We start from the raw sequence: 69,245 nt of genomic DNA, 5'->3' as shown, positions 1-69,245 counted from the left end.
GTTCAATCCCCTGCACAATAAAACAAACAAAAACTTTGTTTTAGAAGGTTATTAGTTATTGATGAAATTTTTAATGGAGATAGGCATATTCAGATTGTCTACTGATTCTCGTATGAATTTTGGCAATCTATGCCTTTTGAATAGTTTTCCTATTTCGTCTAGGTTATCAAATTTGTTAGCATAGAGTTCTTAATATTCCCCGATTATCCTTCTAATGTTTGTGAAATCTATAATGATATCCTCTCCTTCATTTTATTAATTTCACCCCTTCCTCTCTCCCCTCCCAGCCCTCATCTCCCCAATAGAGTCTTATCAATTTTACTGGCCTTTTCAAAGAACGAGCTTTCAATTTCATTGATTTTCTGTATTGATTTATGTTTTCAATTTCATTGATTTTTGCTCTAATTCTTTTCTTTTTTTGCTATTTTGGATTTAATTTGGTCTTATTTTTATAATGCCCTAAGGTGGAAGCTTAGATGATTGATCTTAGATCTTTTTTCTTTTCTAATATATTCAGTCAGTGCTATTAATTTTCCCCTAAACACTTGGCACTTCATCCTACAAATTTTGATAAGTTGTATTTTGCTTAGTTCAAAGTGTTTTTAGTTTCTCTTGAGATTTCCCCTTTGACATATATGGCATTCGATTCCAAATATTTTGTGATTTCTCCAGCTACCTTTTAGTGATGTCTATTTTAATTCCACTGTGGTCTGGTAGCAAATAGTATATGATTGCTATTCTTTTAAATTTGTGAAGGTGTGCATTGTAGCCCCAAATTTGGTCTATTTTGAAGAAAATTCCTCATTTGAGAAAAAGGTGTATTCTGCTGTTGTTAGATGAAGTGCCTATAGATGTCTAATGTATTCAGTACATTGATGGTGTTGTCAAGTTCAACTACAACTGTACCGATTGTCTTCCTTTTGGATCTGTCCATTATTGACATGTGTATGTGGAAATCTCTAATGATGGCAGTGAACCTATTTCTTTCTCCCTGTATTTCTTCTAGTTTCTTTTTATTTTAAAGGTAATAGTAAAAAAAAAAAAAAAAATAGCAACATCACAGACATAAGCAAAACAAAGCATAAACATTAAAAGTGATACAGGGTTTCAAAACAAAATGATAAGAATTAACAGTGCTTATTATATTACTACCACTATCCTCAACTATTTTGCTCAGATTACCAGATGTAAGAATGGAAGATTGTTCAAACCATTAAAGAGAATAAAAAATTATTAAATAAAACATTAGAGACAATACAGAGTTTCACTAGACAAGATGGTAGGAATTTACCAATGGTTGTTCCATTGCATATTGTTGTCTTCAAATCAATTGCACAGATTACCAGATATAAGAATGCAAAATTAGTATAAAAAATTTTAAGCATTAACTGTTCCTTTCAATATACCATCAGACATCAGCAGTACACTTATCCCAGCTATTCATATATATATATATATTTTGTGTGTGTGTGTGTGTGGCCTGCCTTCTTTCTTTTTTTTCTTCTTTCCCTCACCCCAGTTGTTCCTTCCTTTGAGCAGTTTCTTTCCCTTTCTTATCATCTATTGTATGTTTTGAGTTTTACTTACTCTTTCAGGTTCCTACGCCAGGGAGACAATGTGATGTTTACACATGCAGGTCCAATTTACTTCACTTATGAGTATGGTCTGCAGTTACATCCATTTACCTACAAAAGCCTCAAGTTTTTTTTATAGCTGAGTAATACTCCATTGTATAAAAATACCACATCTTCTTTATTTCATTCCTCAGTTGATGGGCATTTGGGTTGTTTCCAAGATTTAGCTATAACAAATTGTGCTGCTATAAACATGGGTGCAACTTCTACCAGTTTTTACTATATATTATTTAACACTCCATCATTAGGTGCATGCACATTAAGGACTGTTACGCTTTTTTAAAGAATTTATCCCTATGTTGTTATATAATTCTCTCTTTATCTTCAATAACTTTCCTTGGTTTGGGTCTGTATTCTGCCTGAAATTAACATAATGCCTCTCTCTCTCCCCATTTTTTCTTTTCTTTTCTTTTTTTTTTTTTTTGAAGTGGAGCTCATTAAGTTGCCCAGGCTGTCCTACAACTACCGTTCTCTTGCCTCAACCTTCCAAAGGGCTGGGAATATAGCTATTTACCATGGCATTCAGCTTCTGCTTTCTTTCAATCTGTACATGCCTTTATATTTACGAAGGGTTTCCTCTAGACAGCAAATATTTGGGTTTTGATTCTTGATCCACTATAACCATCTCTGCCTTTTAATTGATTTACTAAGATCATTAATAATCAAAGTGAGTATTGGTATAGTTAGATTAGTATCTACTATATTTGTTTCTGCTTTATATTTATTGTTCTTGTTCTTTGGCCTTTTTGTCTTCCACATTTTTTCTACTTGTTTGTTTGTCTTTATTTTCATTGAGCGTTTTACATAGTTACATTTTCTTTCCTTTCTTAGCATTTATCTGTTGTACTTTTTTGTTTGTTTGTTTGTTTGTTTTTTAGGTACTGGGAATCGAACTCAGGACTTTGTTTGCCAGGTAGGTACTTGTGCTGCTGAGCTATTTCCCCAGCCCCTGTTGCACTTTTTTTTTTGGTTTTTCTCTGGTACCAGGAACCGAACTCACGACCTTGAGCTTGCCAGGCAAGCGCTTTTGCCGCTGAGCTAAATCCCCAGCCCCACCTGTTGCACTTTTTAAATGACTGTCTTAGCATTTGCAACATATAATTATAACAAATCCAAGTCTACTTTCAAATAACACTGTAGCACTTGGTAGGTAATGCAAGTTTCTTCTAATAACAAGCATTTATTTCTGATTCTTCCCTCCCGTTCCTTGTATCATTGTATATCATTTCATTTATACATAAGCACACATTTATGTTACAAATTCAAACAAATACCTGGTTGCTTTATTTTGAACAATTTATTTTATTCACTTTACAATTTTGTTCACTTTTTTATGTAGGACCAAGTCTCAAATCCTTATCATTTGTCCTCTCTCTAAAAAAAATTTAATCTCTTTTGCATGTCAGCACTACTGGCAACAAATTCCCTAAGTTTTTGCTTGTCTGAGAATGTCTTTTTCATTTTCAAAAAGATACTTTTTCAAAAGATACTTTTTAAGGGTACAGAATTTTTATTGGTGTTTGCTTTTGTTTCACTCTCTTCCTACTTACAAGTTTTTGAGAAGTCAGATGTAATTCTTATTTTTGACTCTTTATAGGTATGATTTTTTCTTCTGGCTTCTTTTTGGAGTTTGTTTCTTATCTTTGATTTTTTTCTAGTTTGAAAATGATATGCCTTGGTTTGCTTTGTTGTTGTTTTGTTTTGTTTTGTTTTGTTTTTAATCCCAGTTAATGGTCTCTGAGCTTCCTGGACCTGTAGTTTCACATCTGAGCTTAATTTAGGAAAGTTCACAATCATCATTTCAAATTTTTAAAGAGAATTTTAAAAAGAATAATAGCAAAATGCCAACAACATAGACAAAAACAAAACAAAGTAAAAACAATAAGAATGATATAGGGTTTCAGAACAAAATGACAGGGATTAACAGTGGCTGTTACATTACATATTTTTATCTTCATTAATGTTGGTCAGATTTTTCTTCTTTTTTTTCCCTCTATCTTGTCCCTCTAGAAGTACCATTATGAATAAGTCTCACATTTTTGTCGTCTTCCCCAGTTCTTGTTCTTTTTTTCAGTCTTTTGTCTCTTTGTTTCCCATTTTTTTTTTTTTTTTTTGCTTCTTTGAAGATTTTTTTAAACCGAAATAATCTTGGTGTTCAGTCTATCAGTAAGCTGTCAAAGACATTCGTCATTTCTATTATATTATTTTTTAATATCTAGTGTTTCTTCTGATTATTTCATTAAAATTTCTACCGCTCTATTTTTGTGGCATAACTCTCTTGCAAGCTGTCTATTTTATCTTCATCATAGTTGTTTTAAATTCCTGGTCTGATAATTCCAAAATCCCTGCCAGATCTGAGTCTGGTTATAATGATTGATCTGTCTTTTGAGCTATGCTTTGTTTTTTTTTTTCGTTTGTTTTTCTTTTTTTTTCTTGGTGTACGTATGCAATGTGCTGGGTAAGGAAACTGTGGTACATAGGCCCTGTGTGATGTGGTGGTGTAGTGTAGAGTGTGAGGAAGCATTCTACTGAAACACCAAGGCATCTGCATTTTCCTGATTTTGCACCTCTAGACTGTAAACTTTACATTCACTTTTTTGTTGTTGGTGGCGGTGGTTTTTAGAGACAAAGTCTCTGCATTTCAGGCTGGCCTTGAACTCACTACATAGCTGAGGCTGGCCTTGAACTCGTAGGGATTCTCCTGCCTCACCCTGCCAAGTGCTGGGTTTACAGGTGTGCACCACCACACCTGGCTTTACATTCACTGTGTGCCCCCTTCTGGGGGGACAAGATAAGTGTGTGGACTCAAACTAGGTATTGCCCTTCCTTCAGCGCAGTTAGGCTCTGATAAAATCCCAAGAAATTGAGATCTGGTTAGTTTCTCCCAAGGAGTGATCTTGTTAAGAAAAAAACAGAGTGTTCTGGTATATAACTGCTATGGTTTAGAGCTAGAATGAACCCCTCAAGGTCTCATGTATTCAGAATGTATGCTCCTGTCTTTCTTCCAATTACCTGTGCTTTAGCTGATTTTCTCTGAGTAACTCCAACATGGCTCCTCCCCTGTTCAGCCATGTTGAGTCCAAGTCTCATGTATTCAGAGGTGGGGTCTTGAAAAAGTCAGGTCTGTGAGTGTGACCCGGTTCCTCCTTTTCCTCTCAGTTTCTTGGCTACCATGATGTGAGGCTCTCACATGTATAGTTTCTGCGCTGGACTTGGCTGACCATGGATTGAACCCACTGAGCCTGTCAGCCAAAACAAAACCCTTCCCCTTTCAGTCATGGTGTTGGGTATTTTGTCCCAGCAATAAGAAAGTGACTAAAACAGTTACTTTCCCCTTCTCTTGCCAGAAGCATGAAAGAATTTTCTGCAGTATCACTGAGAGCCCAGTTCAGCCCTTGGAGTTTGCAAAAGTCTGGGAGTCTTCCATGAGGAAATGTGCTTGAAATTTGTATCTCTCAAACTTGTCCATGCTGCTCCTCCAACAGTTCTCCAGTGATGGTTCAGGTATTCCCACCGTGACACTGGCTTGTGCGAAGGTTTGTGCTCAGGGTTTCAGCTCTGGCCAGCCACCGTTCTCTGCACTCCTGTTGGCCTCTCCAATCTACCTTGAGACCACCCCTTTCTGCTGGAGTCAGACTGGGGGTGGGTACTGGGAACTGAATTCAGGACTTCGTGCTTGCCAGGCAGGTGCTGCGTCACTGAGCTACATGAGCCCCTGGAGTTAGATTTTTGAGGAGTTGCCAATTTTATCAAGTTGTTCAGCTTTGTAGTTGTTGGACTGGAATAGCATCTTCTAACTCCTAATATGCTCAACCAGGAACCGAAGTCCTTAGTGAGAATCTGGAAACTATGTCCTTTCTCAAAAATGTTCTGAAATTATCTCATGAACAATCGACTCCCTTCTGGTTTTACTCTTCCTTTTCTGAAATGCATATTATTTGATTTTGAATTTACTGGATTTGTTCTCCTATCATTTTAATAATTCCCAAGAATGCTCTGTGTTCCTTGAATATTTTTATAGCAGTCTGTTCTTTATCACGGATGCAATGTTTTCACATCTTTGGGAGCACAGTAAAATATACATATGTGTGTGCTGTTTGAAATTTTCCTGTCTTCCTTCTAATGTTCTGGATTATTTGAGTCCATCATTCATATTAGTGGCTTTTCTCATTCATGTGGGAATTGGGCTGCGGATCTAGCTCAGCAGCACAAGCGCCTGCCTGGCAAGCGCAAGGTCCAGAGTTTGATTCCCGGTACAAAAAAAAACAAACAAAAATAGCCATTTATGTGGGAATCTTTAACTATTTGCTCATATTTAAGAGAAGAGCAGCAAAGAGTGAAATCTCAGTGTGAGTACGAGGCGCTGAGTAACTGAAAAATTCACTCTAGGGTCATCTAGCTGGGTAGTTTCATTGAAGAATCCTGGATGTCATTAGGTTTTTTCTCTTGAGCTGACAAGATTCTCAAGCTGAAAGGTCTTTTCCCATATCCTCCCTGAAACATATGCTGAATATTCTGCCCAATATTTTGTTAGCTGAGTGAGGTAGAAGATGTCTCAACATCCAACAGCAAACATATATTTAATCCCTCTTTGTTTAATATCGTTCCCTGCTATCAACTATGTACATCATTCCTTTACTCAGAGTATAAACCTGCGGGCTTCTGCTGGGTTGTGACTGATCGTCATGGTGCAGGGAACAGAATATTGGATCTAACTGCCTCTTAAACAGATATTTTATCAGTCTTTCCATTTTAGCTTCATCCTGCTAATATCATCCTTCTGGATATAACTAGTGCCACCAATTCCTATATCTCTTAAGAACTTGGTGGAGGAAAAGAGTTGGCGCCATGGCTTTCCCCACTGCTGCCTTAGGTTTGTTCAGCTTTTGGAATTCTCTTCGTTCCAGCCTTCCTCCTACTTTTTCCAGCTCCCCAAACTGTGCTGCCCTTGTTTCTTCTTTTGTTCTCTCTGTCCTAGTTGCTTATGTATTTTTTTAAAAAACATTAATTTTAATGTTGTTTTGGTAACGTTTTGTGGGAGAGTCAGTATGAGTTAAGCTGCTATCCTTGACTGGAAACTTCCCTGCCTGCTGTTTCCCCTGCCTTGCCTCCATCCCAAGGGTATCTCCGTGCAGTCCAGGTCTATGTGGGTGGGCTCTTCTGTGTCAGGTCACGATGACCTTGTAGGACTGGTTGACTATTTGTTTGAATCCACAATGGTTGATTCCCACACTAAACATTAAGGTAAGCCCCTCCCTTTGGCCATCTCTGACCAGTGAGTGGACCTAAGTGTGCTATTTACTGTGGACCAGCTATTTAAAAGATCAGAATTTGACCCTGCACCTAGCTGTGTGCTGCTGTGAATAAACCAACAAGGTGCTTCATGGGACAAAGCCCAAAGCAGTTATCAGACCATTGTGCTTATGTGGCAGGGACAAGACAGCAGGCTGGTGACCAATTTAGGCTTTGAGAGTTAGTCTCACATATCTCTTCTTTAGCTTTTAATGCATCTGGTATAGGATTCTGTCCATTTTTTTTGTATGACCTAACATTGGGAAACTGATCCCGGTGAATCAAACTCGGAGCAGATGAAGTTACATTAGGGAGTATTTATTTATTAACTTATAAGAGTCTGTGCCTTTTTCCAATAACTGAGCCATTCATATTTGTTACCCAGGGTATTCCTCCTTGAATGTCAAGCAAGAGACAAACCCCATAGTCATCAGATGAGTTCTGCACATTAGGATCTACCAGATTGAACTATGTACATTGTTGCATTTACCCCCCAGTCTAAGCATGTAAGGTCTCATCTGCATTTTAGAGATGAGCCTGCCAATGCTTACATGATTGAGTAAACTACCCAGGATGGCATGGCCGGTGAAAGAGAGACTGTGCCACATAATCTTATCTGTCAACTGGACTGGACTGAGCGTCCAGAAGAGGTGTCTAAGTCATGGGATGTAGCAGAATGTGTCTCTCGGAAGCGGGGCCTGGTTGGAAGTGGATCACTGGGTGCCTGCCTGTGGAGATGCTCTTCCCCTTGCTCTGCCTCCCAGCCTCCTTGAATAGAGCAGCTTTGCTCCACCGTGCATCTCCACCGTACTCCTTCCTTGGAGCCAGCGATCATGACCTGAAATCTCTGAAATCTTAAGTCAAATTAAGTTAACTCCATTGAAGGTGTTAAGTACTTTTTCCCAGTGATGGGAAATCTGACCAATACAGAAACTCAGAATATTCTGGCTCCAGTGTCTAGGGATCTTTTACTAATCAGAACTTGACCACAGAACTGCACATAGGATGAGAAGGGCTCAGAAGAATCACGTTACAGTGGAATTTAGAAGTCAGGGAAGGTCTCTCTCCAGAAACAATTCTCTACCTAAATCATGAAAGAAGAGGTTGGGCAGGTGAACAGCCAACTGACAGGTGTGGACAATGTGAACAGCATGTGTAGTGGCTGTGAAGTGACAAATGCATAGGTGACCTTGAGAAATGGAGTGGCTATCACCTAGGAGCCCAGGTGAGCCCTGAGGAGCCCAATATAGTATCAGATGTGAACAGAGAAATAGGAAAAGGATTATTAAGATGAAGCTTCCAGGTGTCAACTGAAACCTCTTGGAGCTAAGCTGGCCCAAGCTAGGATTGGACTGCCATTTGGGAGAGACAGGATATCAACGAAACCAACTATTCTTTCTTCACATGACTTATAGGATGTTCCAGCCCTAAAAATTATTTGGATATTTCTTTCCAACATGGCTGGCTTTCTTGCATTTGGGAGTTTCCTGCTAAGGATTAGTTAACTAGGGTATCACTATTTTTTATAATGTTGCATTATCTGTAAAATCCTCGAGTTTGAATGTTCATTGATGATTAATACTTTGAGGGCCAATACACCTGTAGTCTTCCAAATTGAATGCCCATCTGGTGGAGAGGTTATTAAGAAATGTTAGGGCTAGGGATTTAGCCCAGCGGCTCAGCGCCTGCCTGGCAAGCACAAGGTCATGAGTTTGGTTCCCGGTACCGGGAAAAAAAACAAACAAACAAACAAAAAAGAAATGTGGACAATGGACTGGGGATGTAACTCAGTAGGTCTTGCGTGTACAAAGCTCTGGGTTCCATGGGTACCACCACCACCCTTAAATACACACATACACACACACACACACACACACATACACACACACACACACACACACACACACACGCTTGGCCCTCTAGCTCACTAACCTAATGAATCATCAGGTTCTTTACAAGCTCAACAGGCTATTATTTTTTTTAAAAGTTTATTGGTACAAGCTTACAATACATAATGTGCATTTAGGGGACTTGGTACACATATAGGTCTTATCTTGATCATTTTTGACCCCCTTCCTTTGGCTCCCCTCCTCAACTCCAAAAGATCTGCCTCCTCGTTAAATTTCAGGAGGTCCATGTTATGGGACAAAATTGATGGGTGTCACACCCTCTCACCAGGTAGATGACAGCAAGGCCCATGCTACCCTCCTCACAGTGGAGGCGGCAGCAGGGCAGGTGTGAGTCTCATGTGAATGGTGAACATGTTCACTTCCTTTCCTTTCATCAGGGCTATACCCACTCTCTGAGCCCTCTGAGTAGTGATGTGTTTAATGGAGTGCTATCAGCAGCATTGAAAGATGCTCAGTGTTCTCAAGAAGCTTATTGATTATGCATTTTGTTAAGTCTAAAATGCATTTTCTCCACATTTTTACATCTAAGAAATAAGGTTGTCCCTAAAACATGGTTATCACCTGGCATTTGTTGTGACATAACTGAGAGCGTTTTGGTTTTGGTTTTGGTTTGGTTTCTGTTTTGCAGTACCCAGGACTGAGCCCACGGCCTTTGCACTGGGCTATATCCCCAGCCCCCGCTCCCTTGTATTTTGAGACAGGGTCTTGCTAAGTCATTAAATTGCTCAGGCTGGGATTGAACTTGTGCTCCTCCCACCTCAGCCTTCCAGAGTGCTGAACTTTCAGGGTCGTACCACCACGTCCACCTTCGTTTCCTTTCCTTCTTGGTGTTATGTACAGTAATGGTACCACGTAAAATCAACGAAACCCAGTATGTGAAAAAGGAACCGTGTACTGTGTAAACTGGTAGTAGGCATGAGCCTTCCTCACGCCGTCCCCTCTCCATGGATAGTTCTGCCCCTCTGCCTCACCAGTTCTGCTCAGCTATTACAATTCAGCTCAAATGTCACCTCCTCCAAGAAGCCCTCTGTGCCACCCACTCAAAACCCGTTCTCTAAAAAAGGAAAAAGTGGAAACAAAGCTTTTGTAAATGGGGAGGGGAGGAGGGGTTAAAGGGAGGGTAGGGCAATAGGGAAAAAAAGAATCAAGTTATATCATGTAGAGGTAGGAATTCTCTGTGACGAGTGTGATCATTATGTATATCTAAAGTGTAACAATAAAATCTGATTGAAAAATATCTTTTCTCTGGAATTCTGTCCTTGCCTCTAAGGTACATACCATACTGTGTTACATCTGTCCAGTAAGGCCCATCCCTCCCCTATGAGACTCTCAACTGTACACTTCTGCATCTCTGCTGCCTAGCACAGAGTCTGATAAAAGGATCGAAGAGTTCTAAGCTGTATGTGGTCCACACCCTATGAAAGAAGACGGGCAGGTGCAGTTCTGGAACGGACTAAGTCTGAGAAGTCTAAGAAGTCAAGGGAAGGCTTCCTGAAGGAAGGACCTAAGAGCTATCTAGGAGTGCTCTGTGCTGTTGATCACTCAGGACTGCAATGAAGGATGAGGACAAGGCACTTCCAGGACCCTCCTTGCTCCTCTGAGTAGATCTTGTGATGTTTGTTACTCAACTACATCCGTGCTGGAATGTCAGGAGGCTATGGGGCCTAATTCTTCATTGCCCTTCATAATCAGCCCTGGGTTCTGATGCTCAGATTCTGAGGAAGAAGCAGTTCAACCCCTGCGAGCTCTCACAGGAAGTCCTGAGTTTGTGGTTTACACTTCAGAGCTTCCTGCCAGGGCTTTACAAGGGTTAACAAGTCTCAGAAGTCAAGGGGAAGGCAGGCAGGCAACGGGACCACAAACATGGTACCGACTCTCCAAAGCAGGCACCTCCTTACAGCCTATTGTTAGACCTTTATCTGAAAACTGTCTCCCCCACACACAAATCTTCCAAAGTGCAGCTGGTGTGACTGCTGGTGGGGTGGTCTGGTTTTTAAGTAATGGTCACTTATGGTGACACTTAGGATTTGATTGAACCAAGTTGCTGTCTGCCCTTTTATGTGTTGTCTGATGGGCCCCCAGTGCCCGAAGTATTTACGTGCTCTCCTCTTTTCAGCGATGACTGCACAGATCATTATGACCGCATCCAAAAAGCCAAGGAAGTGAGTCACAAACGATTGCTTTTCTGGTGCCTCTTGTCCAAGGGCATGCATGTGGGTGTCAGTGCTTCGCAGACATCTACAAATAGGTTGTCTGCCCAGCTTGGCAGCTGAGACCTGGGGACACGTTCTGGTCATGGTGGTGGGGATTCAGGCAGCTCAAGTGAATTAAGGTGACTAAATCTGATGTTGTGGTCACACTTATTAGCCTCTTTTTCAATCTGCAGCTTCCTCTCCTAGACACTAAGCCTCTTTTTTTCTTCAGTCAGCAAACACCAGGGTCAAATTAGAGCTTTTATTTTACTCCTGCTCAAGGGTGGAGGGCCAGAGCCCACCAGGGCACATAAACCGGAGTGCCTCAGGCAGATGGGCCACCTGTAGGACGCCCAGGCCCAGTAACCAGCTGATGTATCACATTTGCATAGCGTCTGAGAGGGAGACAAGAAGATTGCTAAGACTTTTATGCTCTGTCACCCATCGCCCTAAATTCACACATTGTCTTTCTCTTCTGGGTGTGACAGAGATCTACAGGGAAGCCAGACTCCAGGCACGAGACCGAGTTGGAAGGTGCCGATGTGCCTGTGGCCCCCACGCCCTCTCGGGAGGCCATCGTGTCTGTAGAAGCCACTCAAGGAAAGAGTGGGCCTGCGTGCTGAGGTGGAGAAATCCCCAGAGCCTTTTATCAGAAAGCACAGTTTCTGTCACTTTTAATTAGAGGCGGCGGACAAGGAGTTTTCTGCAGCCCCCCGGGGAGGTTTTGGTTGAACTCGAGGTTTGGGAAGGGGAGGGCCTTTCTGCTGGCGAACTTGTGTGCCCGATGGAGGAGGCCTCTTCTGATGCCGCTGTGGGACATGGTGGGCAGGAGTCAAGGGACGATGGCAAGGCGCCTGGGGACGATGGCTAGGTGGTGGGGGAGGGTGGGAGGCTGACGGATTTTGAGCTGGTGGGGCTTGGATGTGGGAGGGCTTTGGGCCCCCTTCCTCGGTGGTTATTCTGCGGGTGCTTATCTCCAGCCCCTCGCCTGCAACAAGAAGACCTGTCAAGAGCTTATCCTAGCACGCTGCGGTCTATGAAACTACTGAGTGCCACTTAGGTGTGAGGTTCCCTGCTAGCTGTGCTGGGGGCTGTCAGGGGAAGGAAGCTGTCCCTCTCCTCCCAGAGCACTGGGTCTTCTGAGGAGACTAAATGCTAATCACGAAGTAGAGAAAGTTCCCAGGGCTTTGGAGAACTTGAGAAGCCAAAGGGAAGAAGGCATGGGGAAAGGTTATGCTGGGGTTATGCTCTGGACTCCAGACAGTACAGCCCAGAGCCTTGCCTCTGCACTGTCCTACAGGTGATGCCCCAAGAGCAAGTCTCATGGCTAGAACACACTGCTAGAAGATTGGAGTGGATACGGGGGCTATTAGGAACTGTATTCCCTCAGCTGGAACTCTGTGGCAGAGCTGTCATTTACCCAATTCTGTTGTCACACAACCTACATTCTGCCAAGAGGCTGGAGTACACACCGGGGGCTTTTCAGCCTCTGGAAATGTACCAGTTCTTCAAAACTTCATAAACAAGACCCAACCTCTGGGGCTTACAGGGAAAGATTACTCCTCTACTCACTCTGGGATTTTCTGCTTCGTGTGACTTTGGTCCACGATGGCAGCCCCAAGTCTAATCATAATGCAGTTTTTCCTGTGCTGCTTTAAAGTCACAGGAAATCTGTGGGAATGCCCAGCTGCTACAGGGCCCCTCTGGCCGCCTCTAGGCTACAAGTGAGGTATTCCAGCCCCAGTGTCCAAGGCCGTCTCCACTGGCTGCAAAGGGGACAAGAGGAGCAGATTCTCCCTGGGGTCAAGGGACGATCTCCTGCACCTGTGTAAGCCGGTGCAGCTTAGGAAGCACTGCTCCTCTCTGAGCATCACCTGTGGCTGCAGGGTGACTCCGCCAATCCATTAGGCAGCTTTGAACATGAAGGCTCAAAGTCAGACAATGTGTCATGGTCTGTGTGCTCTGGGAAAGAACAGAACACATCACCTGTGCCATCTTTGGCTCCCCAAGGTAGCTGAGGTTATGCTCGGGAGGGTGTGGAGAGGACTTTAACCCCTGCTCCCTGTTCCCAGCTGTGGGGCAGGAAGTGGCCTTTCTCCATCCCATGAGACAATCTGGGGTTGGCCGTTTGCCAGCCTGACTGTCCAACATTTTGTTCATTTGTTCCTCCTCCATTTGTTCCTCAGCTTCTAGGTGCTGGACCCTATTACTAGGTGGCAGTGATGACTCAGACACAAGCACTGTTCTCAGAGACTCTAAAATCAAGTATGTGAGATGAATCAGGACTGCAAATCGCAGTGTCAGCCTCCAGGAAAGCCCACACCACAAAGAGGTACACAGAAGGAGCCCTGTGAGTTTTGGGCACAGGAGTGGGCATGGGGCCAAGTGGCCGAGTCCTCAGGCTGGGCTGGACAGACAGTTAGCTACAGCTCTGCACAGCATTTTTGGTCAGAGTAAGAGTGCAGGTCCCTGGCTGCAGCTGCTGCCTAACACTTGTGCCAAGGGACTCCTCCAGACTCACTGGACCCCTTTTTCCATATGTATCTGCTGTCACCAACCCAGGGCTTGGAGGAAGGTGGGGAAGGTGAGGCAAGTGAGACATGGGGTGCAAAATGTGAGGAGAGGCCCACGCTCAGGGTCCTCCAAGAGCAAGGTGAGGGCCTCCTTAAGGTTTGCTCCCTCGGTTTCCTGACTCGCCTGTTGGCCATACAAGATTTGAGGCCAATAATCTAGCCCCACTGAGCTTGTGTTTCGCGTCTCTATTCATGTTGTCTGTCTCCTAAGATCACTAACAGCTGGGTTGATATAGTGATTCTAAAACCCAGAGATTAGTTCCCTGCACAAGTGACTGCTTAGTCAACGTGAGCTAATTATCATGTTGAGAATGTCAGCCTGGTGACGGCAGGCGTTGCCCCATCTTGGTTGGCATGCGAGGTCTACTTTGTAAGTAATCATGGTCCCATCATACTAGGTGATGAGAAAGGGCCTTTGTAAGGCCAGGGGTGGAGAACAGCCTGAGTGAGACGCAGCGAGGAAGCGGTGGGGCCTGGGGACTCAGCACCAAGGTGGAGAGTGCGGAAACAACGATAGGAGGAAGAATGGGCCTAAGTTTACAAAGACGTGCAGGCCCAGCCTGGGGCCGTGGGGTGTTAAGATGTGCGGCTAAGCGGTGGCAATGTAAAGAGGTGACTGAAGGAGAACCTAGGAAAGATGTCTAAAGCAAGGAAGCCAAATCCAAAAGGCACGGGGCCCTTGACCACTTTGTGGGGTCCTCAGGCCTGGCTGGAAGTGCTGGTGTGGGTGCTGCTGGGTTACTCCAGGGAGAGACCCATGGCAGGGGAGCTCAGCCAGCTGTGAGTGTGACGCTGCACAGAGCCAAGGGGCTCACCAGCCCAGCAGCGTGGCTAACAGATGACTGACACCCCAGCCACCTGCAGAGATATTTCCTTTCTCATTCCCTGCTGTCTTCTGCTTTGTGTGGCCTAGAGGCTCCCTGAGCACACTCCGCACTCTGAGTATAACCCTTTCCTGGTGGGTAGCCAGGCAGGCCTGATCGGGGGAATCAACCCTCCCTAACACAGCCCTCCTGGACATCACCTAGAAAGGGGGACATGGTCACCCTGTTTTGGGGGATTTTACTTGTTTGTGGTGCTAGGAATTGAAGTCAGGACCTTGCACATGCCTGGCAAGGGTGGCAAAACTGAACTACCCTTGCGGCTGCAGGACCATGTTTTGCAAAGATTGTTCTCCTGTGCCTATCTCCTGGCCTGACGTGGTTGTACCTGCATTCCCAGGAGCTCGGTCCTGAACACACCTCAGGCCACCGCCCATTACAAATGTGTTTACTCATATACATGGGAAATCTTTCTGCCTGTGTGGAGGTGTGCGGCCCATTCCGCACCTCCACACAAGCCTCGCACCAAGTGGATCTCAGCGGGTGGATCCCACAAGGCCAACCTGGATGGAGCTTCTCAAAGCTCTCTCCTCGTCAATGCTGAGTATCTGTTTTCTTCTGGTTTTTGTTTTGTTTTGTTTTTTTCAAATCATGTTAGCCACGAATGGAACAAGCCATCGCCCTCTGGTTTCAACCCTGACATTCTGAAACTGCCCGTCTTTCTTCCTTGCAGACTGGAGGTACCCTCCCCACAAGATATTTCCATGCAGATTTTCTGTGGCCTGTATGACACAAAAGAGGGGCAGCTTACCACATCTCCTACCATTCCGCATTTTCCTCTTGTACGTGTAGCAAATGATGAGTGCCACAGAGAGCGCCAGGAGGCCGCCTCCTACACAGAAGCCCGCAATGAGAAACAAGTTCATGCGCTTCCCTGAAAGAAGAAGAGACACGGCATGTGGGGAGGGGTCCTGAGCAGAGAGGTCATTTCATTGCTCTGGCCGAAGCCCCTGCCTCTCTCACCAAGCACAGGAAAAAAGCTTGATGGGTTACTGGGACTTTTGATCTTTACAAAGACCAAGCTCCTGGACAGAGGGGAACTGTGCCAATCCCTGCAGGGCTCCAGGGTCCAGGGTAAGCCCCCTCCAAAGCTCCCTGAGGGGCTGCTTTTATGGATTATGAGTGCCCGACCAATCATGAACCAAAGTCCATCCACGCCTCCATCCCCTGTGCAGGATGGCGTCCCCAGAGGAGTTTGGAGATCATCTAGCACAACTTCTAGTTTCCAAGACCAGGCCTAGAGAGAGAAGGAGAGGTGCCTGAGGCCACACAGTATCTGCCCGAGTGGCTCCTTGTCTCAGAGTTTCTGCTCGGTTTCTCCAGCTCTCATCTCTGGCTTCTCTCCTGCACCAGGCCCCTTTCCGACCCTCTTGACCAGGCAGTTCCCAAACACTCAGGGTGAATATTTCACTTGTGTGGCCCCGTCCTCACAGCAGTCCTCTCTTCCAGGATTTCCCCAACCCGTGAGAGAAGGTCAGTTGCATACTGAGTTAGCAACAGTAGCCTGGGCCTTCAGTTCCCATACCGTCAGTCCCGGGAAGGCAACAAGCAAAACAATAACTTCAGTGTCAAGGGAAATAGGCTTGGAGACCAGCTCTTGTAGGTAAGAGCTGTGCGGCCTTTGGCAAGCCACTCTGCCTCTCTGAGCCTGTTTCTTTCTTCATAAAATGGAAACAATGAAAACTACATCACAGGGTGGCTGTTGGAAGTCAATCAGATAATGAATGTGAAAGTGCTTTGTAAACTGTAAAACAGCCCACAGATGTAAGGTCTTGCTTTTACTGGCACTCTTTTTATTCGTGTTTTTGGTAGCTGTTTCCCAAGAGGGGTGCTGGGCCTGCTGCCCTTTGTGAGTCAACAGCAGTTACAGAGGAGCACCTGGGGCTGGGGGTCAAGGGGCTGGTACATGGGGAGAACGAGCTGGAGCTCGTCCCAGCATCACCGAAACACTGCTCCTGCCAAGCAATCCTAGGAAGAGATGATCACACATAAAACCAGGATGGGCCCAGGAAGCAGATCACAGGCTCAGAAACCAAACTGAGCCAGGCTTTCCTTCTTCCAGTTTCTCTCTGACCCCTTCTTTGTCTGCACGGCACCCTCTCTGTGCTCACCTAGGAGGGAGCACCCTATAGATACGAAAGCATAATCCTAAGCCATTAAAACTGAATCCACAAAGGAGTCCGGGTCCTTTAGGGCCTGCTGGCTTGGAGGAGTGGCTGGAAGTGCTAGGAGCCCATCTCCTACTGAGCTGAGGACTTCCCAGGTTCTGAGGCAGGGTGGGCCTGGACGAGTTGGGGTGCACACGCCTAATCCACACAGCGGCCAGCCAGCTTGGCTTCTCCTGGAGTCCTCGGACAGGGTGCCCGCCCCCTTGTCCTGGCACAAGCAATGCCCAACACGTCTGTCCTCAGAGTTGTCCCATGTCACCCTGGGCTCCTAGCAGTGCACCAGGTAGATACAGTCTCCCTTGTCTCAGAAGCAGCTGTGGCTTTGTCATTCAAATACAGGCCCACATATTCCTGAATCCAACCATTTCTTTACACTTCCTCTTGGAGATAATGTGGCCGTAAGTTTGTGTGATGGAGTACTTCTTGTCCAACCTGTTCCTTCCTCTTAGTGCTTTGTTTTAAGTACCTTATTAGAGCCAAATACTTAGGATTTGATCACTGCTCCTCTCTGCGTTGGTCCTTTAGAATGAAATGACCAAATACCTTTAGGGTTTTCAAGAGCAACCTCTTCCTCCTCAACCTACCCCAAATATTCCTCCCACTCCTCAGTGGCCATTCCCGGGACCAGCTCCTGCTCTGTACCATGAAGCAAGGGACACACATGGCCCTACCTTCAAACCTCACCTTCTCCCAAGGCTTTTCGTCCCTCCCTTCTCAGTGTATCCACATTATTACACTGTGGGATCCAGTTAAAATAAATAGGAAGAGTTGGATTGCCAGGTAAAAGACAGGACAGTCAGTTAAATTTGAACTTCAAATAAACAATGAATAATTTGTGCATAAGTAAGCCATATTTGGAACATACTCATACTGTTTTTCTAAGTTAACTCTGGCAGCTCTAATCAAGAAAGCCCAAAAGGGGAAAGGAGGTCACAGAGTCAAAAAGAGGACAGCTTCCGTCACTGTGCTTTCATGATGGAGGGTGTGAGAGGATGGCAGGTGAAGGGGTGCTGGGCTACGTCTGTAGCTGGCAGACTCCCAGGTGGCCTCCACTCCCAGGTGGAGTGTGGTGTGTCAGCCCCTCTGTCCAAGTGTGGACCAGACTGGCTGACATGCTTCTAGTGAATAGAATTTAGAATGATGCAGCATCACTCCTGAGATGAGGTTATAAAAAGACTGTGGCTTGTGTCTTGCATGCTTATTCTTGCTCTCCCTTGGACTGCTTGCTGGGAAGCCAGCTGCCATACTGTGAGGCAGCCCAGCAGCTCATCCCATCATTTAGTCATGTGCTATCTTCTTTCTGAATCAAAAGACTGAAGCCCAGAGAGGAACTACCTCTGTCAAGCCTATTCAGCTAAATTTGGGAGGACCCAATTTAGAAGTCCAGCCCTCTGACTTGCAGGGTACTTTAGCAAGCTGCCTCTCAAAAATTATTGTTGGGAGTCCTGGGAAGCCGGGAGAGTGGGGAAAATGAGAGCCTGAGAGTTTAAGGAGTTTCTGGAACTAGTACCAGAGCCAGGCTGTCCTCTGGGTGACAGAAGTGTTGCCTTACTGTGTCCATGGTCTTCTTAGCCCTGTCTCCCAGGCCTCTACCACCTTTCCACCCATCCCCTGTAAAACATATTTACATGGGAACTCAGAGTAATGGTCACCAGCTAGGAGAGGGACCGTGGGCAACTCAGATTCCCTCTTCATTAAGTAGGGGTTTGCGTCAAATGATCTCCTTTCAAGTTCTTTCCCCCTAGAGAGGATCTTTTGATCTCCCTAAAGACAAAGGAAGGGAAAGATGCTCAGAGAGAGGACTCTAAAAATGGGTGCCCACCTCCTCGGAAGTTTCCCTTGAGGGTATCCAGGAAAAAGAGGTACATTTTCACTTCTTATACTGTGCCAAAGCTGCCTCCCAGCCCAGACACCTGTGCCTGGGAACAGGTGTGGCACCTGCCACCATGCCTATGGGCCTGGCAGGCTGTGTGTGAGGTAAACTTGAGACCTCCTGGCCCAGCCTGCCACACACCTGAGCAGCTGACAGCCACCGCATCGGATTCTTCGCTAACTTCGTTACTTGCCGTGCAACTGAAAGCCTCAGTCAGTTTCTTCCACCGGTATGTGATGATTTTCCCAGAACCTTTCATGAGATATTTCCCATGTTGGTACAGGTTTAATTTAGGGTTAGTTCCATTCACCACCTCGCAGGTCAAGGTTTTGTTGCTACAATCCCAGGAGATCTGTGGTTTTGAGACCATCTCTGAAAAGAAAATAAAAGTCCAATTCTTACTAGGTGATTTTATTTTTAGAGACATCCTAGTTAGACAGTGGGTAATGAATGGGTTCAGTTTGGAACCAGGGAACAATTTCAAAAACTCCTAGTGATTTTCAAAATTCATTTTAATTTTTCTTTATTTACATACTTCAGAACCGAGTTTTTTCTGGTAAGTTCACAGATACATTGTAACAGTGAAAAGTATACGCTTCTAATGTTTATACCCTGCTGTGTCCCTTAAAATGTTTTCCCATGCTATTACTTAGTGCTACCAGAGAGGCTGACATTTTCCTCCCGTTTCCTGACAAAATATCCAAAGCTCTGAGGGTTCAGTGTGTGGTCTTAGGATACCCACTATAACAAATGCAGATCAAAAGAGAAGCCTACCCGTCCAGGTCCAGGAGTGCAGCTGAGAGGATCGCTGTGTCCTGACCTCTACTTACCCAGGAAGCTTGAGAAGAACAATACTTCTGCAGCAGCCAGGAACACCGCTCTGCCGAATCATTTCATCTGCGGTGGGGAACCTGGGTCAGCCACCTTCCCCTCCCCCTGCCAGGTGGTTGCCTGAGGGTTTGGGTGTGTAAGGAGCGCCAGGCTCTGCAGAGGAGGGGCACCACCCGGAGACCAGAGACCTGGCTCTGCCCTCTCCCAGCCCAAAGCTGCCTAGTTATCCGCTGTGCTTCACTAGACCTCGTCTTTAAGAGAATAACAAAAATTCTGCACCTATTACCAGACAGATAACTAGTGCAAAGCGCTGGACGAATCCTTAGTGCTGGTTCTTACATTGGCAGCCAGAAACTCCTCAACTCTCCTTTTCTGACATGGTAACATTTAAAGGGTGCGTCAAAGAAGAAAACAGCCCGACCTTGGCATTTAGATAGGTCTAGCAAGTGACCCCTTTGCTTTGCTTTTGTCCTTTTTACTTTTCATCCTTTACTTTGTTTCCTTAGACTTGCTGCCTTTCTTGTCGTCTGTCTTCATGCATTGGGCAGATATCTCATTTTTCCATGATTCCCTCCCTGTCTGGATCTCAGACACCAGTACCCGCCCCAGAGACCATCCCAGTCAGTTCCATTTCTAGCCCAGTATACAGGCATCAGAAATAAAGCTTACTTTCCTTCTGGAAACTCTGTGAAATTCTGTGGACACAGAATGAAGAAAATTTAAAAAAAAATCAACCTACAGCACAATAGCATATGGTTTAGGGGTTGGGTCACACTCTTGTCTTCAGAATGGAAAAAAAAATTTGTAACAGTGATATTCCCATTATTGTAAAAATTTATAAAATACGAAAAAGATTTAAAGCAAATTATAAATCACCAGCAATTCCACTTCCCAGAGTCAATAATTATTAATAGTGTGTTTTTCTTTACTAAATATTGTCTATGAGTAAATATACATATTAACGATACCATATTTTAAAATTAAAACTATATTAGGTGATCTTATGGCCTACTTTTTTCTCCTGTGAAAGTAAGTTATATTACAAAGTTCTGTCTTTTATGAGCATCAGTGAATGTACATCGCTACCATTTTTAAGTGATACATTCTTCGTTTACTTGGTAAGTTTCCCTGCTGGAAATTTCTAAATCCGTTTCAGTATTTTCCTAGTGTGACCCGCACAGCAATGAACCTCATGCAGAGATAGCTGTGCACTTATCCTCGCTATAGGACAGCTTTCATAGGTGGCCTGACCTGATCAACAGGAGCAGTTGTTAAGGCCTTCTCCTAAATGAGAACTCCTTCATTCTGGCTACTACATTAAATCCTCCTCCACTGCTTTTACAGAGACTTCCGCTGCCTCTTCAGCCAGCGGGACAGCTGCCTCACAGGCGATGTGGGTATCACGGCTGAAGTTGTGAGAGCCGTGGGGAAACAGATGGAGGGCTTTAGTGGGGGCAAACGAGTGCGTGTCCCAGAGACTCCAGGGCACTTCCGCATACATGGCCTCATGGAGTGTTCCTTGAAGTTATGACAGGTGAATATCCCAATCCAAAAATCCAATGTCTGAAATATATTTGGTCCCAGACATTTTAGATTGGGATACCTAACCTGTGCTTGGAAAATGGATTCAGAACAGACAGGAGTTGGCCAAGTCCATGTGCCAAGTAACGGTGACCAGGCCGCAAATTAAGTTGAGACGCTGTGTGATGTTGGCATGCACACAGTAAGGACGCTGGCTTTTGGCCAATGTGTACAAGGTTTCCTTGGGGAAGTGAAAATGTCAAACCTGGTGATGATGATTGCAGAACTCTGAATATACAAAACACTACATTTTACTCTTTAAATGTGCACATTGTACGGATGTGAATTGTATCACAGTGAAGCTGTTTGGAGAGTGAAAAAGTCACCATTTTTATGAAAAGAAGCCCTGGGTTTGACTCCTGACTGTGCTACTGTCAAGCATGAGAAGTAGGACAAGGCACTTCTGACCACAACTGTTTCCTTACAGCGCATGTGGGGGCAATAATTACCAGCTCTCAGGATTGTTGGGAGACTTCATTACTATCACAGAAACAAGCCCCAGACACCTCGCTGGTAATTATCGTCACCCCACAATACTAAGTGTGACACAAATGTGAGCACACGTTTGTGTAAGGCTCATATTCGACATAGGACGCCCGAAACGTGCATGCAGGAGAGCTGATGCCAGCTGCTTGCAGAGCCATCCTCACCCGCACCCCGGCTTCTGGAAGGTGCTCTCCAGTCCAGGTGGCAGTTCTAGGGTAGGAAAGGGGCCACTTATGAGGAGCTGACAGTGTCTGCACTGCGTGAGAGGGACTCAGGTGCTACCTGCAGGTCCTGGGGTCCAGGCAGGAGACCCGAGGTAGGAGGAGGGGCCCCGCCATGCCTCTGGGGACATTTCCTGTGTGAAGCACAGAAAATACTTCTCTGCTCACTGAATTCCTGGCCTGTGCTGGGCTTCCTGGCGGCCTCATCATGCCAAGGGCAGCTTGCTCTTCATTCTGCCTTGTCTCTCTGGACTTCAAACCTCAGTGGCATTGCCACTGCCCCCCTTTATCTCCTCCTCACTTTCACCCAAGCCACCTTGTCCTTCCCTTCCCTCCATATACCCCAAGTGGCCAGCCCTCCATGTCACAGGCACCCCACAGTCCAGGCCAGTGGTTACCAACCCTGGCTGCTCTCTGGAAGCACCTGGGAAACAGAAACTACTGATGCGTGGGCTTCATGAAGTTCTGATACAACTGGTCTACAGTGGGGCCTGGGCACTGGTGACTTCTAACAGCATCCCTGTTATTCACACCTGCAACCAAGATTTAGAACCACCTCCTGGCCCTCGCTCGCTTTGCTTGGGTTATAGCAGCAGCTTTGTCGTTGGTCTCCCGCCTCCGCTCTTACCCTCTCAGTACATGTGGAGACAATAAAAGCCACACCTTGTTTATTTTCTCCACATTTCAATAAAAATCACCTTCCACCTCAATTGCTAGGATGTCGAGCAGATCAGAAACAAAGGCTGTTCCTTCTTGTGTTCATTGTTTCCAGCCCTTTCCTGCCATGGAACCCTGGCTTGGAGTTGGCTCTCTAAGACAAGACTCACTTCGCTCCAGGCGGCCGCTCCTTCCTAGTCCTCGGCTTGCTCACACCTTCCTCACACACTTGGGACACCAGCCTTTTCCTCTGCCCACCGTGCCCTTTCGGATTAATGCCCCTTAGTCCGCTCAGCCCCAACCCTGCAGCCACCTAAAGAGAGAGCTATAAGCAGACAGACTGGGCTCTGTGAGCTGGGCATTTCTATGTGTGTGAATCCCGCTCCCCACCCCGCAGACACACACTTGTGCCTCCAGGGGGTTGAAAGGATTCATTAGATTTACTTAAAAGCTACTCCAGAGGCAGAGGCCAGGGCCAGGGCCATTTCATAAATGCTGTTTCCCAACCTGCCAAATAGCACCCACACTGAGACGAAGACATTTGGGGAAGGTTTACCTTGAATCCTCAAATGAAATTCTTTATCCAACACGCTTGTTCCACTTGTATTGTATATGATTACTTTGTAGATATTGTGAAGGCTTCTCTCCAGATGTTTAATTTTCAGAGTTCCATTTGGTAGTATTTCATATGTTTGGTTTAACCGATACTGGTTCTTGCCTTTGAGTTGCGCAACCCTTCTTCCTTCGGCTTCCCATCGCACCTCATTGATAACATCACTCATTTGGAAATTGGGAATATCCAGGTTTACGTCCCGACCCAAGGCCCCCCAGAGGACCCTAGGCTCTCCGAGGGTGGAACCTGTGAAAAGCACAACAGTGACTGAGGTCTTGGGACTGCCAGAAAATGCTGGGCTGTGAGCTCTTTAACTCAGGACATCCGAAGAAGCTCCCCATGGTGACAGTGAAGACCCGCGCACCAACTTACCTTTAGTGGAAAAGCTGAAAAGCAGAAAGAAACTGGCTAAACTTTTATACGGGAGGCTCATCTTTGGGATTCGTTTTCTTGCGGTGATTCTGAGCTCTTCTTGCAAAAGGAACTGAGCGGAGGCTGGTGGAACCCACCCCCTGAGGACGGAACCACGTGTCTCTGTGCTCCCTGGCAGGAGCAGAGCGCTCACACACGCTCAGCAAAGCGTCAAGCTGGGGCTGCTGCGCCAGAACAGGTGTGCTCTGGAGCCTGTGTTTTCTTATCACAGTTTAATTCCCACCAAAAGAAAAAAAAATGAGGGGAGGTGGGTTTTATAACCCCACGGAAGAGAAAAGGAACTGAAAGGTAAGTAAGTCTAACAGGACCCTCTTTTTGTAAACAAAGAGCCAAATTTAATGTCACAATCCCTCTGCTATCCACTCAGCTCTCTCTCTCTAACAGGACCACAAGGAAAGATGGGTACATGCCCATAAGCCAAGGGCAGACTCCAAATATTTGTCACACAGTGGTAAATGTTTGGAAGCGTACATATATGAAATGATTAAAACTAGGTTTCTTTTTCCTGAAAGATATTTATGTTCTAAAATTGTTTATCTACTAAAAAGAAAGAAATGTAAATTGAGTCTCAACTATAAAGGCTTAAAATCTCCAGATCTTATGTTTAACATACATTTTACAACTCTGTTGAAATTCACAGGTGAATAAAAACTTGCTGCACAACAAGTAAGAAGCATAGAGACCATGAATACTGTTCTACAACCCGCTGGAAAAGCATTGAAGATAGTTAACACGACGATGGCTGAGAAAGGGGAACCATGAGGAGGAGCAGAACGAGAACCTGGAGAGCGAGGGGAAAGACATCTGCGACGCAGGGAGGGGGCAGGACTCTCTGAAAAAGATGCACGGAAGGAAGGAACAGCCAGTGACAGACGGCCAAGGTAAATTTCCATTTCTATCATTGTTTAGGACACACTGAGTATATATCTTTAAAGTTTTGGAGGTTTTTTTGCCAGTATCAGTTACAAATATGGAGATTATCTTTCAGAAAGTTACCCAGGAAATGAAATTAAGTCAAAGCACTAAATTTCTACTATCACGTAAAAGGAAGACTAAATATAATATTTTATCGTACTTGTGTAGCCAACTCCTATCTAAAAATATCCACAACAATAGATTATAATTGGATTAAAGGGGCTGGGGATTTAGCTCAGCGGCACAGCGCCTGCTTGGCAAGCACAAGGTCATGAGTTCAATTCCCAGTACGGGAAAAAGCAAACAAACAAACCAAAAAAAGCAAATAATTGGATTAAAATTGTAAACGTTAAGAAAGTCCTGTAATAATGCCTAAAAGACAATCTAGAAAGATATCTTTATATCTTTGAGTATGGAAGACTTACCTACATAGACAGTGCAACCCACAAGTAAAACAGAAAGATGGACATTTACGTCTACAATTATGGATACCTAAAAATGTAAAATTATATAATTTTCATATATATTGCAAATATTTTGTCATTTTGCTTATTTTGTCCTTATATCTTTCATTAGCAAATAAAAAAGTTTTTTAAAAAGGGCAAAAGATATAAATGATCAGTTTACGGAAGAAATACTTCATATAATCAGACATGTGAAAGAAGTCTGTCACCAAAAAATATAGATATCCTAGTTATAATATACCATTTTACCACAAAATTATAAAATATACACTTTAAGTTATTGACATGAATGTGGGGATGAACAGGTAGCTTCATACAATATTAGAAAAATCGAATCAGTACATCTTAAGAGGTGGAATTTGGCAATTTCTACTAACCTTTTAAAAATATATATTTTTTGCCCTAGTAGTTTTAAGAACTCTATCCTACACAAATGATTGCATAGGTATGCAAAAATTCAAGGACATTTATTTTGCATCTTGATAATAAAATTACAAATAACAAATCATAATATATTCAAATTATTAAACATTGTATGACAGTCAAAATAGAATGAAACAGTAAGTAAGACATGGAAAGACACCTTTGGAAAATCATATGAAAAGAGCAAGCCAGGCGTGGTGGCACATGCTTATAATCCCAGCACTCGGGAGGTTGAGGCAGGAGGATTGTTGGGAGTTTGGGACCAGCGTGGGCTACAAAGTGAGCTCAAGGCCAGCCTGAACTGCATAGCAAGATCCTGTCTCTTTTTTTTTTTTTTTTTTTTCCCAGTACCAGGAATCAAACTCACGACCTTGTACTTGCCAGGCAGGTGCTATGCCGCTGAGCTAAATCCCCAGCCCCGAAGACCCTGTCTCAAAAAGACAAAAAAAAAAAAAAAGGAGCAACTTGCAAAACAATATAATCCCTTTTCTTATATTCTTATATTGTTATATTATAATGTGCTATACTATACTATATTATTATTAGTGTATGCATGAAAAAAATTCCACCCACTCATGCTGAACTTTTTATAGTGTTTGCTTTTCAGGATTTAAATGGAGGTCTAAATGAAAACTTCCCTTTTTACTACATCAGTGTCTATGAAGTTGGAAATTTTAGTAAAGAATACATTTTTAAAATTTTTTTTTAAATAAAGGATGCTTGTGGTATATATTTTTCTAAAGTATTGGTGGACTCTGAGAAACCATTAGCATGTAGTATCCCTACTTCAAAGTGGCCAACTCACCAGCCACCTGTCCAAAGCCACGAGACAGGCATCCTCTAACCTCCTCAGCTTTTGAGAGAGGTTGCCTTCTCTTCCTGACAATGCTCTGGTAGTTTTATGCTCTCATAGAGCAAGTGGACAGCAGCTTTGTGTTTTTGTTTTTTGAGACAGGGTCTTACTACGTAGCCCAGGCTGGCCTTGCGTTCACGGCAATCCTCCTGTGCCGGCCTCCTGAGTACTGGGATTACAGGTGTGCTCCACCAGCTGGCCGGTTCTTCTTGAAACATTAGCTCTTCCTGTCACATCTAGTTCGATTCTGAAGGATAAGCACGGCTTCAGCAGCAGAAACCAGGGCAGAGGAAGGGCCCGACAGGCCTGATGCTTACAATGAAAACTTCTGTACATAAACAACTATTAAAAAATTTAAATGTCAAGTACGAAAACAGGCAGATTATTTGCAAGATACATGGCAAAAGTTAATATCCTTAAAAATCAATGTTTTCCTTTTAAATACAGAAAGAAAAGAAAGACACCTTCACACTGAGTCAAGGTCCTAAAGGAACAATTCATAAAATATACAACTCAGTAACAAGTCCATGAAAACATAGTTAATGTATTAATAAAGACATTTCCATTTTAACATAGATACAGTTTTCACTTAAAAAATAAAAACACACAAGTTAATGGTGATAAAATTGGACATTTTTGCACTGGGCCAGTAAAAATGCAAATAGCTCAGGTTCTGGTGAATAATCTGTCAGTATGAATGAGAACTATCAAAAATATTTTTATTTTGACCTAACAAGTCCACAGGAGTTTTTTTTTGTAGGGGAATCATTTTTTTGTAAGGGTCTGAACTAAGATTTGGCTATAAGATTGTACACTGCAATATGAAGTCAAAATTAGACATGGTTTAAATGTCTAAAAGAAATGTAGGTAACTCATGTTTGGAGAAGCTGTGAAATACAAAAAAACAAGTCACAATTATATGAAAGGAAAAAAAACTATCCTTTTTCTATACTCAGCTTAGGTTTTCTGGCTCTGTTATTCTATTCCCAAAGGACAAATTAACAAGACACACACCCACACACGCAAGTTCAGAAACATGTACATTATACGTAGTACACATGGTACCACCCATGGGTGAGTAATCGGAAAAGATGGGTAGAACTTGGGCTTGTTCTTAGGCTAAGCAAAAGTGAAGAGGGTAGGGATTTGGGGTGGGGAAGACAAGTCCTGAGATACCCAGAAAAAGAGAGGTATACAAGATTGTTTTAGTCACAGCACAAAAAGCTGATAGAAGTTGAGAGTCCTCTTCTTCCCGGCACAGGAAAGGGTGGAACCCTTCACAAGTAACTACTTCCTTTATAAATGTGAGTTCCTCTTGTGAAAGAAAACTCTGTGCCCCGATTTAGAGCTTGTCTTGCTTCTGCTGGTTCAAACGCCCGCTCGCTCAAGATAGTCCCCATTGCGAAGAAGCATGTCTCGGGGTGGTGCGCTCTGATCGCCTTCACAGTAAACCACATAGCCTCCCCGTATCTCTCAAAAGAGTGTGTGTGGTGTGTGTCTTCTGGTGGGGCCATCCCTGCGTGGTGGTGGGATGACGGCTCTTTTTCCACCGTCCTTGGTTATTGCTGCTATCCTAACGTTTCTGCTTCGAACGCATGCGGCTTTTCGATTACAATCTTTTTCATTCTAAGTGTGCCCACCGTTGAGTTGGGCGCGTGCATCTCGGAGAGTCTCTGGTCCCCGGCTCACTGCAGTCTCTCCCTGTACCACCTACCCTCTCTCCCTCTGTCTCCGACGACCGTCCTCCCCTCACTAAAGTTCCTGAGAGGCAGACTAACAGGAAGGAGGCGGACGCGGAGGAGGAAGACGCTGTCTCAGAGCCCTGCTCAGGGTGAGCTTCACTTATTTGCAAGACAAGTGAAATACTGGGGGTCTAGAATCCGCTTCCTTCTCTCCCTGTGTCAAATAAGTTTCTGTAGATCACATCCAACTGAATTTCTTGAATTACAGGGTTTGTGAAGAGAAAGAAATTCACAAGGGAATCTGATCTCTCCTCCATTCAACTGAGGATCCCAACTCCATAGAGGTTACGGAGTTGACTCACCCCTGCTGGCCACGCCAGCACCTAAGCCTCGGCTCCACAGACCTGTGCTCCAAGTCCTGGCCCTCCAGCCTTGGGCCTGAGACCTCCTCAGTGCTGTCTTGGCCTCTGGCACCTCTCCTGCCCCTCTCCTGCGACGACCCGTCACTAAGCCCTGCCTCGCCGTGCTGCGCAGCTCTGCCGCCTGCCTCCACGAGTGCCCCCCATACCTCCCCACAAGCTCTGGGGACAAGCTCGAAGCAGCAGTCAAGTATGTAGCACTGTTCACCAAAAACTGACATGGGCCCTGGCCTTAGGGCCGGCAGAGAGGCCGCGCCGTGTGTCGGTTTGCGGCCAGGGTCTGTTGCTGCTCGCTGTGGCTGCACCTCGGTGTCACATCAGCAGCCGCAGCTGCAGCCCGTCAGGTTCCACTGGCGTTGGCACTGACGTTGGCACTGGCGCTGGCATTGCCAGGCACTGTGTTTGGTCCCCCTGAGGAAAACAAAACTTTGGGAAGCTGACATGTAAGAGCAAAATGGATAGCTTGCACAGAGCAACTGTCTCGTTCTGCTTCTGGTATCTTGTACTGTCCGGTTCTGGAATCTTGCTTGTACAGCTTGACTCATACCCCCTATCATTATCCATGCCTCGGCCCGTGGTCCCACCTAAAACCTCTATGTGAGACATCCCCAACAGAGGCTCGGGCTCAGGCTTTGGAGTGCACAGCTCTGCTGAGCCTGAAGGCATGATAAAGTCTGGTTCCCTCCACCTCTCCGAGTGTCGCTCAGTTTCCTCCTGGAAATCTAAAACTGCTGTAACACCCTCACAATAGCACCCTCTTATAGTAGCAGCCCCCAGGTCACAGTCCGCGACATTCCACTTGGAAGGCTCCCCTCCGAGAGCCCCTTCCTCTAGGAATGGTGTTTTCTCTGAGAGGGAGTTTTCTCTGAGACGCAGTTTTCTTTCCTTTTCCCCTGCACTTCCCACCCACACAGCAGAGAAGACGGAACTGACCAACAGGGACAATTCCTGGGTGGCGCATGAGTTCTAAAAGCACAGTGGCTGAGCCTGGAAGTCCCCGTGGGAAAGTGCTTCTCAGAGAAGGACAAGTTCATCTGTCCCTAGCTGCGCAATCACATGGTTATAGAAAAAGGAGCTTGGAGCCCAACAGCGCCAACCCCACCACACGCTCAGTGTGTGGATCTGGGGACGCTTTCATGTTTCTGAGCCTCGGTTTTCACACTTGTCAGAGAAGACAAATGCTTCATTCTGAAGCTCATCATGCGAGTGGAGTGAGGTGCTGCGTGTCTGGAGTCCAGCGCAGTGCCTAGTCCCCAGGTCACTCTGTACAAATGTCGGCAGGCTTCCCTGTTTTCCCCTACACTTCTGAGAGCGCCATGTAGCCTCCTCATGGGGAAGGGAAACTCCAACCTCCATCCTGTATATGATGCTTGCTCATGTACATATAAACCTACACCCCACTTGTTTCTCAGGATTGCTTGTCGATAGCCAAGAGAGCCTGTGGGTTTGTGGTCTAGAGCAGGGTCGCGGGGACGGGGGATCAGACTAGCTTGGTCGCAGCGCACTGAAGAGGTAATGCCCACTAGCTGAGTAGAGGAGGGTACCTGAGGCCCGGCCTGAGGAAAAGGAGGTGCGGGCATCTCCTGGGGCCAGGGGACGGTCCCCAGCGGCCTAAGGGGCCGGAAGTCTGGACAGCTCCCCAGGGAAGAGCAGAGCCCCACAGCACCGGTAGTGGGAGCCACTGGGCCGAGAAAGCAACACAATGGCGGAGCTGCGGGCTTCAGCCGGGAACCCTGGGCTTAAACGTGAGTTCTGGCTTTTCCTACTTGCTCTCTGTGTGATCTTCAGAGTAACCTCTCTGGGCCTCAGTTTCCTCCCAGCTCCCACGGCCAGGTGGGGGAGGGAATAAATTCACCTGTTCATCTCAGTCCAAAAGTTTCTGATGAAGGCGAGGTAAGGCCTGCAATGAAAACCCTGGACTGCAGACTGGAAGAAGCAGGACAGCATTACCATGGTGAGGATCGCCGTGAAAGCGTCTGGAAAATCTCCCAAGGGGAGGCTTCCGAGGCTTGACGACCAGATCCCACACCAAGAGACAGGGCAGTCTCTTCACCAGCAGGTGAGCTGGGCAGAAAACAGACCGCTCAGCTCGGGCAGCCCAGTCACCCCTCGTTCCCTTCCAGCCGCGGCTTTCTCTCGAAGGACCTTGGGACAAAGTCTCTGCCTGCTGCTGCCACCTACTGGCCACAACCTGAATTGCAACCTTTCTGATTTCGCGGTGGGAAGTTGGAACACTTGTGTATTTGCATTTGTGTAATGTTTTTTGGTTTATACTTTCCCCAGTGAAGAAATGACATTCTTTTATGTACACAATACATTTCTGGCACTAACACTTTTGTAAAAAAAGAAACCAAGCCTTGGGGAAGTTAAATAAATGGTCTACGGAGACTTAGCCAGGAAATGAGCCCAGCCCTCTGATTCCAGGATCTCTGTTCTCTCCAGTATCTCCAGTGAGGGCCAGTTTGTTCTACAGCTATGGCAGCAGTTCTCAGAGTCTGGCACAATCTGACCATCTGCGCATGGAGTCCCCCTGACCCCCTCTACCCAGTCTACCATGGCCCCATCCACCTCTCCCACGCTCCGTACCTGCAGCTGCCTGTGGGCCGGGGTGGTAGGGCCGAAGAACAAGGCCCACCTGACTCCTGGTCTCCTCGGGGTCTCGGGCTGGCGGGGGCCAGCAGGACTGAGGACTCGGTGCCCATGAGGAGAGCACACACGCTGCGGTGGAAATCAGGGGAGATCAAAGAGGCTGCAGCTGGGAGAGGTGGAGCCTGGGCTCATCGTCCTTACAAGATAAACAGGACCTAAGCTCAGAAGGAGGCCGATAAAGGACATTCCCGGCACAGGAGTCGGACGGCAGAGGCCTGCGTGCTCCGGGAAACAGGCTCCCGTCTGGCAGAAGACAGAGGCAGGGGCAGCGAGGGTGCAAGTGCGACTGGGGGCGATAGCAAGAGGAAATCCTGCTCTTTTCTAAAGGCAGTGACAAGCCAGCCACTCTTCTTGTTTTGCATTTATTCATTTAACAAGTTTTTTGTGATAGGCGCCCACTCTGCTTTCTCGGGGTGGTAACAAAATCAAACCTTTGTCGCAGAGCGTGCACTTATTTTTGCAATGCATATTTACTGACTGCCTGTTTGCTTCCTACGGGGTGTTCTCCTAGGTCCTGCGGAAGAATCCCTGCCCATGTTGAGCTCATATTCTGGTGGGGCAACAGGTAATAAAATAACATGAATAAGTAAACTCTAAGTATATAAACAGTGGCAAGTCATCAGAAAAAAATAATGGAGGAAAGGGGCTGTTCCAGCTGGCCCCACCTTTTAGCGAGGGTGGCCGCAAAGCTTCCACTGTGGCAGTGGCTCTAAGACCTGCAGGGACTGAGGGAGACGGTGAGTATGTGGAGGGCAGTAGTCCAGGGAGAGGGATGCCGAGCAAAGGTCCTGAGGTAGAACCAGAGAAGAGGCCCGCATTGCTGAGAAGCAAGTGAGCGCTCTGTGGAAGGAGAAGAGGCCAGGCAGGTGCAGAGAAAAGTTATTGGGGTCTTTGTTCAGAGTGGGAGCGCCTCGGTGCCGACTGCCGAGGAGTCCAGAAGGGACCTCACAGGTGAACCATTAGTCCACAGGAGATGAAAAGAAGCCTTTGCTGCCGTGGTGGTGGGGGGGGTCATCCACTCGGTCACGTGTGTGTTTGGGGCGCTGTCCAGATTAGAAGCTAGCTGGAATTGCTTGCAGCCTTGTTTCTGGTTGAGTGGTGAGCGGGCAGGAAGACCCGCCAGTGGAGAGCGTTCCTCCCTCCTCCCCTTCGCGGAGGAGCGTCTGCGCAGGCGTCAACTCCCTCGGGAAAGCACGTGCGGCCTGCACTTCCGACCGTCGGGCTGGCGTCGCGGGCAGTGTTGCTTCTCGAGTAGCTTCACACCCGGGAAGGTGGTGGCCTCCGGTTCTCCCCATCCTCCCCGGGCTGTGGGACTCAGCGCCAGTCAGCCCGAGGAGCCCAAGGGCCGGCCGGGTTTGTCCTAGGTTCTGTGCCCGCCTGGTGACGGTGGAGTCGAGGCCGACCCTCCCGGGGGCGGCGTCCCTGGTACTGAGCGTTGCACCCGCAGTTCTTCTGGTTGGAGCAGTGCCTTTCCCCCGCTCCCGCGCTCCTCAGAATCTCTCCTTTTCGCCCATCCTGGGATGAAAGGATTTGGCGCCCCCACCTTTTTAGATTGTTTCATGCATCTATTTTGTTTCTAGACTGGGATACACAGGCCATTATATAATACAGGTACTTACTGCTTTATCTCTTTCAAACTCCTCCAAGAACCACGAGCTGGGGGACCCTATGGAATGCCTTCCTGCACCAGGAGCTGAGCGTGCAGAGGGTCTTACTCAAGATGCTGGTCTGACTCGTACGGGATCGGTTTGCTCCTTTCTTTTATGTGAATAAGGGGTAGACGCTTGTGAAATAGTCTCCTGTTTATCTACATAAGTGCTGAAACATTACCTCTTTTGTATAAAAGTAAGAAGACCAAACGGAATTACCGGACTAAGAGAAGAGTTAAGTTTTTTACTCAAGACAACAAATTGAGGCAGGTGTGGTGGTGCCGGCGCATAATGCCTGCGCTGTGGGGGTTAAGGCAGGAGGATTCCAAGTTCTAGTCCAGCCTGAGAAACTTAGTGACTTACAGAGACCCTGATTCAAAGTAAAGAATTTTTCAAAGAGATGTAGCTCAGTGCGAAGGCCTGGGTTCAATCTCCAGCACCACTGGTGTGTGTGTGGAGGGGTGAGGGGCAGTGTTTAGAAAATGTTCCTAAATATTGATGTGGATGGTGTTTTCTTCCTGTGAGTGACCCAAGCATGTTGTAAAGAGACTAGAGAACAGCCTGTGAGATTCAAGAAAATGTTCATTAGTTGTACCCTGATGAAATATGACAGCTTATGATCATGAGAAAATGAAATTTGTATTTATTTTTCTATTTCAAAAATATATTCCATGGAGTGGTCAGAAAGGATAGGGATATAGACACTAAGATTTTTGTCTTTCATTGTCATGTAATATCAACAAGCCATCTGTTGAAAGATTTTCCTGGTTTCCAAAAACAGAAAACAATAAACAAACCAAAAGCAGCATCACAATGTGCCTTTGGAGCAGAGTTGCTGCACCCTGAGGTTTAGAGTCAGAAAGAGAACCTCCACACCCTTCAGCGCTGTCCCCTTTGCCCAAGTCCCTACCTGTGAGTCTCTGGATCTCACCTGAAAGAAGCCCTGAGGAAGTCCCTGGAGCGGGCGTTGTATCCCAGCCCTCCGCCGCTGTGGGCCATGGCTGCATGCACATAACTGATCTCTTCTCCCTCCACATGGGGATGGGGCAGTGTCATGTGCCAAACTTGTGCCAAGTGTGTATTAATAAACTCTGACCCATACTGGCAGCTTTGTGGTTTTCTGTAGCCCTTTGTAGCCAGGAAAACGTTTTCCCATTAGAAGCCCCTGCTGTTTTATCTATTACATATGAAACCAAATAAGCCTGAGCATGTCCGCTGGGGGCGGGGAGCAGCATCAGGGTGTGCAGCGCAGGGAAAGGAATTAGACAGGGCGCTAACGCCATCCGCGGGGAAGAGCTGGGAGGAGAAAGGTCTCTGGAGGAGAGGGGCTCGGAGGGTCCTTCACCATGCGTTACGGCCACACAGGGTGGAGCGCGTGTCTGTCTATCGTCCGTGGCCTCAAGACGGAAAAGGCAACTGCAAAGACAGCTATGCCGTGGGCTGATTTACAGAAGGGAAATTTTTATCTCACAAAGCAGATTCGATTTCCTGAAAGCCATATGCTTGCCTTTCTTTTTCCCAAAGAGCCCACAGTCTCATGTGGGAAAAATTCAGAATTTTGTTGACTTTCACAGAAGAGGGAACTGGAAATGTTAGATAAATAGAGACCACATGGAGCACAGTCTCATAGCGTTCGCCCAGGGCTGTGGGTGGGTGCCACACTGTGAAGCTGCAGCATTAGGGACCGCAGTGCAAATCAGATGCGCAAAGCGCTGTGGGCTAGGGACAAGAAGCCGCGGGCTCCACTCCTTGCTCCGGGGCTGGACTCTCCCAAACTACATGCGCTTTCCCTGTCATATGGGCAGAGGGCAACATCTGACCTGGTTACCCAAAAAAACAACAGTGAGGCTCTAACAGGGCTTTCTGTGTGGAAGTGTCTTGTGATTCAACAGGGACAGTCAGGTGTCAGGTGCTGTTCTTCTATGAAGATGTAACTCACAACCCAACCAAGCTGAAGTATTCACTTGTCCACTTTTAAAACAGGTATTAATTGAATTCTGCATCAGAACACTTTCACTGCAAGTGGCAGAAACCCAATGAAAAATACTTTCCTCAGCAGACATAGTGGCACCCGCCTATAATTCCAGCAATGTGGAAGGCTCAGGAAGGAGAATTGCACATTTGAGCCCAGCCTAGAAAAGTGAGTGACTTAGCAAGACCCTGCCTCAAAATAGAAAATGAGAAGGGCTAGGAACTCAGTGCAAAGACTCTGAGTTCGATCCTCAGTACTGCAAAACAACACAAAACCAAACCTTCATTCAAAACAGGAAAGAGATTAGCTCATTCATTAATTAATCAATCGATAAGCTGACAGCACTATTGAGTACCCTCTAGGTACCAGTTGCTGCTCTAGAAATTTAGATATTTAGCAATAAACAAAATAGCTCAAGTTCTCATAAGATGTATATTCTAATGTGGATACAAGATGATAGTAGTCACATAAAATATAGCTTGTGAGACAGTTGTGAAGTACTATAAAGAAAAAGGGGATACAGAGTGACAAGGAAATGCTATGTAAGGTAGGAACTTCAGCAGAGCCTGGAAGGAAAAAGTCAGCAAATCGCATAGCTATCTGGTAGAAAAGCTTTGCAGGGAGACAGAAGATCAAGTGCAAAGGACCTGAGGTGGAAGTCAAAAAACCAGAGAGTGGAGTGGACTAGTGTAGTGTGGATGGTGTGTAAGAGATGAGGTCAGAGAAGCAAGCAGATTGATATGGATTATATCAAAATGTTCGCCCAAGAAGCCTCCTGCTCCTAGGTGGGATCTGAGGAGGGTGATTGCATCAAGCTACATGTGATATCGGGAGGTGAAGTCTGGTTGGAGGACGTGGGTTATCAGGGGCGTGGCCTGGAAGGGTCTGTGTCTCTCCCTCCTCCCTAGCTTTCTGCTTCCTGGCTGCCATGCCACAAGCAAGCCTCCTCTGCCATGCTGCCCTGCCTTGCAGTCAGCCAACTACGGACAGAAACCTCTGCAAAGTGTGGGCCAACATAAACCTCTCCTCCTCCGAGTTGTGTGTGCATGGTATTGTGTTCCAGCAACAAAAATGCCACTAAGGCTCATGCAGCGCCTGAGGGTCAGGGTAAGGATCTTGAGATGAAAACAAAGTCTTTAGAGGGTTCTGAGGAGAGCCAGTGGTACCATCTGATTTAAGATTCCAAAAGGTAATAGAGTGCTTGCCTAGCATGTGTGACCCTGGATTTGATCCCCAGCACTGCATAAAGTAAATAAATTATAACAAAATGACAGGAACCCTTGAGCTGGATGTGGTGGCGCACGCCTGTAATCCCAGTACTTGGGAGGCTGAGGCAGGATAATCATTGTAAATTTGAGGCCAGCCTGGGCTACAAAGTGAGCTCAAGGCCAGCCTAAACTGCGTACGGAGACCCTGTCTCAAAAAGACAAAAAAAAAAAAAAAAAGACAGGAACCCTTGGATGGCTGTACAGAGTAAGAACGGAGGCAAGGAGATCAGTATGGCGGCAATTACAGAAGTCTGAGCAGGGAGCCAGGAAGGTAGCCGTGGCCATAAAGGAAAGTGTTAGATTCTGGATAGGTCTCCAAGACACTGCTGGTGATTTGCTTATGGACTGCACGCAGGATGTGAGCGCAGTGACAAAGGTCTAGGAGTGGCTCCTGCAGAACTGGATCCAGACTCTGTCTTTCTATGTCTCTTGGCTCTGTTCTGCACTGGCTTTATTTTCAGCTCTTCCTGTGTGGTGGCAACAATGGTCATCAGCATCTCACCCCTGAAAGCTCTCGGAAGACCAAAAAAGCATTTCCCCCAGTCGTCTTCAGTAAATGCCATCTCTAAGTTCATTGCCTTGAGCTCTGTCGTGTGCTGACCACTGAACCAAGGAGACCAACTCAGGGGTGAAATTCACTGGCTGGGTTAGGCTTAAGACCCAGCCTGGTTTCCTGGAGATCTAGGTAGAGTCAGTGCCCTGATGTTCATGGGGAAATGTAGATAATGGAATGAAGACCAAGGCTGGACTATAGGAGCAGGGGCTGGATGTGAGCTGCTCACCAGTGACCATGTGGCCGGGGAAAATTTGATAAAGGTACCAAGTGTGAACAGAAAGGAGGGTACACATAAAAGATATGAACCCGTAAGCTATGTGTGTGGTCGTTGAGGCAAAAGAGAGGCTGGGGGCGTTTCTAGGATAATTTAAACAATGATCTTAATATCAATAGGGACCAAGGGACCCAAAATATGCTTAGGTTATGAAGGAATAAGACCATGAGTTAAACTGTGGACATGTGAAAGAGACACATAACTGAGTAGCCACAAGTCAAGGCAGAAATAGGTGTTCAATGAGAAGGGCGAGCAAATTCCACACAGGAACTAGACAGTGGTGCCTGCAGGTCATAGGTGGAGAAACGGGCGGCCACCGAGGCAGAGGGACATTGGTGCCTGCCTCTCAACTAAACAAAGGTGGCGTTTCAGCATCTATGAAAATGGGCACTTGCTTATCCATGGCCCGGCAGTCCACCAGGTACCAGCGCTGCTTTCACTGTCAGCTTCCACACCAGCCAGCCTGCCCGTGCTGCTAATGGGACGCGCGTCTGACTGCTCAGCTTCCCCTCTGCCTCCCTGGCCCAGGCACAGCCTTCTGTGCGAGCAGTGAAACAGCCAGAGGAAGCGTCACCTGCCACCCAGGGACGCAGAGCACTTTGCCTGGCTGCACAGTGAAGGCTGGGGCAGCTGGGTGTATTTCAGGGGAGAAGCATGTGGAGAAGGAGGGTCTGCACATAATTAAAGCCCAGCCCCAGACTTCCAACAGAGAAGCAAAGTACAATCAATGCAGCTTTCCCCAAAGACCAGTGAGAGATCTAAGGAGAAAGAAATACACTCCTGTCTGCAGAAAAAAAGGGAGCGAATTAAGCAAGAATATGCTGCATCAGTTAAAGTTTCCTGGGAAAAGATAAGGGTGGTGAAAAATCTGAATGAGATCACACCAGCAAAGCAATTAAGGAGAATAAGATGTGCTTTTGCAAATATCAGGGGGAAAGGAGATTATCGAGAGGAAATAAGACTTAATAAATTCAGAGGACCATGAAATTAATGATGACCACAAACGACTGAAATACCCAATTCATTCTTTGTTAGCCTTTAACTAGGAAAACAAAGCAAAGAACTCAAGCAATTAAAAAGGAAGGATAACTTGAAGAAAAAGTTAAGCAGACACTAGCAGGGAGGAAGAGTCAACCAAGCCAGCTCAGCGTGGTTCTCAGGCTTCGGAGGCTCTTCTCCAGGACCCGGCCTTCCCACGGGCTCCTGTCGCCTCACCAGCCCCAAGTTAACACCGGGCTGCTGAGCGTGCTGCAGTGTTCCCTGAGGCTAAGGAGCCAGCAGAGCCGAGGAAAGAGGAGAGCCAGATGAGGAGGGTAGGAAGGAGGGACCCAGCCAGTGCTCCTGGCAATGGCGAATCCGGAACTATCCAGGCTGCCCTGAATTCAGAGGTGAGGCAGGTTCAGCAGTCCTTGGCTCTGCCTCTGCCCTCCCGCCCTCCGCTCCCCCCTCTTCCTCTTCAGTGTCCAGTGTTGCTGGAGGGGCCAAGTGAACAAGAGTGACTTGACTAGGTTGATTTCTGTAACTTGCTACCCAACGTCTTCGTACAGCTCAGGGCTATATGAGCCATCGAGGATGCACAGAGTTCACACGCAGCCTCTGCTCTCACAGAGCTTATTGCCTGCCCAGTGAGAACACACACACACACACACACACGCACACACACACACACACACGCACACACATCCACAGAGTTTGCAATACAGTGTGAGGCCTGCAGGAACGGCAGATGTACACACAAGGTACCCTGGCAGCTTCAAGAAGCAGCTCTGCCCTTAGAGCCAGCGAAGGCTTCTGAAGGGCTCTTGTGCTTAGTTCTGGTGAAGGACTAGAATTTTGAAAAGTGGCAAAGCAGTATTTCAGATGGCAAGATGTCCACGTGCAAAGGCCAAGGGGGCACCGGCAGTGTGGTGCCCAGTGATGAACTGTTCCCTTTCCTTTCCAAATCCTCACTGCTAAAACCTCGGTTGCCTAATACTCTCTCAATTCAGCCCTTTCCTGCCACAGAGAGAGTTTTAGGAACTAATTTCACCCAGGTGTTGGGGACACTTTTCTCCCCCTCCTCTGCATTCTGAGAAGACTGAAGTAGAGGGGTGTTGCTGAAACCAAGCAATAGGTAGCTGCACACGGGCAAGAGGTGGCAGGGGTTTGGGGGAATGGAAGGGGACTCAGAGCTGGGAAATGCCATGCTGCCCACTTCCTGTGTCCTGATGATGCCTAAGCATCACTTGGAATAAACATCACTAGCGCATCTTCCCCTTCACCCTCCTGAGGGAACCCTGCCCGGCACACAGATGCAACTGCTTCTTTCCGATCCAGTGAGAGGACCAAATTATCTCTGAAAAGAAGGTACAACTGACTGTAAATAGGAGAAGTGCTGAGAAGAAAGTGAATCATGATCACGGGCCCTGGGCTGATGTGCTCTGGTGACATGCTCTCCTCCCCTGAGGGGTTCCTGGGTGGGAAGGATGGCAGAGCCTTCACCAGGCCAGGAAGGGTGGGGAGAGCACCCCCAAAGCAGAAAGGCCAATGGGGGCAAGGGCAGAGTTGGTGTGACTGGACCCAAGAGCACAAGGAGTGGGTCAGAGGGCACCAAGTGCACAGGTGCCCTGCCAGACGGGGCCGCGCCCAGTCCTACATATCCCAACAGCAGGGCAAAACCACTGGGATGTGACGGGATGGACAAGATGGGATCTGTGAAACCCACTGGCTTCAGCATGTGAGAAGGAGTGAACACAGGTCCAGGGATAGATGAGGCTGGGTGCAGGGATTATGGCAGAGGCAGCAAAGATAGATAAAAAGTAAGCAAGACACAGTGATGGGTTGAACAGGGTGGTATGGGGTTAGGGCCTGGAGCAAAAGGTATCAAAGTGACATTCGGGTCCGGCTCATAGATGCGGATGGAGGCACCCCTGACTGAGATGAGCCTGAGCAGAGAGCGGGCCCAAAGTGTACCTCACACGCCCTCAGCCCGCCTTGCACAGTACCCGCACGTGAGCCTGCCCAAGCACCACTGCACTGGGTGGGGGATACCAGTGCCGTCACATCACCCAACTGGCCCGTGGACCGCCCTACCATAGTTAGCTGGCCCTGGGGGATCTGGTTTCCCCGGTGGAAAGGGCACGGCAGGTCAGGCAGTGTGGCCCGTGTGAGCCGTCACTGCCATTCTACACTGTTTCGCCAGCCTTTCTTTCTTTTTTTATAGTGAAGAAGAGCGGCTAATCACCAGATAAAAGAACTAAACGGAGCGATCGACTTGGCAGAACGCGCTGTAGACTTACATGCTCAATCAATCATACCGTGTCAGCATTGGAGGGAAACTTAGTTTTTAAAATGTCTCCTCCACAGCAACCTTGACAGCTGTTCAAACACCCTCTGCCTCAGCGTTCCCCGTCCCCTCTGCAAACTGTCTCAAAAAGCAACCTAGTTCCATTGTCAGGGGCTCTGATAGCAGGAGAAAGGGTTTCCTTATATTGAGTCAAAATTTATCTCTGAGCCATTTCCACCCATCTGTCTTGGTTCCATTTCCTGGAGGCAAAGCAGGTCAATGTCCCTTTTAAAATGTGGTGCCCAGGAAGAAACACAAGACTCCAAATGTGGTCTGATTCGGTTAAAGCCCTGTAGGGAATTTAGAGGGAAAAAAATAATAAAGCCACTGAGTTAACCAGCTTTAAAAAATGACAGTCATAGAAAGCTCTGATAAGTGGAACCTTCAAATCATAAACTAAACGAAATCTTTGAAAATACCCAGCTGGTTCCATTCCCCACAGAGGAAAATCACACCTAAACCCATCCAACCCAGAGAGGCTGGCCATTTTTTTTAAGATCTCTTAAAGATAGTGTCCTATGTTTGTTGATGGCAGACAGATTTCTTACAAATAAATCATTGTAAAATATTTTCAAATTAGTGTTTTCTGGTAGACTAATTTGTTTTTACATTTTCCTGTCTCTCTGGCTATTATCTCTCCTACCACATAAATTACCTTCCTAATGAAGCCGCTTATTGTATCATATTGTGGGAGTGCAGGCTCGTGTGCTCCTGCAGGGTTGCAGTTCCTACTGCATTAATTAACCACACTTCCTCTATTATTTTGCGTGAGAGCCGCACAATGTGTCCTTGTATTGTTGCAGAATGCTTTGTACCATGGATGTGTTCTCAAAATTTTGTGCAAATCTAATCTTTGTAAATTGCGTCTCTTCAATTAGAAGTGCCTTCCAAACTCATTTTGAGTGTTCATTATTTAAAGTTGCTCTGTGGGAGGTATCGTGCCCGAGTGGGAAACACAGAGCCTTTGGAGACAGAGTAACACCCAAATCCGGGTCTACTTCCTGCCAACTGTATGAACGCAACTGGTGATGTCATAGGAGCCTTAGTTTTTAATCTGTGAAATGGGGATAATACCACCCCGACATACGGGTGAAGAACATGAGTATGTTACACACAATTCCTGCAACCTAGAAGACAGCTATGTCTTCTTGTCTTTAATGTGAAAAATCTTTAAGTGAATACTCTTTTCAGCAGTTTATTTAGCAACTTTAGACACCCCCGCATCGCATATTTGCAAAGCGGAACTCAGCATCTATTGACTCCACTGTTACTCCGGCAAGTTCCCACTCAGCCTCTTCCCGGCTCCCCTGTAGAACCCCTCCCTGTCTGGGCGGGTCTGCTCATCCAGCCCCTAACAGGGTTTTATGACTGCCATGCTAACAGCAGCCTTGCCACGTCCCTGTTCTATCACCACGCTTGGGTTCCTGAAGCTTAAGCCACATCCCTTCTGTTTTCCCTGTCATTTAAGCGCCTCTTCTTTCTCCTTCTCTCTCTCCCTCCCTCTGCCCCTCCCTCCCTATTTGTCTCTTTTCCTTCAGTACTGGGGATTGAACCCAGGACATCACACATCCTAGCCAAGCACTTCACCACTGAGCTACATCCCCAGTCCTTTTTACTTTTTATGTGTTTTTGTTGTTGTTTTGTCTTTTTAAGACAGGGTCTCACCATGCAGTTCAGACTGGCCTTGAGCTCACTTTGTAGCTCAGCCTGGTCTCAATCTCGAAATGATCCTCTGCCTCAGGCTCCGAGTACTGGGATTACAGGTGTGCGCCACCATGCCTGACTACTTATTTTTTATTTTGAGACTGGACTCCCTAAATTGCCCAGGCTGGCCTCTTTCAATCCTACAGCCTCAGCCTCCAGAGTAGCTGGTATTACAAATGTGTACCACTGCACCCAGTTTAAATGTCTCTTTCTCAGTATCCTTATCTGCCTTTTTCCAGATTATTTGGGTATTTTTGCCTGCCTCAAAGCTTGACTCCAGGAGGGTGGGATTGTTTATCCCCTGGAATCATCCACTTCTCCTGAGGTACCACACACATAGGCCAGTGCAAGAAATGAATGACCAGTGACTATCTGTGGGAAGTTCTTTCTCTGGCCTGACATGTGGGGTAAATCACCTTAACTCTAGGTTCTACTCACTGCTCTGTAAAATGTAGCCACACAATGGAATCCTTGGTTTCCGGGCTGGAGTTCCCAGTCCTTAGAGGTCTACAGTAAAAGAAATGGAGCAACAGACAAAACTATTCTTGAGAATTTTCTGAAGCTCGAAAGAAAGTGTACACTGGTTAGAATGATGTCAACCCTGTGGTATTCTGGGTAAAATGGCGCTGCTCAGCATGTGCATCAATCAGGATTCTCAGTTGGAAACAACAGAAACCAAGCCTGGTTGACTTAAGCAGAAAATATGTGCACTGAAAAGATGTCAGCTAATTCCAGAGCAAATGGAAAAGGAGGAGGACCTGGCTCTGGGAATAGGCAGTGACCAGGGAAACCTGAATGGTGAGGGGCTTGCTTAGGGTCACACCCCAAGAGCAGCCGAACCCCAGACTCTGTCCTGCTGGAAGCAGGATTCCAGGATGTAGGATGCACTCCAAACTGAGGCTGCTTCTTTAGGCCACTCCCTCCAGAGGCTGAATCCCAGAGGAGACCATCCAAGTGGAAAATCTGAAGTCTTGGATGCTTACTTCCAGCTGCTGTAGGCAGGAAGAACCAGTATTAAGGCTTCATAGACCTGATTTTACTAGGAGAATTTCCCCAAATATATAAAGGGAATCAGTTGCTGCACGAATTCCTGCATGAAAAATGTCCACTATGGTTGTTAAATGGTTTTCATGCTGAGAAAACCAATGAAATTTACTTAATGATGGAAAAACTTGTTTTGAAAATGGGATCCATGGAAGCGGGGGGAGAGAAGGAAATGGATAATAAAAAAAGATTGACACCCCCACAAGGATTAGACAGACTTAGGCGATCTACAATGTGGCTCCTCAACCTTGACGCCCCCTGCAGGTAGTGTGGAAAAACAAAGACTGATTTTCTCAAAATCAATGTACAATGTACCATAAAGCCTGGATTTAGCTGTGAATGATGGTGCATACCTATATGTGATCCCAGAACTCTCAGAACTCTCAGAAGCTGAGGCAGGAAGATCCCAAGTTCAAGCCCAGCCTGGGCAACCTAGTCACTTCATAAGACTGCCTCAAAATAAATCATAATTTTTAAAAATTTAAAATAAAGGGGAGGCGGAAGATAAGCTCAGTGCAAAGGCCCTGGTTCCACTCTCCAATACCACACAAAAAAACAAAACAATAACAAAATTTGGACTTGCAGAATTAATCCTTGATTGGAAATAATTAGCTCACAGGTACTACATAGAAGAAGAAGGAAGAGGAGGAGGAGGAGAAAAAGAAGAGGAAGGAAAAGAAGAAGAGGAGAAAGGTGAAGAAGAAGAGGAAGGAGAAGAAGGAGAAGAAGAAAGCAATAATGCCTTAACCATGATATGGAGATTTCTTTCACATAAAAAGAAACTGGAGGTGGGCAGTCCCAGGCTGGGCTGATGTTCCTAAGCCCAGGTGTTACTTTGGCCTCACCATGCTTAGTTGTACAGGGGTCCCACCCTCAAGGACACCTTCTCAAGGTCACTAGCTCTCTAGTCATCATGTCTGCATCCCAGATAGAAGTCGAAGGAAAAGCGAAGGGACAGAAGAGCCATATAAACTGTCTGAGGCTTCTTAACTCTTTCTGAAGGTCTGGACCCCTACACCGCGATTTAACAAATCTAAGATGTAAGATCTGCTTACATCTTATGGACCACCCTGGACTGTAAGCCAGGTCAGGAAGTGTGATCTTTTAGCAGGACCCACGGGCACCATGCACAGAGTGGGAATCAGGAAATGTGTGCCTTTCCCAAGGAAGGCCGCTCCCACTTTGTCCCTCCTTCAAGCCTATTCTCTGAAGTGTCACGCAGAACCAAGGGGGCCTAGAAGACACCAGCTCAGATGCCTTGGGGCCCTCTCTTGCAGTGCCACCCAGGGGAACAGGCCCTTTAAAGAGCAGCGCACAGAAGAACAAAACCAAGGACAGTTGAAGCGTTCCCCTTCTGCGGCCACTTCATGCACGACGAGCTTCACCTCCACTGGCTTGACTCGTTCTTCAGCTACTCCATGCGGCAGGCACAGAGCTGCCCGGCTTGGAAATGAGGGAGTCAAGGATTTCTGGCAATAAGCAACTCCCATGGGCACCATAAGCGGGAAGCCAGGATGGAGACCAGTGTCTGTGTCTCCTGAGTCCAAGCTCTTAACCAACAGACTTTGGCTACTCAGTAGAGTGTCATCACCCACACATAGCTTGGAACATTTAGATTTAAATTAATTAAAGAGAAAATAATTAAGAATTCAGTTTCTCAGTCATATTGGCCACATTTCAGTAGCCACAAATAGCTACCACATGTGGCCACCATATTGGGCAGCTAAGGCCAGAACACTGGGCACCACGGAAAGTGCTATTGACATCACTGTGCAGGACGAATGGGTCATTTTGAGCTTCCAGTCCTCACCACTAACGAGGTGAGGAGGGAGCCTCTCTCCTTCTCCAGCCTCTTTCCCTATTTTTCAGTTGCCTTGCTTGTCACACTATCACCCGTGCCCAACCACGCCAGGAAGAGAGACGGAGGAAATTCTGACACAGACAGAACTAATCAAAGTTGAAAGCGGCAGCTTGTGGTATTTCTGCTGTGATCATGCTTTTAACTTTGGCGGAGGGGATCAGTGAGGAGGATATATCATGTGCTTCACAAAGCCCAGGCTGTTCCCTCGTGTTTGTGGTAAGCTCGGCTCACAGGGTGAGCGCTAGACTGGCTGGATTCCCGAGCACAAATCTTCAGCCCCCTTATCTTTCAGTTCACTTGTTTTAACTTTTATTCTCCTCTTTTCCCATTTCGGCGCCTGCCCGATGTGTTTCAATTTAAACCTGCTCTTTTAAAAGGTTGCAAAGCTCCCTGCTGCTTCAAAGTCAGATTCTTAAGAATACATTTGCATCTTTTCTCAGTTGCTGCCTTAATTACACACAATAAAGGTATTTGGTTAAAGAAGAATAGCTGATGAGCCTGGACTATAATAAAAAAGGTCTGGCCAAGAGCCATTTCCTTTGTCAAGAGAGAACTTGCTCACGGAGAGTGGGAAGCTGTGATTCATTCTTAGGCCACAAGAGTTACTACAAAAAATTCAGTTCATCGGGAGTGGCTGTTGCACAAACCGTGATGACATCCAGAGCTCTTGGCTACCTTCTGCAATTACCAACAATACCATGATTGGAACATTTGGTAAGAGAAGACCAGGATCAATTGCTATTTCTTTAACAAGGGTCAGCTACCTTGATGGCAGCTGATGGTTGCCTTGCTTGTCACACTATCAACCATAAGTAAATAAAGTAAATAAAGTTTTATTGGGACACAGCTGTGCTCATTCACTTACACTTCATCTATGATTGCTTTTGCATTTGAATGGTCAGACGGCGTGTAAAGCGCAAAATATTTACTACTTGATCCCTGACAGACCAACTTTGCCAATCCCTTGCTTAGTCAGTATGAGCTAGAGTCCCTGCGTGGCATGAGCAATGCCCCGGATTGCAGCACCATGAAAAGAAAAAACAAACCAAACTCAAATGCCAGCTTACCCGAGAGGCTTTCCCAGACTGCTCTACATAAGACAACGCCTCTACCTACCCCAAGCACGCCTGTATTCCTGGCAATGTTCTGTTTTCTTTCCTAGAGACATCACCTGCTAGAGGCTTTGTTTACTAGGTAGCAGGCCCATGGGAACCAAGCGAGAGCATTAAGCAGACCAGCGGTCAGTACGTGAGTTGCTTTAGTCTTTCTCACTCTACCAGAATGTGAACTCCATGAAGGCCTCAACCTTGTCAGACTTATTTCCCACAGGTCCCTACCACTTAGTGTGGCTGCTGATAACTGTTTGATGGTTGGATGAATGAATGAATGAACAAACCAACAATCCTAAGAGCTGTCTTCCTGATTATATTCACAAATATTAGTGGAGAAAATAAGAAGGCTCAGGATGGATGGTAGCAAGAGGAAAATAGAACAGGGTGACACCGTGGGGTGATTCTTTTTGTTATTTTATGTCAAAAACAACACTCAGTCAACGCCTGCACAGCTCCAGCTCTCCTGGTGCTCTGCGTGCACAGGCAAGTGAGACGGGGAACAGGTAGCCACATACTGTTAGAACTGCTGTGTCCCGGGGATCCCTGAAGGCTCTGAAGCTCAGGGATGGGCATTAAAATTAACCTGAGGGGTCAGGGAAGCTCGCCAAAGGAGAACACCTAGGAGGAATCAGCTGGGAGAAGAATCCAGAAGAGGTGTCCAAAGCAAGGAGGAGCAGCCCACATGCCACAGCCTAGTAGGCTGGGGGTACCCTTGACCCAGGGTGAATTCAGGGTCAGAAGAGGGTGAGAGGACGGAAAGGCCTGTGGGGCTCAGATCATGAGCAGACTTGCCTGTTATGCTAAGAGGCTTGAACTGTATCCTGAGAGCAATGGGAATCAAGAAAAGCATTTAAGTAGCACAATGGCATAACCATATGGGCATTTTATGAGGTTCTTTCTGGCAGCAGTTTATAAACCAGATTGGCACGGGAGTAGGATTAGAGCCCAGGTGAGGCAAATATATCAAGATGTCCTGGGGTGGTCCCAGATCCCAGCCCCTAACTGCAGGAAGACAGTGCAAGCCACATGGACCAGTAGTAGGCACTGGGAGCCTGGGCAGCCGTTACTGCTGTCTTTCTCTCTGTGACAGAGGAGGGGTGGGTGCCACCTTGGTCTAGTTTCATAAACTGTGCTCCCAAAGGCAGTGTTGTTTATAGCATGAATTTGGAAACTTAACTGATTGAGCCCTGTATTATATGTGCTGTCACTGTCAGAAGGGCCCCACATGGGCGCCTGTGGTGTGCCACAGGCCCTGAGGTCCAGCTGAGAGGGAGGCTGTCTGAGAGGCCTGGGCTCTTGGCCTGTCATGATGAAACCTAAGTGTTGAAGGTCTCCGTGTCTTAGAGGCAGCCAAAGAGGGGACGTCAGGGTGCATAGACAAAGACCTGCATTTCAGACAGTCAAGACTGGCGTTTCCTGGTTGGAAGAGGCTGGGTTTGTGGGAGAGATGACCGAGCGGGTGGCTGCAGCTACCCGAGTGGCAGCAGTAGGTCTTCCCAGACTCTTGGTTGGTTCCAGACACTTGGTAGCTTTTGGCGGCAGTGGCCATACAGCAGCCAAACCCTTGAGACTTTTGCCGTCATCCCCCAGCTCACCCAGCCGCGGAGCACTGGCTGAAGATTCCAGAAGCGGGCGGGAGGGCGGAGCGAGGCCACTCAGGGCACCGACAGTCCTCAGAGTGAGCTGCAAGTGTGCTCTAGGGCTCAGGGCTCCAGTCATGAGTCAGGGAGAATGAAAGAACATCAAGACTGTTCTTGTTTTTCACATGACTTGTGCAAATCTGCTGTGGGGCGACAGAACCCCACAGCAAGGGTTCTATGTTCAGGGAGCTTACAGAAGTTCAGAATGGCTGAAATGCAGGTGCGGGGGGAAGCAGCGCGGGTCAGGCAGCACCGTGGAAGCCATGGCAAGGAGCTGAACAATTGCCTGAAACCGAGAGTGTTACTGCTCACCACAGCTTTCACAGGCTCCCCGGCTCTCATTACGCAGGAGTAGCATGGAGATTTGAGTCAGAATCTTAGAAGGGCGAGGCAAGCCATGGTGGGGTGGGGTGGGGTGGGGTGGCAGAGGAGACTGGTCTGTATCTACAGGGGAGCTGTCTTTCCTCTTCCTTGCCAACTGTGTGATACATGGCCATGGGGCCGGTGCCATTAGATCTTCTGATTCTCAGAGAGAAGCGCAAGAGCCAGACTCTTTTGTGGCATCTCCTCCCATTGGTCCATTTTTCTAGGCTATAACAATAAACTGCTCCCAAATGCCAGGGCGTTACAACCACAAGGTTCACCTCTGGGCATGCTGCATACTGCCACTTACGGCTCTGCTCTGCACTGCTCCAGTCTGGAGAGGAGAACCCAACCTGGGTGTGTTCTCTTGTGGCAGAAGGAAAGGAAGGTCTCAGACCCATGTGAAACCTCTCACAGCTTCTGTTTCCAAGTGACCAAGGTCTCTTGCTCACTGCCTATTAGCCAAAGCCATGCCTCTGGCCACGCCTGAGCAAGGAGAAAGAATGGCCACCTGGAGGCAGTGCCACGCACGCGGCCACTGGAGGGCGCATAGGAGACGCTTGGGGACCAGAATACAACCTCTGATTTGCAGAGAGACAGAGAGTCATGTTGAGCTCTTCCTTGAAACACACACACTGTCTCAGAACGCCCCAAGTGTCAGAAAAACAGAAAAGCAGTTACTTTACCTGGATATTATGAAGCACTCTATACTGGCTCCATAAATTCCCTTTAAACCATTCATTCATAAATATGCCCCAAGATTGAGAGTGTTTGCTATTCTGTAATTTTGAGAACTCATCTCCATCTATTTTTATTTTGTGTTAGTGTTGTTTGTTTGAGGGCTTTGTTTTGTTTTGATTTTTGTACTCAGGACATTTGCCTGGCCTAGTCTAGGTCAGTTTTGTTCGCTACAGTTCTTCAGAGATGACTGACAGACTCAGCAGTCACGTGGGGAGATCTCTTAGTACTCAAGAAAAGTGACATCACTTCCAATAACAAGAAGCTCTTTCACACTGCATAGGTATTTTTTTATAACAGGTGTGTACTGGCCCCCTCCCATTTTCTTTGGGAAGTGTGTAGACAGAATCTGAAGAAACTGCCAGTGAAACTTGCATCAAGCTAGGAATGGTGGTGCATATTAGTAATCCCAGCAGTCTTGGAGGCTGAGGCAGGGGCATCACAAGTTCAAGCCTAGTCCAGGCAACTTAGTGACCTAATGAGACCCTGTCTCAAAACAAAAAAATAAGCGCTGGGCAGAGTAGTGCATACCTGTAATCCTAGCACTCAGAAGACTGAAGCGGGAGGAACCTGGGGTACATAAGGAGTTCAATAGTCTGAACTATGAGACTAGTGAGACCCTGTCTCAAACAAACAAACACAAAATAGTTTAAAAAATAAAAAAAGGAGTAGGGATACAACTCAGTATGAAAGCCCTGCAGTTAATCCCCAGTATCAGGGGAAATAACCCAACCAACAAGGACAACAACCTTGAATTCATCCAGGCAGTACCCTCAGGTCACCTTCATGGTCTTTTTGCTATATTCACACACATGAAGCAAGCCTCTAGCGTGCTCTCTGGAACAGGCAGAAAGGCATCATTAAGCTGGATGCTGATTTGAGGTTTGGATAACATGCGTTTTATTTTGGTAGTGTTTGTTTTTGTAACTTAGGCTGAGCTAAGTTCCACAATTCTGCGTTCTGAAAAGGGAAGAAATATTTTTCAACTCTGCAGGAATGCAGTGAATTATAGTGTTTGCTTATTCTTGCAGAGTCGAGAGTGTTTTTACCAGAGCCGCTGTTTGTGAGAGCTGAGGATCCAGAGGATCACAGAAGGACATTTAGTCAGAATGTTCACCTCTGCCCAGAGGAAAGGCCTGCAAGGAGAACTAAGGGCACACAGGAACAGGGTGGCTCGGATGGCAGCGTCTGTCCTTCGTGTGGCATCACTGAAGACTGATGACCCCCGGTTCTCGGGACTATTGTGCTCTGATGTGACTGTAGTCCTCAGTGCACAGGACAGGAGCACAGGCTGGGGTGAGGACTGGATTTCCTGGGGGAAGGGTCCACCTCGTTTCCAGAGAGGAGCAGACGCGGGGGCAGGAAATGAGTGAGGGGGAAGAGGGGTGGCGTGAGGTCCCTTGGCCCTGTCTGGGTCTTGCAGTGGGTCAGACTGGGAGCCTAGACACAGTGGGCCTGACCTGAGGTCATTTGCAATGTGGGCAGAGGTGCTAGCTCACGCCACTGGGTGCCAGGATGGGACCCTGGGGGGAGAGAGTGCAGCTTGTACATGGAAGAAATGTACCTGATCAAGGGTATAACCCCGAGCTATGATCCCAAGGACAGGGCCATGTCTACTCTGGTGTGGACAGCCCCTGCTGCCAGGTATGCATGCCTTATCTTTACACAAAGACACCACCTACTAACCAAACCTTGTGCCACAGGCGCACGGCCACCCGCACTTCAGGTCTCCTTCAGATGTATCTGCCTGCCTAGAGAGGTGGAGTGCGAGGGCATGTTCTTCTATTCTGATACTCCAGTGGAACTTGCGTGGCCCATGGAAGCATCTTCTATATACAAGGCCACAGGGCTGATGGGGGCGGCGGGGTCCTTTTTGCTATTGGTGTAAAGGCATTCCTGAAGCTCAGCCTGAGGGTCCTGAAATTTGCAATCTTTTAATTATTGTTAGCTGTTCTTTGCCTTGTTCTTTCCTTCATTTACTTTTAAATGTTTAACAAAGATTTGTTAAAAGGCGGTTTATGGAACTCCTACTACCTCCAGGAACTGCTCTAAACTTTGGGGATGGGGACTTACCAAAGTCTGTGCTCTTACGCAGCTGCATTCAAGGAGGAGGCCTGGCCAGCCCCAGACGTGCCCTGGGCTGGGCGGAAAAAGCAGCAAGGTGCAGCACTGCAAAAGTCACTCTTTCGGTGGAATCACTAGTGGCGGGGGACAACTTGGGCTGGCAGGAGAACATTCAGAGTCTGGCACTCTGGAGGAATCTCCGCTACACCAAGAGCACTTTGAGGGGGTTAAATCCTGCCAGGATTTAGGTATTTAATGGGTGTGTAAAGTCCACATGCATAGCCATCACATGTGGCTTCAGCTCCTTCTAACAGCATCTGCCTTTTCCCATCTGAGGGTCAGTGTTCTAGACAGAGAATTGGGAAAGAAAGCACAGCAGGAGGAGCCATGCTTTCTGGGTCTTGTCTGCTGATGAAACCCAGTGAGTACAGTTAGCCCCTCTTCCTCTTGAGCAGCTTCTCATGGAGCTTCTGCACTTCCAGGGTCTTCCTCACTTTCCTGCAAGCTCCTAAAACCTGCTTTCCAAATGGTGCAGGGCCCTTGGCTGGTAGAACCCTGGCTGTCACCAACTTCATGAAGCCTAGCTCCTCCCCGTCTCTTCCTTCCCTCTTCTGTGGAGCGGGATGCCCAGCAATAGCAGGGTAGCGGTCCTTTTCTTTTCCTTTTTCCATCAGTTAGCAATGAAATGGTTAGCGTGAGGAGTTCCTACCAGATGGCCTGCATCCAGGAAGATGGAATCCCAGCCCCGGCTACCCTGTCTGTCTGCCGTGAGGGGGTTTTGTAATAGGGACGAAGGTGCCTCTGAACCCCCAGGGCAGAGAGCTTCCTGCTGTGGACAAGAGGAAGGAAGGCACCAGCTCAGCTGCCAGTGAAGGCATCTGGTGAAAGCCCAAGCCCAGCCAACCTGGCTGCAGGTACTGGCATCTGCTGCTGGGTGCTACTTCTGCCTGGCTCTGTCCAGCCTTTGAGGTCGACTCTGTTGCATCCCCTGTTCTTTGGGAACCTGGAGCCCCTAGTTGTCTACTCCACAGTTGATCCATTTTGCTTCTGAATAGCCCCTGCTCCCAGATGTTCCTGTGCCTGGCTCCCTGCTGCCAGTTGCTGCTGCCTGGCCCTTGGCTTCCTATGGCTCAAATCCCTGCCTCAGTCCCAGTGATCTAGATGTGTCCCTGTCGGACACATAGACTGGAACAGTCCTCCGGAAAGTGTCACCTCCGCTTTAGAGCTGACAGCACAACCTGGTGTACTGGCCAGTCTCCTTCCCCTCTCCCTCACCTGTCTGGGCCCTTGGAGTATGTGGATTTCCCCACAGGCGTCTGCGTCCCATTCCTTGATCTCCTTCCTGCCAGCCCTGTCCTTTGACAAAGGACTGTGCTTCCACTGCTGCCATCCCTCCCGCCGCTGTGCTGCAAGTCCAGTGGAGCCCAGTGGGTCCTCCTGAGTTGGAGCCTCCAGGCCACTGTTTTTGGTACCTGTGCTCTTTATCCCGGGGCGCAGATATCCTAGACTTCAAAGTTTTCTTCTCGCTACTTATTTTGTTCCTGTGAGTTGCCAGAAATCCTGCATTCATCTGTGGCTTCCTTTTTTTTTTTATTATTATTTTATCCAGCTCTGTAATTTTGCTACCTTCACCGTACATTGTTTAGAACACTTTTGATTTAAAAAAAATGACAGCAATCTGACTCTTACAAGTGCCTGTGATAGAGAAAATCAGTGGACTCATGCAACCTACACAAGAAAGGGAATAGGGCAGGGCGCTGCTGATGGACTAGAGGCTCCTAGGACGCTGTTCTTGCCCCTTTCCCTGCTTCCTGCTGGGCAGCTTTGTGCTCTCGCACTGGCTCTGCGGTGAAGGCTGGACACAAGGGCACCGGCAGCCCCAGCCTCCCAAGCTCCCAGTTTCACCCTCCGGCAGGACAAGGCTTACTTCACGATTCCAAACATCCGTGCAAGTTCTGGTAGTGTGCTGGCTGACTGGGTCATCCCTGAGAACAAGGCAAAAACTGGAGACACTCTTGCCAAGCCTCGGGAAGGGAAGTAGTCCCTCAGTGAGAAGATGTGCAGTGGCCACAAGAAGAAGCTGATAATAAACATTCCTTACAGAGAGGGTTAAGTGCACCCCGCTCTGACCAGCCCTTATTTGTTCTCGAAATCCTCTTCCCAGCTGAGAGAAGTCTTCTAGCTCAGAGGTCTCGGTACATTGGCAGGTTGGTTATGGATGTTTGGCTGTCAGACACAAAGCCTTTTCTGGATAAAATATGGTGGGAGTGCACACTAGCAGCAGTAAGTGGTGCAGAGGGAAAGGAGAAGAGGATCAGACGACGATGCCGTTTTCACACTCAGCTTAGCAGACCTAGACCAAGTCTCCAAGCAACACAGTCACTGGCACACATGAACTCAAGCACACTGGCCCTTCTTTACAACAACGAGTAGGCACTGGCCATAGACAGAGGTAGTTAGTGCTAGCGCCAGAGTTTCCAATGCAGCAGACCTCCCCCTTTATTTATCACAAAGAAAACAGTGTGCAAACCCCATGTGTAGGACAGTCAAAGCAGAGCTGCTGTGGCTGGAGCTTCCCTTATGCCTTGCTCCACAGGAGCCCTGGTCTCCCCAGGACTCAGTGAGAAGACAGCTATAACAGAAGCGACAGCTATGTTACGTTCTCCATAATTTACTTTGAAATGCTTCAGCATTAGTGGCGTGATTTGTTTGGATGGGTTATTTAGATTTAACATGCACCCAGGGGACCGTCACTTGCTCTAATTGAAAAGCACACCCAGGGGTGCTTCGCGAACACTGACCCCAAAAGCTGTATTTGGGCGGGCGGGCAAGTACCATGAATCCTTTAGCTGTCATCCTCACCAATCGTCAGCAGAAAGACTTGCTTAGCATAACAAATGTTGGAAATGCTTTCCATTGGTGATGTGAATGATGGTCAAAAAAAGGAATTAAATAAAATTCTGTAGAGAGGCCCCCACCCTTGCGGGAATGGCACATAACAGTCTAACAAGTGCAGATAAAATCTGGCAGAAAGGTGAATATTCATGCAAAATGAGAAAAGAAATTATAACACATCTCAATTTTAAAAAGTTAATAAATGCACAAAGTCCAGACAGTAATATAATATTTTTGTTAGCTAATGTCTAACACAGCTCTATAATATATATTCTTACATCTTGGGGAGCATACTTTTAATGGCCCTCTTATACAACAATCACTTTATAATACTTTCTAGGAAGGAGATAAAAGAATCCAGGGTTTCCTCTAACTTGATCATAAGTTTTTTTCATTATTGATTTTTTTTTTTTTGAGGGGCTGGGGATTTAGCTCAGTGGCACAGTGCCTGCTTGGCAAGTGCAAGGTCATGAGTTTGATTCCTGGTACTGGAAGAAAAAAAAGAACCAAAAAAAAACCAAACAATTTTTTTTTTTTTGAGCCAGAGTCTCACTATGTAGTTCAGGCTGGACTTAGACTCACTCTGTACCCCAGGTTGGCCTCAAACTCACAGGAGTTCTCCTGCCTCAGCCTCCTAAGTACTAGGATTACAAGCATGCACCACCACAGTGGGCTTTTTGCATTGTCAGTTTTTAGAATTCATAAAATACGCAACTTTCAATAGGCAAGTTCATTATCTGTGGAACTTCCACAGGTTTGTGTCTCATCCACAGGGAATTCTCATAAGTTTAGTTTTGATTAATCTCTTCAAAAATGTTTAAAAAGCATGGACTATTTGTAATTGTACACACTGCATAAATAGTATCATCTGACAGAATTTCTTTTACTAGGAACTGAGGAGAACCAAATCCTCCATTTAAAATGTGATATGTCTGATTGAAAGAAGTTTGTTCCACATTAGTTCCTGGCTTTGCACAATTAAAATCTGGCTTCTCCTCCTCTCCCTATAAACATCCATTTCTGGGTACATGGAAGAGGTGTGTACTGCATAGGCCTTCTGCCCTGCGTATTCTTACCATGCCGTAGGTCAGTCTGCCCAGGATACAGTAAGAACAGTCCTGCACAGAACAGCTAGGAATGAGGTAACTAGATGAGGAAATGTTTGCAAAATACATAAACATAGTACCTGCCCCTAAACTTCAGCTGAGTCTATCACCAACTCCTTTTTCTATGTCTAGGTTCCCAAAATGCCAATGGCAAAAGGCAAGATTGGCTGAAAGGAATTCATAATGGAAAGACAGAATGCCTCAACTGATTGTGATTCAAATAGCTGTCCTTGTAACATTTATAAAAATATTTACCATGTGAACAGATTGCTGAGTCCTTGTCCACAGAGCCCTAGAAGTTGCTCAACAAACAAGACCTTTGATGTTCAGCTTCATTTGTTTCTTGATATACCTCTGCCTCTGTGTGAAGCTCAAATTATTGAGGGCCACCAATATTTATATAAATATTGGTCCCAGCCAAATTGTCTTAGGTGGGTTTGCGACAAAGGGAATAAATGGAAGACATCCTTTTTTCCATTTCTAAGCTCCTGCTTATAATTATCAGCAAATCAGCCATTTTTTTAAACTGCCAAACATTTTTACAAAATTGTAGGGCTAAAAGTGCAATTTAATGCAGCAGAAACTAATTACTGTACAAATTGCAACAAAAGGTTGGTGAATAGAGAGGGTAGATGGATTAATCACAGGAGGTTTTCAGGAGGAGGTGAGTCTCAGATAGCTTTTGTAACAGGAGAAGCACAGAAAGAAAGGGGAGGGTGCATGTACATCCTAGAAAGGCATGAATCTAAACATGTACACTGAAGAACATCAAGTTGTATATAGGAGGCAGCTTATAAAGAACTAGGACAGAGAGTGCACATTAAATTTTAATTTTAATAGGACTATTTCTGGTCATACTAGAGTAACTGATACACAACTAGTTTACCAAGTGTACACAACTGGAAAACCACACAAAGTGTGTTCAGTAGTTATTTTCGGGCTGGGGATATAGCTCAGTGGCATAAGTGCCTACCTAGCAAGCACAAGGTCCTGAGTTCAATTCCTGGTACCAAAAAAAAGTTATTTTCAGTTACTGAACAACTGTCATTTCATGACTGGGATCCTTGAGAAAAGAGAAACAAGTGAGGTGAGCCCTATCTAGCACTGGAATTCACTGCAGTGTATTTCCGGACCAAGTTGCAGGAAAGTGGGATCCCAGCACTCAGGCAATCTCTCACTGAGAAGAGTTGCAGAGGAGGGGCTGGGAAGGCTGAGGCCCCTGGAGCTTGTGTGGCAGAGGACCAGAATGCAGAAACAACATGAAAAGGCTCCAGAAACCTGCAGAGGCTCCCACTGAATGCCTGGCTGAATAATTAAGACATATATAGTGGAGATGAAACTCCATGAACCCAGGAAAATTATAACTACCAAAGAGAGATAAATCATAAGAATCTGAGTTTAGACTAAAATTTCTTGGAAGTATTGATATTATGATGCATATCACGTGCTCGCTCATCACAAATGTATTCACTGGTTGTAATAATATTATAGATTTGAGGTCTATAACAGAAACCTATTTCCTATAATTCCTATAACATCGAAGGGAAGGTATAAAGAAAACAAGAAGGAAGGAAGGGAGAGAGGAAGAAAAGATGGGAGAATTTGGTAGTTTTCTCATAGATTCCTTTATTAGGTTATAGTTCAATGGCAAACAGACACACAGACATGACACCCAGGATTTGGAGGCAGATTTATTTAACGTCAGACAGGCACCGACAGGGAATCAATTGTCCCTCAAAATGTCAGGCGCTGAAGGCTCAGGGAGGGAGGTTTTCATGGGGTTTGCAAGCAAGCACAGTACTTGGCTGTCTTTGATTTGTCCTTACAATATGCCTCACAGTGACCAGCCGTTTCTAGGAGACAGTAGTCACAGGAACTGTAACAGGAGCTAGTACCTAGGCAACTAACAGACTGGCTGGGGGGCGTTCTCTGCTATAATGGGTAATATTATTTTTTTACTGGTTTGCTAAGCTTTTTTAAAATTCATGATGAGGTACTGAATTTTACCAGATGATTTTTCTTGTACTTATTTAAATAATCATAGTTTTTCTCCTTTATTCTATTAAAGTATTGAATTACGTTGATTGATTTTTTTAAATGTCAAATTAACCATTCTTGGAACTCAGTAATAATGTATTATCACATTTTAATTATATCTCTGGAATCTATTTGCTAATATTGTGTTAAGGATTTTTTAAGTATGTTAATGAAAAATGTTGCTCTATAATTTTCTTTTAATGTCTTTGGTCTGGTTTTGATATCAGGGTAATGATGATTTCATAAAATAAGTTGGGAATTGTTTCTTCCTCTATTCCTGAAAGATTTTCATTAAAATTGATATTATTTCCTCCCTTAATGTTTAAAAGAAGGCATTATATTCCCATCTATACATCCAGTTTGTTTTTCAGAACATTTTAAACCGTGACCCCCATGTTTTAATTCATATAGGTTTATTCATATTTTCTATTTTTCCTAATGTCAGGCTTTGGTATTTGTGGTTTTTTGTTGTTGCTGTTTTTTGTGGTTTTTTTTTTTTCTGACACAGGATCTCACTATCTACTTTGGGCTGCTGTTGAATTCACTAGGTAGCCCAGGCTCGCCCTGAACTCAGCCTAATATAGAAATTAAAGTGAGAATTTTTACCATTTTCCTTCAATTCTATGTTGTATTGGTGTTTCAGCCAGTAGGCTAAGAAATGAAAAACTAAACAAATAAGACATGAAAAAATTAGTGCAAAAAAATAAAGGCTTACAAACTGGACAAAGAAAAGATAAAATTTTTTATTCACATAGTACATCACTGTATAATTACAAAATACTAACAACTTTACCTAAAAAAGAATATTACATTAATAAATGTATTTAGTAAGGTTGCAGACTACAAGATCAATATGTAATATCAATTGTATTTCTATATACTAGCAACAAACAAGTAGAAAGTAAAATTTTTAAATGCCACTTACAGTATTATCAAAATAAAATACAGCACATATGAACGAATTTAACAAAGCATGTACAAGATCTTTACATCCAAACATACCAAAAATGCTGCTGAAAGAAATTTTAAAAGATCCAGAAATGGAGAGACACACCATGTTTGTGTATTGGATCACCCCATACTGTTAACTGTTAATTCTTTCCAAATTGATCTCTCAATTCAATGTGATCTCAATAAAAATCTCAGCAGATTTTTTTAAAAAGTAATTGTTATGCTGAACCTAAAATTTATAGAAAATGCAAGCAAGCTATGTTCGCCAAAAGAATTGTGAATAAAAAGTTCAAGATGAAAGAACTTTACCTGATTTTAAGATTTGCTTCAAAGGTATAGTAATCAATGTGCATTTTCTGTCACTGCATTCTCACTTAATGACAGAACCGAATAGTTGTGACAGGGGCCATACAGAAGGTCTACAGTATTTAGTATCTGACCTTTTACAGAGTTTGCTGACTGCTATGAGAGATAATGCTCACATGCAAAAAACACTCCTACTATAATTCTCGGTCCCGTAAGTATTATACCACTGCCTTCTCTCTACTTGTTGTAGCACATTAGAATGCGAGTAAGAGAAAGTAATTTTAGAACTAATCTTTAATCTCTTCTAATTAATTTTAAAACATAAATTGTTTATAAATTATGGCACTTTATAACCACTTACATGATTGAAAACTGGTCCTACTAGGATGAAAATGACACACCAAATGTGTATTGTACCTAACTATGTAAACCAGACATTATAATTATTATTTGATCCATTAAATAAATAAGAATGCGGGGCTGGGGATTTAGCTCAGTGGCACAGCCCTTGTCTGGCAAGCAGAAGGTCGTGAGTTTGATTCCCAGTACCAGAGAACAAAACAAAACAAAACCAAAAAAATAAATAAATAAATAAGGATGCTCACTGGCAAATGCATCCCTGAAAGGCTGCTGAAGGTGGAAAGCTAAGAAAAGTAGAACAATGGGACAGAGGAATAAGTAGTTACACATTGGGATGAACGGGTCAGAGGTAAGGAAGACAAGAAAGCACTGAAAAAATAATCCTGAAGGTTTTTGAGTCTTTTTCTTTCTTTTTTTTTTTTTCTTTTTTTAAGGTTTTTGAGTCTTGGTTTTTAGATCTGATTGCCCTTTATCTGCTGGGGAAATTGTAAAGAAATATTTGTTTAGGCATTAAAACAGGAGAGTAATAAGCTCAGTGTGCAATTGCTTAGTGCACTGCTTCTTGAATGAACTTAAAATTTACCTGGTTATTGTAGTCCATGTTGTGCTACTGTAACAAAATACCTGATGCTGGGTAATGTATAAACAGGCTTATAATTCCCGAAGCAGGAAACTCCAAACAGCAAGGTGCTGGTGTGTGGTCGTGTCACAACACTGCAGAGAACCTGGAAAATTGGAATGGACAGAGAGGGAATACGTGTGAGAAAGGCAGCAAGAGCCTGGGAAGGGACCAGGCTCACTCCTTTATACTAACCTGCTGTGCTGGGAACCAATCCAGTCCTGCACAAGCTCTATTAACCCCTTCCAAGAATAGTGCCTCCACGCTCCAACCACCCCTAGAAAGCCCCACCACTTTAGCTGCATCATCACACTGGCACATTTTCCAGCCACCTGAGGTGAGCAGTTTGCCCCACCATGCACACCCACCATGATGTGCTGCTGCACCACAGGCTGCAAAGCAACAGCGCATAGACTGAAATCTCTGAATGCGTCAGTGAAACAAACTTCTCCTCCTTACACATTGTTTATCTCAGGTATTTTGTGCACAGAAATGCAGTGCTGACTAACACAAGTTAACAAAGAGCTTGTAATCTTGAGTGGATTCTCAATGCGGGGGAGGAAGATCTAGAACAACCAAGGAGAAAAAGAACTGTCAAAAAAAGAAGAGAGCCCGTACAATTTAGTGTCTTTAAGGAATCCTATGGAATGCTGATTTTTAAGAATGAGCCCAGTGAATTCTGTGTGTAACGCATTTGTCACACCCTCTCCCCTAGCCTATCTTCACTGCTACATTTGCACTGTTTTTCTAGCTCTATTTATAGGTGCTAGGTGGATACTAAATTGTCTGCCTAGAACTCTCCCAGTCCTTTTGTTAGAAAGCCCTCTTATCCCCAATAAGACTACCTTAAGAACTATCATGCTTTTATATGACCCTTTCTCCTTTCCTTATGTCCACTGATTCAGACATAGGTACCTGATCTAAGCTGAACGAAATACAGTTCTTCCCTGGGATTATTCAAAATAAGGCCCCATAGTACCAAGGTTGCAAAATCTAACACAAGTTAACAAAGAGCTTGTAATCTTGAGTGGATTCTCAATGCAGGGGAGGAAGATCTAGAACAACCAAGGAGAAAAAGAACTGTCAAAAAAAGAAGAGAGCCCGTACAATTTAGTGTCTTTAAGGAAAAAGACTGCAAAATCTACTACGCAGTTGTTGGCAACTATGTTAGAATCCAGCACAGAGAAAAATGTAAAACCAGGTGATAGAGGAGAGCCTTGGTCGTATTCCAGCTCTCATCGCAGCTGTTCCCAAGCCCAGCCATGTCCCTCTCTTTTCCTTGATTTGGCCATTCAACCCTCCTTCCCATGACCCAGGAAATTCCCCCTATTGACTAAGTTTGAGTCACTTGCAACAGAATTGTGACTAATGGCTGGTAAACCTCTCCCAGCACAGTTCCTCTTTTGTGCTCCCTTCCCCTCAGCCTCTTTTTGTGTTGACTGTAGCCTGCCCAGGTATTTCCATAAGATGATGCCAGGCCAAAGGCAGCTGGTGGCAAAGACCACAAACTCCAGTGCTGGTCTTGGTGGATGTTAATGTGTCACTGAACACCGATGTACCAAATCCACATGCTCATGCCAGTAGCCAAAAGCAGCTCGCAGAAGTCTCATCTCTGGCACTCTGCGGCCTCTACTGGCAGATTGTGAAGACCCTGGGGCAAAACTTAATTTGCATAACTATTTGCAATGCACAATTTCTTTTTTATTCATTTAAGCTAAATTAAATTCATTTTGAAGTTCTCTAAGTCTCTGCTTGTTCACTTTTCTCTCCTTACTTCACATTCTAGATACATTTTTTGCAAAATGAGACTCACATCCAACTCTAGGATGTCTCAGATCTCAGGTGAGGCTTAATTTCTCCACAATTCTTTAAAATTAGCAAAATAAATTAACTCCTTCACTGCTGGGACGATAAAAAAACAAAAAGTAAAATATGCCATTCTGCAAAAATGTCAATATTGTTAAAACTTCCCATCCCCTCCTCCACCTTCATCACATGTGCATGCACACACACACACACACACACACACACACACATGCACACACACCAGGCCTAGCTGCACACAAGAAGCCCGCCACCCCTCTGCAGACAGAAATGCTGGCATTCGTAAGCTGTCACTCCAAGGAAGACAGCAGCTGTGTTATTCTATGATTTATAGAGCAGATTTGCATTTCCTTGCCTTTGAAGCTTGCCTATAATCTGCCACATAAATATTTGAAAGACAGGATGGTGGAAACAGACCTCAGCAGCTTAATCGAACACTTGGCAGGTAAAGGACTTGGACTGGTGTTCATTTTAAACACCCCCATTGCCCCCGGGCCTCTCAGGGTGTGTACAAAATTAAAATTCAATGTTTAAACCCAGTCCTACAGTCAAAATCCCACTTGAAGGAAAAACCAGAAGAATGCCTTCTGGAAGATAGGCTTTGTTTCATGTCTGGTCTCCTGGGCTAAAAGCCTGGCCTCTGGCTTTCTTCCACTCTGCTCTAGGAAGTGGGGAGCGGAGAGCACAAGCATCTCTGCCATTCCAGACACCTTGATGTGCTCCCATGGTGACCTGGGCATGGCTCTGCCCCCCAGGAGCCTGTCCCCAAGCTAAACAGAGCTTGCTCTGTCCCAGAGAACTGGAAGGCCATGCCACGGCAGCAGAGAAGTCTTGAGTTTTCTGTGCGTCCCCCATGCAGCTTCCCTAAACGTGGGGCAGAGAGCACGTCCTGGAGTTTTTACAGGCTCATAGTGGGTGACCATAATCACACTGCTTTGGCTGAAGATAAGCTCTAAGTGCTGCAGTGAAAACACCCATCTAATCTGGTTTAATATAATTATTCTGGGCAGAAAACATACACTTTTATTTTCACAGTGGTCCTATTAATACAGTGTAGAATAAACAGAAAGTAAAAAATTATGCCCTAACCTGATTCAATACATATGTGTTGATCTCCCTATATGTGCTCAAGGAGGGAGCAACAAAGCTGTCCTCACCTTGAATGTAAGCCAAGAATACCACCATGCTTAGACCCCACAGCAGATGTCGTTCAAGATGGAAGTAGGCAAAAGGAGGGAGGCCCTAACCCAAAAGACCTTTCATAAATTTAGAAGGGGCAAGAGCAGAAGGCACAATGAACAGAAATCCAGACCCCAGTCAGGGGACATGGCTAGCCCAGCCCTACTGTGGATTCTGAGGTTCTCGTCCTTGGTGCAACCAGTTCATCTCTCTGGGCCTCTGGTTTCTCCTCTGCAGAAGGGCGCGGCTGAATGATGACCCCCAAGCTCATGGAGAATTCTACAGCAGCCTGGGTCAGAGCCAAGGCTCAGATTCGTCTGACGGCCTCTTTTTCAGCTCCTTCCCACGTCTACCTGGATCTGCAGAGCTGCAGGGAAAGAACCCCACAGGAACTTCCGGTCCCCGCAGAACAGGACAGGGTGATGAGGGAGGCAGGAGCCAGGTGACAAAGGCCAAATGTGGACCTTTAGCAGAAAAGACTTTGTGGGCACAGCAGCACAGCACAGGGCAGAAGAATCAGTGGGTCAGACCTAACGTGCTATCTATACTGCACCCAGCAACCCTGAGGCCCCACACCAACCTCTCAGGTCCCGGGTGCCATGGGCCCCTGCAATACTGTCATCTGGGGGCAGAGAGCTGTTCTCATTCTTAGACGCCTAAGCAAACTGCGAAGAGCAAAGGTCCAGGAAAGCCAAGCAGTCTGCAGCGCAAGTGATCTCCAAGGACCTCCAGAGAAATAGGTTTGGGGTGAGACACCCTGAGTCCCGAGCAGGTTAGTATCTTAAGGAAGGGAGCAGGGGGAGGGGACTGATACTGATGTAGCCATATTTGAACATTCCATGAGCCACACTAATTTCACAATAGCCTCAAAGGAAAATGAGACTTAAAATGAACCTGGAGCCAAGCATGGTGGCATGTGCCTGTAGTTCCAGGAGGCTGAAGCAGGAGGATCACAAGTTTGATCCCAGCCTGGGTTTAGTGATTTAGTGAGACTCATCTCAAAATCAAAGTAAAAATGAGACTACACACGGCAGTAGCATTGTCCGGGGTCTGGGTGGAGCAGGAGCTGCTGGGGTGACCCCACCACAATGGATGAGCTGGGGGTGTATGACCATGGAATAAGTATATCAATATACACAAAGAAAGTAGTTTCATCATTCTCTTCAGCCAGCTCTTTTATATTTCCAGGTAGATGTAGCCAAAGAAATTGCTGCATAGACCATGTAGGACCTAAAAAGATATTTAACCCTATTCCTGTGTTTGTTTTCAGAACCATGGTGACTTTTCCTCCCTGCCCAGGGCTGAGCTCATTGTTCTGTGCACTCACAACTGTACCTCTGCCTGGGAGGAGATGCAAGTCTGGGCAGGAGAGGCTCAGGAAGCAAGAGTTGTGATCTGCTTCCAGCCAGAGGTGGGAGCCAGGCTGGATGCCAGGAGCAACCTCCATCAGGTGTTAGGCACAGACTTTGCTACAGCCACACCAACTGCCTCATTCTTGCCTCAGGGCTGTTGCACTTGCTATTCTGTCTCCCTGGAATACTCTTCTTCTCGATCTTCACCTGACCTGATGTTCCTATTCCATTAAATGTCCCATCCCAGAAGGGCCTCCTGTGCCCACTTCTGGAGTAGTCCTGGCCAGGTGTGGTGGTGCGCACCTGTAATCCCAGCACTCCAGAGGCTGAGGCAAGATGATCACTGCAATTTTGAGGGCAGCCCAGGCTACACAGGGAGTTCAAGGACAGCCTGGACTACATAGTGAGATCTTCTCTCAAAGAACCAAAATACTAATAACAGTAATGATGATGATGATAATGTAGTCCCCGTTCACTCTCTGCTATGCCACACTATCCATTTCCTCTTTGACATCTGCAGCTGTGCTCATCAGCTTTCTGTTAGTGTAACGAAATACCAGAGACAGTCAACTTAAAGAGGAAGCATTCGTTTGGCTTGTGGTTTCAGCAGTTTCAATCCATGAATGATTGCTCTCATCACTTCAGGCTTAGGGTGCGGCAGCACTCACTTCATGGCCAGGCATGAAAGACAGAGTACAGAAGAACCAAGTCCCCACCGTCCCCTTCAAAGGTGTGTCCCAGAGACCCCGAACCTCCCACAAGACCCCACCTTCTAAAGTCTCCACCACCTCTCAACAGCTCCAACCTGAAGACCAAGCCTTTCACACAAAGGGGCCATTCCCAGTCCTAACTGTAGTATGACCTGTTTGTAATGCATTCACCAGCTCATTCCCCATTGGAATGTGGGCTCCTGCAGCTGACACTCTCTTCTACACCACTGTTCACAGCTCCTGCACAATGCCTGGTATGTGATAAATGCTTAACTTACATGCGTGGAGTGGATAAATGGTGAACAAAGGCACACAGCGGCAAGTCATGTAGTTGCTTATCCAGGATAACTTTGCTCTCTTGCTTCTCTCTTCCTACAGACCCCAATTTGCTTTGGCAGCACGGCCCATCTATGGCATGTGTTTCACCGAGCTGCTCGCAATAGTCCCTTTCCCTGTGCTGGTTTCAGGAAGGATCTGTGGCTTAATTCTGGCCAAAAGGATGGTCAGAACTGCACTGGCAGGATAGGAGCTCAAAAAGAGGTTTCCCCTTCATGAAAAGAGAAGCAGCCACTGCCATTTCACCTGGACACATCGTTTAGCATTTCTGTGCCCAGCATCTCAATCGGAGGAGTTATCAAGAGAAAAAATACAACATGATGCAGATATGGAACCGGAAGTGTGAAGAGACTGAGTCTTCCGTGATGCTACTAAATTAACCAGCCCTGGAGCACCTATCCCTCTCTCCTCGTTGTGGGGCATAATACATTTTCTTCTTTTTAGCCCACTGTGAGTCATGTCTTTTGATGCAAAGACATCTGAAACACAGAGACAATTGCATACACTATCCCTTAGTGGCTGCCTCTGGCCTGTGGATCGGAGTATTAGCCTTTACCCACTTGGTGTAATGTCAGGAACGTGTGAATTCATGAATGAGTTCCTTCCTTACTTCATTTGTGTATCCATCGAAAACTTCTGTGTACTAGGCATAGTAGCATGGAGAGAGATTGAAAAGGAGAAGTCCCGTCTGAAAAATTCCAGAGTCCAGGAGGACAAAGACACGTGAAGAGACACCAGCAATGCAGAGGGAATCTCCTGCCTAAGCAGGGCCACCAGGGGCCACGGCAGCAGCCAGGCGCAGGAGCAACTGGGACTGAAAGTGGGTAGGCAAAGAGCGACTGAGCTGGCTTCACAAAGAGGATGTGTCTGAGCTGAGTCTTGAGCAAAAAACAAGAATTTCTCAGGTAGACCAGCTGAACAAGAGTCTATTGGGCAGAGGGGACAACATCCCAAGTTCCAGAGAGAGCAGGACCACTTCCAAAATCCCTGCTGTGAGCAAGACAGTGTGCTATGTCTCACATTCATTTCTCCATTTCTAACCCTTGCAAGATGCATGCATTCTAATGTAATCTAATCTAATCCCCCACTTATAATATGGAAGCTGAGGCTCCAAAGGGTTAGGAACACACAGCAGGGCCAGGCTTTGAACCCAGACAGTCTGGTCCAGGAGCCCATACTTTGTCTATAACCCCAGCACTCGCACACAGGTGGATTGTGTTTGAGAAGCACATACTTATAGACTGACCCAGTGACCCACCTGTAAAAGACAACACACTTCCATGGGCAGGAGGGAGAAGAGAGTGAGCAGACAGGCAGGAAAGGCGTGTTCCGGAAAAGTGGCAAGGCAGTGGGCGGTGAGGACCGTGGGCAGAAAAGAGAGAATATCAGCGACAACCTGAAAACATCTGTCTCTCTCCTACCCCATCGATGCCAAATTGAATGTCTAGGGGCTGGGGATTTAGCTCAGCAGCACAGCGCCTGCCTGGCAAGTGCAAGGTCTTGAGTTTTATTCCTGGTACCAGAAGAAAAACAAAAACAAAAACAAAAGTAAATTGAATGTCTGCCCTCAGGGTCACCATCTCCTAACCCTTGCTTTTTAAATCACCCTTACAGTTAAATATTATCCTAAAAATATACCAGCCCACAAATTTTTGTTAACCTACCTGCCACTAATATTATTCAGATTGCAAAATAAATAAGAGTCATCGGTAGTTATGACTAGCCTCCCCAAGAGGGTAACTGGCCTCAGGCCCCACAGGGCCTTGGCTTTGAGAAGACTACCTTAAATAATGAACTGGCAGATGAAACTCACAGCCAGTGTCCAGGACCCCCAGAGCCTGCAGACACCCTCGGTATGCAGGCTCTCTTTCTCCTGAAACTGGGGGGAGGGCAGACGCCCATCATCATAAAATAAGGGGACCAGCTAATTTCCCGAGGCTTCAGTCTCAGCAGGGAAGGATATAATATTGCAAGCCAGCAGAAGCCAACCAAGTGGTGATACAGTAGTTCTGTTTTACATTACATTAAATGTTACTATTTCTGAAGGGAATATCTGTGGAGCGCTGGTGTAACCCATAGCAACCAGCTAATAAATTGTAACTTACACTGGCTCAGCTTATTGTAGGGGTGGAGAACAGCAAGGAAATGGGAAAAAAAAAGACCAAAGGGGAAAAAAACGAAAATGCTGGCAAAAGTGCCCCATTTTGCCCATCTCACTACCTTCCAGACACACACACACACACACACACACACACACACACACACGCACACACCCTGCAAATATAAGCTGCATCAGCATTCTCTAGCAAAATTATTTATGGTGAACTAGAACAATTAGCAGTTAAGGTTTTAGAGCTGTTGACCTTTGTGTTGATCTACATATATGATGCCTCTTTTAAAACCCTGAAGGTGTGCTTTAAATGTTCTGAGCTCTGGGCCCCCTCCGAGGGTGCCCCTCCGTATCACTCCACAGCCACTGTTGAGGGTGACAGTGTTCAGCCTCCAGCCTGCCCATGGCGCCGAGTCTCTCAGCTCACCTTTCTTCCTTCTGTCTGCAAATAGCTCGTGCCTAACTGCCCCATACCTCAAATTCACAGCAGGCTGGTGAGCTCGCTCTTTGTTACACTGAGCCTATTCTTTGGCCTCCACCCCAATAGATTGCTCGCATCCATTAACTCCTGTTTCCCTAGCCATTTGGGCTTTGACACACTCAGCCAGTCCCTACAAAACTTGGACGTAGGTTGGGCATTTACAAGGCATTGTTCATGGGGCACTTGCTGGCTTTCAGACATCTGCTCGGGCTGATTTTCTGCAGACAGCACTATCTGTCCATGTGAATGTTAGTGAACTTAATGAAATTGCTTTGTGTCCTGAAATGCCCATCACTCGGCCCCCTGGGGGAAGTGACCAGCACTCGTAGTCCTTAAGTGTCCCTGGGCCCAGCCATCTCTGCTCCGTGTACAGGAGACCCTGGGAGCACCCCGAGGCTCTGATGATAGGCGCTGTCCCATCTCTGCACATAGGAGAGTAGCATCTCACCCAGAGAACAAGGGACTTGTAGTCAAGGACCCAGGATCCAGAGCCACCTCAGACACTTACTAGCTAAGTGTCTTATGGCGAAGTCATTTCACCTCTGCAGTCTTAATTCCCTTACCTACGATGTGAGGACGTTGAAGGTATCACTTAGGATGTATTTGGCTGCAGGTAACAGGAAACCCAGCTCACAATGTTGTAAAACGGACAGAAGAACTTTGTTCTCACAGCAGAATAGGGCAGGCTGGCAGGTAAGCTTCTACTCTGCTCTTCCCAGTTTGCTTCCTTCACCCCCACGTTCTCTGCACCAGAACTTTCGCTCTGCTGCCCCACACTGCACAGCTTTAGAAGAGCTGTGTTGGGCTCCTCACCTGTCTCTGATGCCCTGGCTCACCTCTGAAGGCCTCTGCTTCTTGCCCAGGGCTGACGCGTGGTCGGGATACATGGACGGCCGAAGGAGTGAAGGATTGCAAGCAGGCTTGCTTCTTACACAATGAAATGGAAATCGGGGGAAAATCAAGAACTGCAGTATATGTGAAGATACTCCGTAAACTAGGAAGTGCTGCAGAAGCCTTAGGAAATGTTATGATTATGAATTACCACTGTGAGTCTTTGTATCATAGGGACAGCCTGTTGGATGGTGGGGTGAGCGCTAAAGCACTCCACCCCCAGCAACGGAATTTTTGATGGGACAATGGAAGAAAGGTTTTCCAGGAAAAGTAGATAATTTTGCCCTCTTAAAAAAAAGAGGTGGGGGGGCTTTAACACCCACAGTGTAACTATTAATTACAAAGTCAAAAGGTATCCACGCAGAAGAGAAATCTGATGGACACCCTTCTAATCAAGTAATTAAATATAGCATCACAAGCGTGTGGGAAAGTGGCCCTTTAGGCTTCCTGATAGGTACAGAGAGAAGTCTTACTACACAGTCTGACAGTATCCCTGGTATAGTTTCCTGTGTTTCTTTATTTTGTTTGGTGCAGTGAATGAAACTCAGGCTCTTACCCATGCTAAGTGTGTGCTCTACCACTGGGCTACAGCCTTAGCTCCCCTAGATAGAGTACTAGTCTCAAAACTTAGCCTGCGTATGATCATGAAGAAACAATCAGCAAAATGCAAACTGTAGGCCATTCAACAGGACAGTGAATAGATTCTTAATAATACCAGTGTGATTAATACCCAATGAATAAAGGGACGGGGGACTCTCCTAGATTAAAAAAGATTAAGAAACTATAGCAATCAAATTGTAGTGAATGAAGTTGATTAGGTCCCAGATTATAAAAATGCTATAAAATAATTTTTAGATAGTTGAACCATATATCAAACAACACAATTACCTTCATGTGAGTGTCCTCATACTTAGCAGTTCTACAACAAAGTTTCACAATGCCTGTAACTTACCTCCAAATAGTTTAACAAAAATTATGTATATATGACTATATGTATTGACACACATATACACATGGTGCACCACACAGAGGGAGGAAAAGGAAAATGTGGCCACACATCAAGTAGGGAACCTGAGGAGGGCTCACTGTACGTATGAAGACATAGGCACATTTTAATATCCTTTCCAGTTTTCTGTAGCTTTGAACTTTTCCACTATAAACAGTTGTGTGGTAGTGGTGGAGCGGAGACTTTAGCAGAGAACACAGAAACATTTGCTCACTTACCCACTATTCCTGTGAGTCCTTCACATTTTCTCCCTCTCAAGTTTCTGTTTTGATTGATAGGCAACTGTCTTTAGACTTCTACCTAGGCTAGACGGGGGACCGAGGGCAATGCATCTGAACACACACATTTGTGAGGATGTATCTTTTTTTTGAAAAAATGAACAGATAACCTGCTGTGTATTCCTACTGTGTCTCCTTCCTCTTATCCCTCTCCTCGTCCCTTTCTTTCTCCCTCCCTCTCTCCACTCTCACTTCATCCCTTCCCCTTCCTACCTCTCTGCCCGCTTTCCTTTCTTCCGTCCCTTTTTTTTGTTCCCACTGATAAACTCAAATGCCCTGAGCGTTTAACTGACCTTGATTCCTGCTCTCCAGCCCTGCACATCCCTGATAAGACTTCGGTGGAGCAGAAAGCCAGACCCTCCCCGCAATCATGGAGGTAGCAGACACACACCCGAGGCTTGAAGAGGAAAGGACAGAAGATAAGACATTAACCCTTAGTTTATAAAGTTCACATGGGAAGCAGTATTTGAGACAGAGTTTTGACA

General features: G+C 46.1%; 1 protein-coding gene across 3 annotated transcripts; it reads right to left on the bottom strand.

Moving 5' to 3' along the window:
- Positions 1 to 8,900: 8,900 nt before the first annotated feature.
- Positions 8,901 to 23,626, bottom strand: Cd2 (CD2 molecule). 3 transcript variants are annotated; one of them, XM_013516558.1, is made up of 6 exons: positions 23,285 to 23,626; positions 22,856 to 23,158; positions 18,665 to 18,895; positions 15,234 to 15,356; positions 12,903 to 12,990; positions 11,811 to 12,016 (listed from the first exon to the last, which is right to left on the bottom strand). In XM_013516558.1, the coding sequence occupies exons 1-6, from the start codon at positions 23,343 to 23,345 to the stop codon at positions 11,896 to 11,898; spliced, it is 927 nt and encodes a 308-aa protein (XP_013372012.1). In that variant the 5' UTR covers positions 23,346 to 23,626; the 3' UTR covers positions 11,811 to 11,895. The 3 variants fall into 3 exon arrangements, with proteins under 3 accessions (XP_005389103.1, XP_005389102.1, XP_013372012.1); XM_005389046.2 differs by lacking the exon at positions 12,903 to 12,990 and having other exon boundaries at positions 8,901 to 12,016; positions 15,246 to 15,356; XM_005389045.2 differs by lacking the exon at positions 12,903 to 12,990 and having other exon boundaries at positions 8,901 to 12,016; positions 23,285 to 23,428.
- Between the last annotated feature and the right edge of the window lie 45,619 nt (positions 23,627 to 69,245).

The sequence above is a fragment of the Chinchilla lanigera genome, unplaced genomic scaffold (assembly GCF_000276665.1).
Source record: "Chinchilla lanigera isolate Chin_1 unplaced genomic scaffold, ChiLan1.0 scaffold00034, whole genome shotgun sequence".
Lineage (NCBI taxonomy): Eukaryota > Metazoa > Chordata > Mammalia > Rodentia > Chinchillidae > Chinchilla > Chinchilla lanigera.
This window is presented reverse-complemented; position numbering and strand designations above follow the sequence as displayed.

Coding starts and splice junctions, on each gene's coding strand:
- Cd2 (XM_005389045.2), bottom strand. CDS start 23,345: ATGAGCCTCCCGTATAAAAGTTTAGCCAGTTTCTTTCTGCTTTTCAGC. Junction 18,896..22,855: donor ATTTCATTTGAGGATTCAAG/GTAAACCTTCCC, acceptor TTTTCTTTTCAG/AGATGGTCTCAAAACCACAG. Junction 12,017..15,233: donor GCGGAATGGTAGGAGATGTG/GTAAGCTGCCCC, acceptor TTCTTGTTGCAG/GCGAGGGGCTGGAGATAAGC.